We start from the raw sequence: 60948 nt of genomic DNA, 5'->3' as shown, positions 1-60948 counted from the left end.
GTACAAACCCTCCATGTACTCATGAAAGAATGTGACTTCCCTGAGGCAAGATAGAATTGTAGAATGATGATTCTCTGAATCAAATGGATTCCAGGGAAGATGAAGGTTTTGTCTTCTCTTGTTATTTTTGTATATTCTATTCCTTCCCTGGCTGCTGTACAAATATCTTGATCTCCCTCAACTGGTCATTCCCATAATGACCTCAGTCTTTAAATAATTGGTAAACTCCAGAGAATAAAACTTCATGTCTTAAAAAGATAGTCTAGGCAAGAGCTGATGAGGGCCTGAACTAGGGAGGTGCCTGGGTGAGCCCACAGTAGCCTCCAAAAGAGGTTGTGGAGGTGGAAACAACAGGATTTGGCAATGGATCCATTATGTGGGGCGAGTGCAAGAGAGGAGTCAAAGATGACACTGACCATTTCCTCAAAGGGTTCTCTACCTACTCTTCAGGTGCTTTGGGATTGTTTTCTCCAGTCACCCACTGATGATGTAATCATGATATTGAGGGGTGGCATCAGGACTCTTTGTAATGGTCAGCACCTACCCAAGCTCATGCTTCCAAGGGGAAAAAGAACTCCCACACAACAGTAAGACTTTGTCAGTCAGATAATACATATGTTTCAAGAGATTTTCAGGTTAGGAGAACAAAAGGAAAGCACCCCAGGAAGTTGGGTTAGATCTCCTGTGGTTAACCTATCTGAGAGCAGGAGTCAACTGACCAGGATCTGCATCACTGAAGGGAAAGTCCTTGTGATGAGATCAGGATGGGCCAGTGGGGATGGGCTGTCATCTGTTCACTGGAGAAAATATCCACTTTGATGAGAATGAAGAACCCTGGAGTATTAGAGTCCATTTTCCCTGGTAGAAATAGCTTTGAATCAAATAATTTTTCATGTATAAAATTGACAGAAATCTAGTCTCTGATGGTTGCATTTGTCTCTTTCCTTCTCCCCCCCCCCCCATTTCATCTGTTAAAGTAACAGGGGTTATATGAACAGGCAGTTTTCAGATGAAGAAATTAACACTATCTATAATCACATGAAAAAATGTTTCCAAATCAATATGGATTAGAGAAATGCAAATTAAAACAACTCTGAGGTACCACCTCAAACCTATCAGATCGACTAAAATGACAAAAGAGGAAAATGACCCATGTTGGAGAAATTGTGGGAAAACTGAAACATTGATGCACTGCTGTTGGAGTTGTGAACTGATCCAACCATTCTAGAGAGCAATCTGGAGCTATGTCTAAGCGGCTACACCCTTTGATCCAGCAATCTTACTACCTGATCTGTATCCCAATGAGATCATGCAAAAGAGGAAAAGACCCACATGTACAAACATCTTTGTGGCATGCTGATACTGAGTGAAGTGGGCAGAACCAGGAGACCATTGTACCCATTATCAGCAGTATTGTGAGATGATCAACCATGATGGACTCAGCTCCTCTCAGCAGCTCAGTGATCAAGGACAATCTTGAGAGCTCTCCTATGGACTATGCCATCTTCATCCAAAGAAAATAAATTATGGAGTCTGAATGCAGACCAGAGCCTATTATGTTTACTCTTTCAAATTTCTTTTATGGTTTTTCCTTTCTGTCTCATGTTCTCTTCCCCCTTGGTTCTAATTCCTTTTCCACAAGAGGACTAATTCATATTAGATCATTCATATTAGTCATGTTGTGGAAGAGGAACTAGAACCAAGGGGGAAAAGACCTGGAGAAAACATATGACTGATATGGAAATATCAGCCCCCCCCTCCCTCAAATCCAAGTCATATGCTTGTCATGGCAACACCTCCCGTGATGTCATGGGCTTCCAGAATGAAGACAAGCATCATCAGTATGGAAATATGTCAGATATGATTGTATGTGTGTAACCTATGTCAGATTATTTGCTGGCATGGGGAGGAAGGGAGGGAAGGGAGAGTGCCCAAATACTGTGGAACTGAAAAGCTAGCAAAAGGATGAATGTAGAACATTCCGTGGGCATGCAACTAGAAAAATAAAATATAATCAAACAAAAATAACAGTGGGTATGCTGAGTGAGCTTCATGGTAAGATAATGTAAGTCAGCATACTGTTGGCTATCATGGGAACTGTCAAACCTCTCTAGACAGTCCAGTCAGTGTGCTGAGGTCCCCTCTCTCGGGGTCCACCCAGCCCAGCCCAGGCCAGCCCAGGCCCTTCCAAAGGCCTGGAATTAGGTTTAGGCTGTCAGGTCCCCTTTCTGTTTCGTGGCAGATAGCTAAGCCCAGAAGAGCTGCCACAAAATATGACTTCACACCATTACCACACAGATTTATGCTTAATAAGAGGGGAGGAGATTGTCAGTAATAGCAGCTATGTGGGGTGTTTGTCTCCTTTGCTTCCTGAACAAAATCCCAGATGCAAATGTGGTGATTTTTCCACCTTCAACTCAGTTGTAGGGACTTTGTTTTTAGTCCGGCTTCCTGGAGCCCATGGTCTGTCATCGCCAGAGAGCATATACATTCTTGACTTTGGTGGGGGAGGGGATCCCCAAACAGGGGACCTGGTTTGCGAAGTCCATCTTTCCAGTAGCCAGTGCTTTAGAGGTTTCTTTCTCCCAGTTCACACCCTACCTGGGGCAGGTTGGTCCCCAGCTCAGCAAAATCCCCCAATGATAAAAGCGCCCCTGTCACTGACACTAGAGAAAGGCAGCAGAGTTGAGGCAACGGCTGTGGTGGCCCAGGAGCTGGGTTTGGATCCTGACTCCACTACTTTCTAGGGTTTTGGGGGAAAACTTAAGGGGAACTTGCTGGGGAAGGCAACAGCCCTGGGGAAGGTTTCTGAGCTGGCCACCAAGCCAGGACCATTCCTCCAAGTTGACCTCCTAGGCTTCAGCTTGTTCCTGAGGAGAAGGCAGGAGAAGCCTTTGCCTGGCTTTAGGTCCCCCCCCCCACCCCTTGCCCATAATCTCCTTTGCTTGAGCCTCTTGGAAGTCCTCCAGAGGATGTCTGAGCAAAACACTGAGGCTTGGAGCTGTCCCCTGGGAAGGGAGGGAGTCCTGGGTTGCAGAGCTGAAGCCTCGGGGCTCTCCAGGCCAGGATAAAGGCAGGGAGAGAGAGTTGGGGAGTCGGGGCTGGGGATGGGGCAGGGAGAAAACGTTCTGGAAAGTTGGGCGAGAAGAGGCTGGCCAGGACAAGACCAGGTGCTCTGCACAGGCTGAGCAGAACTAATGGGGTGGGGGGACAGGAGAGGGAGCCGGGAGGGGGTGGGCAGCGGCTGGGGAGGGGATCCTCTGGCCCTCTCCTCCAGCAGCAGCAGCAGCCCGGGCCGGCCTGCTCCCGGAGGCTGGCCAGCTCTGGCCCTTCGCGTAATTGCCACCAGGCACACCGGCCGGGCCGGGAGGGGGGGGCGGAAGGAGGAGGATTCGAGGGCGGGAGGGCAGCGCAGCCTTCATAAACGGTCCCACCCCTCGGGAAGGTGCATCAGTCTGCCAGGTAAGGAGTGAGGAGCTGCCAACTGCCAAGGTGCTGCCCAGCCCGGCCCGGCCCGAGACTGCCCAGCCCAGAGAGGGCCAGCCGAGCGGCCAGCGCGCACAGCATGGACAAGTTCAAGTTACCCGCCTTCCTGCGGCGCGGGGGCAAAGAGGTAGGAGCCGGCAGGGGCAGGGAGAGCGGGGGTTCCCGCAGCAGCCTGCCTCCCACCCACCTCCTTACCCACTGTCTTCGGGGCTCAAGGGAGGCTGGCAGACAGCCAAGCCTAGAGGGCCCACGGTAGATGCCAGAGGTGGGGAGGGAGGGCTTCCAGGGCTTGGCGATGGAGAGGCCCCCGGGGCCCACCCTCTCATTTGGGGCTGCCTGAGCCCCAGAAACAGCAGGTTTGCAAGGCCACCTGGCTCCCTAAAGCCCTTGAGCATCTCCCGTGGACACATTGCCTCTTCTTCCTGCCTTCTCCCCCCAGGTTGGCCTAATGGGACCTAGTGGAAAGGGATCTCTTGGATCCTCCCTCCCACCCCACCTCAATCATTCTGTGTGCTCTCCTCTGGCTGGGTTTCTCCAGTGTCCAGCCAAAGAGAGCACCAGTGATGCCCTCTGGATTCTTGACAGAGATGACAGAATGAGCCCATCTCTCAGATTTCCCATAGCTTTCAGGCTTTGCCCTTTGTTCTTTCCTTCTTTGGAAAATGTGTGATGTGAGACTCAGTTTCTCCCCATTTCCTTCTTCCTGGGATGGGAGCCAGGCTGGTGGTAGCTTTTTCATTAACTGGAACGAAGTGAATGAGTGCTCTAAGCTTGCTCCCCTTGCTGCCATGCCTTCCACCCTTCCACCCTTCTGCCCTGCCAGACGGAGGGGAGTCAATTAGCTCTGTGGAGCAATCTGCCAAACTCCATGGGGTCCACTCTTCTCAGGGTTTCCCCTCATCTGCCACTCTGGAGTCTTGGGAGAGGATGCTTTGGCTGACTCTTCCTTTGTAGGCACCGCACTTCTGGTGACCAAAGATGTCTTTTCTCTCATTCCTCAGAAAGTGACTGCTTCATCGGAGAATTTCCACGTGGGCGCAAATGATGAGAACCAGGAACGAGGGAACTGGTCCCAAAAATCTGATTATCTTCTCTCCATGGTTGGATACGCAGTAGGACTGGGCAATGTCTGGAGATTCCCTTATTTGACTTACCAGAACGGAGGAGGTATTTTTAAAATATAGTTTTAAAAAGATCTGTCCATGGAGTGATGGAGAATATAAAACAAGTATGAGGGGGCAGGGAAATCATGGCACCTATAAAGCAAAGAACTCTTAAATTAAACTGTCTGCACCCCCCCCCCCACCCGCAGCCTGAAGGTGGGAAAAGGTGTGATTGTAGAAAACTTCTGTATAAGCAGTATGTCATGGAAAAGGTTCCTCCATTGAGCTACTCCATCCGTAAATGAAAAGAACTGATTAGAGGACTCTAGCTCTTAGGAAGTTGGATGAACAAGAGCATTATGTTACAATTTCATAGAGGGAAAGGAAGGAGGAGAATCTTCTGCCTTTGAAAATGCCTAATTTATTTCCATTGTAGCCTGTAAACAGAAGACCACATAACAGTCATCACTTTGAAGCTGGAAGAGAGAATTCAGACCCTTTACAATTCAGCAAAATATGTGTTTCTTTGGAGAAAGTGAGGGATTATATAAACCAAACCCTACAACTCCAGAAGGGACCTCAGGACTCAGCTAGTTCAAACCCTTCATTTGACATAGGAGGAAACTGAGGCCAAGAGAGGTTAAAGGGATATACCTGAGACCAGACAAATGGGAAGGATAAGAATCAACTTCTTCTGAATGATTGTGCAGTTTATTTTTGTAAGGAGGCATTATTGATTGCTCTTTGGCCATTTAAGCAAGGTAGATTAGAAGAAGGTGGAAGGAAAATCCCCATCTGACAACACAAAGGGGGAAGCAAGAAGGCATTGCACAATACCTCGGTACTTACTGTTGAAATAACTTTTCACTTACACCCTATTTTATTTGCTTGCTAATTACAGGTTCCAATAAAAGTGCAGAGGTGACTTGCCCTTGTATTTCATAACTCTCACCCAATACCAATGAAACTATGCCATTGTCATGACTTTTGCTTACTACAATAGGACAGTGTCCTGTCCCCTTTTTAATTGGGTGAATGACAACCTTGACATTGGCCTTCGGATAAGGAAGAAAGAGCCCTGATTAGCTTGCATCATGCTTAGGTGCTGCTCACAGAAATCCCCCTCTCACTGGGTTTAAGCTCATTCAGTCATTGATGTGATTTGGCTAGAAGTTGAGTCAGGATTCATGACCTCATTTGACTATGGTGGCTCATAGATCAATTGTTTGGGATGATGTAGAGGCACACTGGGCAATCTGGGCCTTGGAATGCTTTAGAAAGCAAAATGTCAGTCACAGTCCCAATTTGAAATCCTTGTAGCAAGATAAAACCAATTGTGAGAGTGGTTTTAAACGACATTGAGAGAATACCTGCCATAAGCTTAGTACTCTGTCACACTTTGTTTTTCCCTTTCTGACCAGGATAAAGAGACTATATTCGGGCTTTGTGGATTCCAATGTCAACCCTAACAGTTGGGGATGCCAGAGAGGGCATTCTCTGTCAGGCATTTGCTAGCCAAGATGGCCTCTGAGGTATATACAGCTTTGAAATTCTGGGAATATACTTATCATGGTGAATAACATATAAGGGAGTCATTGGCCTTTTTGTGGGTCAATTCACCAATTAGCGTTACCTCCAACAGAGCAGTAGATGGGTAGGTCAAGAAAAGAAGTTAAGACTCTAACATGGTAAATATTCATAGGTCAGGTAGCAGGGCATACAGTTGGTTGAAAAGCTATGGACAGTATTTGAGGTTCTTTGATTACTGTTTGAGTTTAATGGTCTCTGTAGCCAAGAGCATGCACATACTATACTTTTGGCACATTCACATTTTAGCAAGATGGACCCCATTACATTAGAAGCCAGAAATCAGGATTTTTGCCATTAGTGTAGTCAGGGGGAAACAACAATTGTTGTTTCCTCCTTTGTAAGAATCAAATTAAATGTATTCACTACAAAAGAATATTATCAGCATGATGACTTTTCCTCAGACCGGTTCTATCAGAATATAAGCAAAAGATATGAGAGCAGTCAAACAACAACAAATGTCGAAGTCACAATGGATCCTTAGACGAGGACAACACCTACAAATAAATTGGCCTTGGAGGACAAAGTACTAGAAACATAAAGAAAGCAAAGAGAAGTTGCTGACTTTATAGGATCTAATCCTTCCCAGCAAGCTGAAATTCAAACGGAATAGGGAGAATGAGTTTGAAGCGATCACCAGTCTTCTCAATGTAAATGGATTGTGACTATAAAATGGATTGTGACAATTTTGCAAACAGAATTTGTACAATGCTCACTAAGCACAGTGTCCATCACTATAAGGAATCTGCAGAAAGGCTAACAATTGTTCACTAAAAAAGGAAGAAGATTAACAAAATACATTTTCTTCTATTTTATGTTAAGTACAAGTCTGCAAACCTAGAAACCAGAAACAAAAGGGCGAATGAGCAAAAAAACGAGCAAACCAAATGAGAGATTGGAAAGAAGTATGCAGGTGTTTATGAATTGCCCCAGTTAACCAAGTGTTAAGCACATGGGTTGAAAAACAAAAGATGTGACTTTGGGTTTGTTTCCGGGATCCCTTTTGAGCTTCTGTGTTTTTGTGTATTATTCATTGTTGGGACAGTTCTCTTTAATTGCACAGGTTGAATCTGTGTATGTGTGTTACTCTTTGGATCTGGTTTTTATGTCTTTGACACTTATGTCTCTTCCTAAGTCTTTGATTTTTTTTCCTATTTGTTTTTTTTTTTTATTATGGCACAAGAATATGTATTGCTTTAACATGCCATGCATTGTTCAGCCATTCCTTAATTGTTGGACTGGGAGTTTGTTTTCAGAGTTATTTGGGGGAAGGAGGGAGGGGTTGCTGCTCTGACACATAGTGGAGCTCAGAACATTTTAGTACTGATAGGTTTTCATTGCCTGTTAATAATCTCCAGAGGAAATAATCACAGTGGTGAGACAACATCCTTATACTACTGGGTCTAAGGGAACAGATCCTGTTGGTCCCCCGGATCCAAGGGGACAGACACTCCTGCAACTTATTGTCAAGGTCTTTAGTCATTTCCAGAAGCAGGATATTGGCACACTTGCTCCTCCCAAAGCCACATCAGCATTGGCTCTCAGCATTTTACTCCCTTTGCCAATTTGATGAGTTTAAGGTATAATCCTTGAGTTGATTTGAACTTTTTTTTTCACATGGTTGTCCATCATTTGTGTTTCCTCTTTCAAAAACTACCAGAATGGGGAGATTTTGTTCCATAAAAATACTTAAAGTAATTCTTCAAACTTGCCCTCACCATGGAATTTTAAAACATGCTACTCTGATGTTTAAACATAAACCAAATGTATTAGCATCCTCTTAATCGATGAAATGACAAACTATCTTGCAGTTTCATTTCTTCCATTAACATTTTTACAAAGGGAATAAGCTGAAAAGTTGGTCAATTATCTTCAATCTTCTTTTCATGCCCACCATCTGGTAAGGTGAGGCTAAGCTTTTTTTAAAGTCTTTTGCTAGGGCAAAAAAAAGAGGAAACATAAACCTTAAACTCAGGCTCCAAAATTCAGTTATCAAGTACAGATTGGAAGCAGGCAAAGATAAGAGATTTGGTCTGAAGAAGACATGGTGATTTTGGTGGATGGCAAGCTCCATATTAGTCGACCAAAGGTGGGAAGAATTTGGAAAGAAAAAATTTTAATTACTCATAAGCAGGTTAATCCATCCTCAAGAAATTTATGGACCTTTCGTTAATGATCAGGAGGAGATGTAAGTTTCTTGTCTAAAATCAAGAAAATCCTAACTAAATCCTAACTGGTGGGTTGGAGGGAAGAAATTTATCACTCTTTACAAAATGAGAAACTTTGATCAACTTCACTACCTGAGCAGACACTATTCCTTACAATCAGAAGCAATGTTGCTTGTCATCTAACTCAGTGGAATCCAAGTTCCACATTAGAAATCCATCCTAAGGTCTGGAAGGAGACTTCTAACAAGCACCAGTCTTCTTGTTTAGTAGTCAACTATCTCCTTCCAAAGGAAACTGGGCTTCAAAAGAATATTTTATTCCCAATGCCTTGGTCAGAGAAGGCAAACGTGATTTTGTTTTCTTTTCTCCTTTGAAAGGTGCCTTCCTCATACCCTATGCAATAATGTTGGCACTGGCAGGTTTACCTTTGTTCTTTCTGGAGTGCTCACTGGGACAGTTTGCCAGCCTGGGGCCAGTTTCAGTTTGGAGGGTTCTGCCACTTTTTCAAGGTAAGTATTAGAGCTACTTCCTTATTTTGCTTGTCTCCTCCCTTCCTCCTCCTGCCCCTCTTCTAGCTTCCTCAGTCCCCAGTCTTACACGTAACCTCTCCTCTGGCCCTCATGGGACTGCATCGGCCTTCATTCTTCCTCTTGGCCGGTCTTCTCTTCCCTCCTTTCCTTGTTCTCTCCTCTTAGCCTATCAAGTGACATATAGGCAGAAACTCTGGCCTGTTTTTCTGCCTATATCTAGCCTAGAGTTGACCTAATTAATGTTGATGGGCTGTGGCCAGGTTTAAATTAGTTAACACATGCAAAAGCATACTTGGAAAGCCATCAAGTGACCTATAAATTGAATGTCATCTTATCGAATGTGAGAATTTCTTCGAGAGGGGTTGGGGTCAGCCAACTTTATAAAATATAATAGTAGTCATTTAATAATAGTCATTAGTTGCCTCTCTCCTCTTCTAATTGTTCTGAGGTACGCTCTTGGTGTCCAGAACCTGATTGGTTAGAGGATGAATGACCTGAAGCCACCTTTGGCTTCTGTGGGCATTTCTCACTTCACATCTCTTTTCCAATGTCTTGATTCAAAAGAACTCGGTGGCATTCTGCTTAGTCGATGGGATGAGCCCAATAGTAAAGGGCTCCACTGTGCAATGGATACATTCCTTGGCTCCACTCCAAGCTCAAGAATACTTTGAGATCAGATATGTTTTGGCAATGGGGTGGCTCACGAAAAGCATCTGGAATAATTGTAATGCTTCTTGAAAAATCCATTTTGAGAAGGACGAAGGAGCCAAAAGCTCAGCATACGTTAGAAAAGCTGCCCCAGAAGGAGTCACCAAAAACATTTTTGCCTTGTTTTGGGTCGGGAGGAGGTCATTCAAGCTCGGGAAACCTTAAAATTTTATTGCTTCTAATTTGCTATTTTTTTTTTAAAATGCAGCTATGAAAATGACCCATGATAGATTTTAAGGAATTTTAATGCTGTCAGATTTCAATTCCTTCTGTCAAAATGTTTTGTAAAACTTAAAATGCTATAAAAGTGCGAGCTGCTACTGTTATTTTTATTATTGCATCGCCCATGAAAGTAAATAATTATCTTCTTGGTATATCTGGGAACTTTGTGTCTTTCCACCTTCCCCAATAGTGGAAATAAATGTACATTAACATGAAGTCCTCCTGTCCTATGACTGGCTCCATTGGCAACAAGAGCAAAACATGTAAGGAAGTTAGTTGAGAGTAGAAACAGAGATTTGAACTAGCCTGGGTCAAGTGACAGGTTCCTATTCTGCCATTGGTACTCAGTGTGTCACTAAGACCAAGTCACTGAGTCTGTTTTCCCCATTTGTAAAATGGGAGGAATACTATCTTCAGCACCTGCCTCTCTGAGCTTTTGAATAGCTCTAAGGTGTTAAAAAAAAGCACTAAAACTTAAATGCATTATAGAAATGTTGCTTATTGTAGTTAATTTGTTCAAGCCAAGAACCCTCGATTGGATTAGCCTCCCAAATCTTTGTCCCAAACAGATCCTCAAAGCACAAGGGAGACTGGGTAGAGGAAGGCTTCCCTCATTGAATGGACCAATTCCCCACTTGCTTTGAGTTTGTGTTCATTGTGACCAGTTTTCCTCTCTTCTAGGTGTGGGAATCACCATGATCTTGATCTCGATATTTGTCACCATCTATTACAATGTCATCATTGCCTATAGTCTCTACTACTTATTTGCTTCATTTCAAAAAGTTCTGCCCTGGTCTGAATGCTTCCCAAACTGGGCAGATGAGAACTGTAGCCGAAGCCCCATAGGTAAAGTATCCTTTTGTTGGGTTGGGAAGATTTATGTTGTTCAGCAGTCCTCTTTGAGAAGAAACCTGAAGGGCTAAGTCTTTTGCTCATAGATTGAAGAGTAATGGTTTGTTTTGGTTTGGTTTTTGGTGAGACTAAGTGAAATCTCAATTAGACAAATGACCCGAGAGAAAACTTGGGATATATTAACTGTTATCACTGTGGCTGACCATTGGTAGGACTCTCTTATAAAGCCAGAGAGAAGGAAGAAAGGAAGATGGAGGAAATGGAGTAGGGAAGTGGAGAAGAAGTGAAAGGAAGAAGGGCAAGAAGAGTGAGAAAAGGAGAAAATAGTGATAGAGAGGAGAGTCAAAGCCAGTGCCATCAGTGCCAGAAACAAAAGAATTTAGTAGATATCTCAGGACTTTGATGAAATTTCAGAAGTTTATTTTATACCTTATTTATAGCTTAGGGAACATCTTTATCTATTGTGCTACTCACAACAGATGTTAGTTAAATCTCAAACAAAGGAAGTAACTGGGGTATTATTACAATTTTAACATCATTGAGTTCTAGCAAGACTGTGGCTTCTTTGAATCTTTGGGTGTGGGAGCAATTGCCCCTTTGGAGTTCTTCTCAAGAGGAATAGGAGAGACATTCAGGGGTTATTCTTATTTTAATTCCACCGGAAATACCCTGTTTTTTTCCCTGCTCAAAAATGAGCAATTGGAGATATACTTTAAGTCTCGGAAACATGAAACACAAATACACACACACACACACACACACACACACACACACGCAAACGTGCGTGCACACACAAATACAAATGAATTCAGGAGAAGCATATGCCCTTTCCCAGTACTGACTCTGGGTATCTTTGTCTTTTCAGTAACTCACTGTAATGTGAGCACGGATTTGGGGACCATTATCCAAGTGAACTATTCATTCGTATTGAACACCAATCAGACCTGCATAAATGGAACTCAGGTGGAACAACCAGGGCAGCTTCCCAGTGAGCAATATTGGGAGTAAGTATGCCAGCTATTCTGGTCCCTGAGCAGGCGACCAGCAGATTGCCTAAAAGCCTTACAAAGAGGCGAGGCCAGATCTAAATCTCATCTTGCTCTTGTAAAAAGTACAAGAAATGAAATCAGAGTGGTTTCCATTCCCAGGAGGATGTAAGCTCTGTAAGGACAAAGACTGCTTTCATGTTTGGCTTTGTCCAACACACAAAACAGACTCCTAATGAGTATTTGTTGAGTTGTAATGAATGAAACTGAGCTTACTCTCCACACAGCCTGGGAGCCAGAACTAGAGTGCTGACTGGGGGTGGCGGCAGGGGAAGACTGAGGTTTCACCCCATGTTGTTGAAATTTAGAAGAACTGAGATTTGTACCTACTCCTTCAGCAGAATAATAAAATGAACCTATCACCTAGTGACAATAATTAGGAAGCTCTAGGTTAGGCTGCAGTATTCATTCATCCCCACCCCAGGTGAGAATCTCTTTGACTGGTCCCCACTCTCTTCCCTTCTCCACAAATGTTCTCCTGATCTGGGGTCCTCTAATTCTGGGAATTAGCAACCTGGAATTTGTGCCTCCTCACTAAGGGTCCTTGTGTCCTGAATTTTGGTATCTCCCCTTGCCTTTATGGCACTTGCCCTGGCACCAGGATTGCTACTCATGGCTCTTGTCAACTCCAACTATTGCTTCTCCTCACTGAGGGCTAGCTGCTTTGTTATCAATTCATTCTTTCCCTAAGCGTTGGTTTAAAAGGCAATTATGTGCTTAAAAAATGTACACATTGAATAATTTAGGACTCCCTAGCTAGAAGGTACTATAGAAGGTCTTAGTGGTGGGAAGGCCAGGAGGGGTGATAGACACAATCTGAAGTTCCTCCACAATATGCCTTCTAATGGCTGTTTAGCCTGGGCTTGAATATGGTCATGGGGAGCAGGGAGGATTAGCAAGTGGGCTAGTTTTGGAATCAGAACTTGTCTTTGGAGCTTCTTCACTGACTTGGGGTAAGGAAATTATTTAATTTCTTGGATCTTCATTTTCCTCCACTGGGAATGTTCACCAAAATCCCTTCCAGCCCTAAGATCTATGACTCTGACCTCCAGTGACAGAACTCACCATTCACCTATGTGTCCCAGTTTACTCTTGAGCAGCTCAGACTGTGAGGAGGCTATAAGAAACGGAAATCTATTTTCCAGCAACTTCCATCCATCAGATTGAATTCTGATTTTTTTTGAGTCACTCAGAATATTTTACTCTTGTCTATACTCCATTCCTTTGAAGACTTAAAGTTACACTCCTGCAGACTTTAGCCTCCTAAGTGCCTTTGATTAAGGGCCCACCTCTCTAGTCTGGTCACCCTCCAGAGATATCAGGCACAAACCCCTTAAGTGATCCCATCAAGGAGTCACCTATTCTGGACAGTCAGGTGGCAGTGGGTGGGTAGGTGGGATACATTTGAGTACAAATTTGAGAACTAGTGGGATCAGGGGAAGTCTTCAAATGGTATGAAGTTGGAAATATGAAATAAAATTAAAATGTGCTCTCCTTCATTTGTAACTTGGGAGACTGGCAGAAATGGAATCACAACCTTCTACAGAAAAGCCAGTTTTTAATAAGGTTTCCAGCATTCTAACCAAAGGATTTTGCTCAGTGCATATTATCTCCTGGGTTTCCGAGCAATGGACTGGTTGAAGGCCATGCCTTAATTTGGTTCTGGGTGACAATGAACTGTTTTCATCACTGGTAAAAAAAAGGATTAATTATAGACTTCCATAAGCCTCCTTGGATGCAAATGGATTAAAAATAATAAAATGATAATAATAATAATAATAATAGTTGTTTGCTGGGTGCTAAGCACTTTACAATGACCATCTTAGTTGATCCTCATCACAACCCTGGGAGGTAGTTGCTATGATTAGCTCCATTTTACAGATGAGGAAACTGAAACAACCAGAGAGGTTAAGTGACTTGTCCAAGGTCACGTGGTAAGTGAATGTCTGAGGGCAGATTTGAACTTGAGTTTTCCTGATGTACAGAGACTTGGCACTCAAGAGGATACTTGCCCAAAGCTTTTCGGTGGCTAAAAGATCACATAAGTGACTCCATGTTCATAAATGGGCTTTTGTGTTTTTAGCAAAGTGGCACTCCAACGTTCCAGTGGCATGGATGAAACTGGTGTGATTGTATGGTACTTGGCACTCTGCCTTCTTCTGGCCTGGCTTATAGTTGGAGCAGCACTGTTTAAAGGAATCAAGTCTTCAGGCAAGGTAATATGAATGAATATATGAAGGAAGGAAGGAAGGAAGGAAGGAAGGAAGGAAGGAAGGAAGGAAGGAAGGAAGGAAGGAAGGAAGGAAAAAAAGAAACATTTGTGAAGTGCTTCCCATATACCCCAAGCACTGGAATGAATGATGGGGAGAAAAATGCAAAAATGCATTGCCATTCCGGTCTGGAGGCCCTTCCATCCTAATGGGGGAAGCCACATACATACAGTAACTCACTGCCAACTGCTGATCAGGCTGGCTAGCCAGTTCCCTAGCATGTCATTTGCAGGCACTGTAGCCATTCTTCTTTGTATATACTGTATAGTCATATTTCAATATGTAAAAAGCATTTACCTTTAATCCTGTAACTGGAAAATCCAGCCCTAGATAATTGAGTTTACTAAGTTATTTAGCAATGAATAGGAAAGCTTTGCCATAAAGGAGAGGCTTTGACTGTCTTATCTGAGTGCCTAATGTGAAGCCAGGACCCTGAGATTAAGGGTCTCAGTCTTCAGATGAAGAAATCTGGCACCGGCCTAGGCAAAGGAAAACTCTATAGGATAAGGGAGTAGTCATCTCCCCTGGGTTTTGGTAAACTTCCTGACAAGACTCTCTACTTTTGTTCTCCCTTGACAGTCATCGATCAAAGCCAGGCCTCTGGACACCCTGGGAGGGTGGTGGACATCTCCATTTACTCATGTCTGGGTTATAGTTTGAGACACCCCTGCCCCTCACCACTCCCATTTAACTGTAGAATGTCCTCCATGCCTATTTCTGGAACTTGGTCAGTCCTATGATTCCTGAATTGAGTCCTGGGAGGCCCTTGGGAGAGAGAATTGGGCAGCCTTCTGGGAGAATAGCTCTGAATCCTCCCTTCCCCCACCATCTCTCTGAAAGATCACATTATATTTTCCTTGAACTCACCCCCTCCCCGGTTTTAAGGTTCCCTAAAGCAAGGTGATTACCACAGGCCTTCTTCCCCTTAGAGGTTTAGGCTATTCCAGGCAGCAAATGGGACTCTATCTTGGGTCTGTCTATACTTTAGAATTCTCCATGAGAAAGTAAACCGAGTTAAACTGAGGTCTAGCTACTTCACTCAGACCTATTGTGAACTCCCATAATCACTTTGGTGGTAGCCAAATTAGATTTGGTGGTAGCTAATTAGAGAATAGGAGTCTATATTTTTGAGTATTTTTCATTTCTCTTTGAGACCTGTAATTTTTATTTGGTTTAGGGAACTTCTGGATGAGGAAGTTCCTTCTACCAATGCAAGTTGGCACATTCTTTGAAGCTTAAAGAACTGCTTAGAAGAATAAAATGTTGTGGATAAAGTACCAGCCCTGGAGTCAGGAGTCCCTGAGTTCAAATCTGGCCTCAGACACTTAATAATCACCTAGCTGTATGGCCTTTGGCAAGCCACTTAACTTCATTTGCCTTGACAAAAACCTAAAAACAAAAAAGGAGAGTAAAAGGTTAAATGACTTGTTCAGGGTCACACAGTCAAAAATGGTTTCAAAGCAGAATTTGAACCTGGCTACAAAACCGGCTTTCTATTATCTATTGCATCACATTGGCTTTCAGAGATGATATTCTATAGCACCGGTACCCACATATACCAATCAGGAAGGTCAGGTATCATTTACTTTTGCCAGAAGAAGATGTTTATAAAAGATTTATGCATGTACTTTTAACAATATCATAGTCGTCTAAGCTTTCATTTACAAAAGGAATTGAGGCATGTTCTTCTAAGGTGTTTTTACTTGTTTATTTAAAATGGATCTTAGTGAAAAGTCAGAAAGGAGAATTAATCATTACAGGAACTGGCATGAGCTTGGGATCTCTGGGGCCCTTGGAAGTTGCTAGCCTCTATTTGTTCAGGATAGCCATTTTTCTTTAAGTAAAATTGTAATCCCAGATCTTTGTTGTTATTGTTACTGTTCAGTCATTTTCAGCCTTGTCCAACTCATCATGACCCCATGTGGGGGTTTTCTTGGCAAAGATACTAAAGTCCTTTGTCATCTCTTGCTCAGATCATGTTATAGCTAAGGAAATGGAGGCAAGCAGGGTAAAATGACTTGCCCAGGGTCACACAGCTAGGGAGTGACTGAGGTCCCATTTGAACACAGGTCTTCCTGACTCTGAGCCTGGTGCTGCTTTATTCACTGCCATAATCCCCAGATTTGATGTTTACAAGGAAGATGTCCATCATTCCAGATCTCTTTTTTTTTCTTGTTAGGTGGTCTATTTCACAGCCTTGTTCCCATATGTTGTCTTGTTCATCCTCTTGGTTCGAGGTGCAACACTCGCAGGGGCCTCCAAAGGTATTTCCTACTACATTGGGCAGCAGTCGAATTTCACAAAACTCAAGGAAGCAGAGGTAAGGTCCAGTCCAGATTGCAAGTTGTTTAGATGAGAACGTGTTTAAAGATACTAGCCAAACCTTATCCAGGACAACGAATGCTGGTTTGACGTCTGAGAGCATAGATTCAGTTCTTGCCTCTGATGCTTACCACCTGGATGACTTTAGACAAGTCATGTAACGTGTCTGAACTTTCATTTCCTCCTATATAAAACTCCAAGAGGGCTGGTATGATTGACCTCTGAAATCCCTTCCACTTCTAAATTGATGATCTTAAAGAACAACAAAAAGGTTAGCCATCATCATCATCATCATCATTAGTGCTTATCTGAGTAAGAGCATATATATTCATGAAGAAACTCAGGACTCTGTGAGTTATTAGCTTGACATCTTTCTTTCATTTTTTTTTGTTTTTTGAAAGGCAATGGTGTTAAGTGACTTGTCTAAGGTCACTAGTAGGTAAGTATTATATGTCTGGAGTTGGATTTGAACTCAGGTCCTCCTGACTCCAGGGCCAGTACTGTATCTACTGTGCCACCTAGATGCCACTAGTAGGAGCAATAGAAAGCTGAGAGCTACCTTGATTTGCAGACCAAGCCTTAGTTGAGTTTCTAAATGTTTCTGTGGAACTTGAATGCATCTTTTGACCATATACTTTTCTCCTGAACTACATAAAAATGATCACTCTGGAAATGAAGTACCCTTCCTAATTTTTTTAACAACAAACTTTGAAAACAAACATAGCTCATGCCACTAGAGGTTTGTTTATAAAACTTTTTATGTCCATCATTTTAGTTGGTGCTCATAATGAACTTGGTAGGGTAGGGGCTATCTCACCACGAGCTATACCGGCCATGGAGAGCCTATATACTAGCATCAAAACCCAGATTGCCCATGGATACAGTGGATAGCGTTTATGTCAAGAAATTGAGTTAACTATTCACCTTTCTTTCTGGTCTCGCCATCTTCTCCCTTTTTCTTATCTATCTCAATCTTTCCAACATGGGCAGGCAATACCAAGTAAGATACTTTTTTTCCTTCCCATAAGGCCTAAGCTAAAAATGATGACGAATGAAAATAAACCAGCAGACTCTATTCTGAGGGATGCTAACTATATTAAAATCCTGGAAATTGGAATTAAAGAGATATAGCTATTCTCAGTTGGGGGTGGGGTGGAGACAAGGCTAGCATATAATGTATATAATACATTCTGTATCTCCAAATAAAATGTAAGCTAAACTTGAATTCTGATGAACTAGCTCAATACTCCAGTAACTCACTTCACCTCTCTAAGCCTTAGTTTCCTCTTCTGTAAAATATGTACAACTGTATGAACACTACTTAATTCACAGGGTATTTATGAGGATACAATGGTGATCATAGCAGCATAGCTTTGGAGCTGGCTTAGAAAAGTCAACCAGTCCAATCTAATCATTTTACAAACTATTGATGATGGCAGGAATAACCAGTCATAGCGTCTATAGCACTGGACCTGGGAGACAAAGGCCTGAGTTTGGATCACATCTCAGACACTTACTGACTTGTCTGACCCTTGGCAAGTATTTAACCTCCTAATACAGGCAACTCTAGGACTTTTCATCTAAGTCCAAGGACTGCCATCTGGTTTGGTGGAGGAAATCCCCATAAAGAGAAAAATCAGAGCTTGTTTGTATAGTCACATAATAACATTACCTCCCTTTTCTATGATGCTAGATTTAGAAAGCTCTCCCTCAATCTTATGAAAGAGGTGATGTAAGCCTCATTTTCCCCATTTTTACAGAAAAGTAAAGTCTAAGTCAGAAAGGAAATGAAACCTGGAGAGTTTAAATGACTTATTCAACATTATATAGGGAGGGAGCAGCAGCCCCCAATTCCAAAGCCTAGGTTCCTTCCATTATACAGAGATAATAGGTGTGAAAGTGTTCCTTCTCCTCTAAAGTACCATAGAAATATGTTATTTCTACTTGTATATTAGTAACAATTGCTACAATTTATTATTAGAATATGATGAATAAGGTAATGTTGATTTGAATTGTGATGACCTCCCTCACTGGACTCAGTCCTCAAAGTTTATTCCCATTGTTAATATTTTTGACAATGGTTTTTGCAGGGGCAGAATTTGATCCAAAAGACAAATGTTAAGGATCAAATAGGTTGGTATGATGATGGTCTCTGAAATTCCCACCTTTCCATTAAGAAATGAGGTTGTTTTATTTTTTCCTGAGGGATTATTAAAATGCAAACATTTTGGGGTGGCTACGTTGTGCAGTGGATAAAGCACTGGCTCTGGAGTCAGGAGTACCTGAGTTCAAATTCGGTCTCAGACACTTAATAATTACCCAGCTGTGTGGCCTTGGCCAAGCCACTTAACCCCACTGCCTTGCAAAAACCTAAAAAAATGCAAACATTTTACATGGAAGGTGATACTACATTAACTTTTAACACACATTAACATGGGTTAATTTCGGGATTTAGTTGTAGGGCCCAAGGGGGCTAGAACATGCAAAAAGGTCAAATATGTTGAGAGAGCTAAAAGGGGTCCGAGGTCTGACTGACAGGGTCCTGTGCTGCCTGAAGACCCCAGGCACCTTTACAAAAAAATCTATTGCATTAAAGGGTCATACTTAAGGGTCCTATTTCATCTACTTTGCTTGTTTTGTTTGTTATTAGGTCTGGAAAGATGCTGCTACTCAGATATTCTACTCACTCTCAGTGGCCTGGGGTGGTTTGGTTGCACTCTCATCCTATAATAAGTTTAATAACAACTGCTATTCTGATGCCATTGTGGTTTGCCTGACAAACTGTTTGACCAGTGTCTTCGCTGGATTTGCCATTTTTTCTATATTGGGACACATGGCTCACATATCTGGAAAAGAAGTCTCCCAGGTTGTAAAATCAGGTATGAAACGATACTTTTTAGCAACTTCATTTGATCTGGTGCTCATTCCATGAATTCTCTCTAAAATGTTTAGAAATGAAGAAAGATTTGCTTCAAGTCCTAAGGGCTAGAAGTGACTCTGTCAAAGTCTCTATCATTAGAGCACAAGTTTTGGCAACTCCTACCAGGCAGAGAGACTTTGGGTCTAGGCCTGATGCGAGGTCACATCTGCTATTGGTTAGTCCAGCCAAGATTTCTTTGGTGGAGGGTGCCCTAAGAACAGACGCAACTAAAAATTGGCCCTTGATGTCATAGTTGTCATCTGATTTGCTTGTGCAGTGATGGCAATGAAGAAGCTGAAGAGCTGATGCCAAGTCTAAATTCTGAAACTGTCTACAAATATTCATTTAACGAGTAACCAATGAGTTGATAAATAACTCAAAGGGCTGAACTCCTTCCATGCTGATATTTTCATTCTAAATAATGATTATAGCTAGCATTCATAAGCTAGTTCTTCTAAATGAAATGAACAGACAAAAGGAAATTTAATGAAAGCCTGGCTTTCACCGAAGTTCTCAAAGAGGAAGACAAAAGATCTTGTGTTGCTTCCATAGGGCATCCAAGTTGATATAGGATGTTATTTCATGAGATGTTTTACAATGCTTGTGCCCATGCAGTACTCATGTTGAGCATGAGCAAGTTGGGGGCCATGGGACAAAATGACATCTGCTAATCCAACATCCTTTGCAGACGATAGGAAAAAAAAAAGAAATGGACTATGAAGAACTCCATTAGGTCTTTCAAACTAAGTCAGTAGAGTCCTTGATACCCAGGGACTCCAGTGCTAAGATGGCCAAAGAAATATTGGTCTGAATGATTGGCATCAAGAAATGAGAGCTTTCTAAAGCTTGGAGACTTCTCAGAAACTCCAGATTTATAATCTTCAAGAATTCAAAGAAGACAGTTATGGCAATCAGTATGACAGAAACCGACCAGTGTTTCTATCTGAACATAATGGCAATGGATGTCAAATGCCAAAGTTATTTCAGAATCAGATTGCTGAAGGTCAAAATCAATATCAAATTAGAAAGAAGATGAAAAGGAGACTGGCCTGTGTGCTGTTTTAGTACCCCTCCAGCCTAGCCTGCTTAAACAAGCCATCATTTGTCCACTTTTAAAAAATGGGAAATGGTCCAAAGCAAAGGCCCTATTTCAGTCACCATTTCTTAGATATGTTTAGCAATGCAAAACAGTCCCTACAACAATAAAGTTTAAGGAGCCTCCATACAGCCATAGCAAGTAAACATTCATCTCCTTGCCAAACAGGACATGGCAGCCAAGGGTGATTCTGGAAGTCCATTTGCAAAACAAAAGAGGAGGAGGTGGAAGCTTTTGAATTGAATTGCCTTACATAACACTAAAGGGGAATTAAAAATTAGCCTGCCCAGAACTTGGCATAAGATCCAGTTAAAATACAATCTTTCAAAGAACACTTCTACATGGAACTGGTAGGAGGACCACAAGTAGATGTGAAGTGAAACAAATCTGACGGCATATTCATAGATCACTGTCTAGAAAAGTCATCATTGATGATGGTAGAATTGCAATACTCCTCATATGAGAAGTAGTATTTGAGAAAACATAGATGTTGGAGAGCTCCAACAAACAGATCTACTATATGCTATTTCTACATATGTAGTCTTATTTGAGCTTTAAAAACACCTGAGTCATAGGACTGGATCTTAAAATAACTTTCTTTGAATATAATCTATGAGAGTATCTAAGAGGAAAATTCCCAGGTTACAAAGCAATTTAATCAGGGCTGATTATTTCTTTTATTGAAGGATTTAGGAACAGGTTCCCTTTCCAGATTCCTTTAAAATATTTACTCATTTAATAGAAGAGGTGGGAGTTGGAATGTACCTTAGAAACTGTTTAGAAGCTAGGAGGTGCAGTGAATAGGGTACTCAACCTGAAGTCAGGCAGACCTGAGTTTGAATCTAGCCTCAGACACTGTGTGTCTATGTGGCCCTAGCCACGTCACTTTAACCTTGTTTGCCTCAGTTTCTTCAATTGTAAATGAACTAGAGAAGGGAAATGGCAAACCATCCCTGCATTTTCAACAAAAAAAAGGAAAAACTTCAAAAGGGGTTACAATTAATCAACGAAAACAAGAAAAGCAACCATAGTATATAGTGCAATGAGGGCTGGATTTGGAATTAAGAGCCCTGGCTCTATCATTTAATCTTTCTGGGTCTTAGCTTCCTCACTGGACAATGATATTGAATATACCTTCCCACTCTTAAATCTGTGATCCTTTTCTCGATCAATGACTTTGCTTTATAGATTAGGAGCTGAGGCTCAGAGAAGGAGATAAGGAAAAGGATGATGTTGACAGCAATAACAATGGATAGTTACAAAGACCTGTTATTCTAGTCCTTATGTTGCAGTTGAGGAAGCTAAATTTCAAAGGGTTTATGTGACTTGCCAGAGATCATGCTGCTCCTACGTCTGAATAACTTACCCAATGCCACCTCATCTTGGCAAGGAGGCAATGCTGGGATGACAGCCTAGAATACCTGACTCCAGAAGTTGAGAGGAAGTTTAAAATATTAAAAGTCTGTCACTTATAACTTGCATGATCTTGGGTAAGTCACTTAAATTGATCCTTCTCAATATTGATTAAGCACCTACAGTGTGCCAGGCAATGTACTAAGTACTAAGGAATACAAAAAGGGGGGGGGCAGTCCTGGCTTTCAAAGAATTTACTTTCTAATGGGGAAAGGGGGAGACAACAGATGAACAGATATCTGTCAAGCAAGCTATAGACAGGATAAATAGGCAATAACGAACATAGAGAAGGCATTAGAATTAAGAACAGTTGGGGAAGGCAGTCTCTAGGAGGAAGGGTTTTAGTTGGGATTTAAAGGAAGCAAGCCTCAGTTTCTTTATCTATAAAATGGGGGTAGAGGGGATGAGATTAAACAACAGGGCCTCTATGATCCTTTCCAGCTCTAAATCTATTCTACTCTGATTCCTGGTAACTGAAAATAAATCAGAAATGAAGATGAATTATCTCTGAATCTGTAACACACCATTAATGTGAAAATGGGATTCAATTTATAGAATTTTCCTTTACCTACAACACTGCTGGTCTGTTGTTGTGTAGAGGGATCTTGTAGACTGTGTGACTCTTGGGGAAAATTTAGATCAAATGTTGAATACTCAGAAGTTAGTCCCTTAGAATGGTCTTTTTCTCATAGAATCTACTTGGAATATGTCAATGTTTCCGACGAAGATAAGGTGACAGACCACATTTAAGTATTTGGCATGGAATCATCAATATATTTCTTCATTAACTCTGAAACATGAAGTTTTTTCAAAGATAACTATTGAAATATCTAAGGCTATCTCAGTGCAGATTGAATATTTTCATTTTCACAACAAATCAATCCATTTTTTCTGTGCCACTATTGATAAGGAATCTATATAGTTAAGGAATATTATGGCCAAATTGAAACATGACTTTTTCTAGCATCTTATTTAGAAAAACTACAAAAGTGTGTATAGGTTTTTTTTGTTTTGTTTTTGTTTTTGCTTTGTTTTATCCAAATATTATAATAATCCAAAATATTCTAATTTTTTCCTAGGTTTTGATTTGGCATTCATTGCCTATCCAGAAGCTCTAGCACAGCTGCCAGTTGCCCCATTTTGGTCTATATTATTTTTCTTTATGCTTTTGACTTTGGGTCTTGACTCTCAATTTGCTTCAATAGGTAAGCAATTTTTTTTGTAACATTTCAAAAAAGAGTCTCTTATACTTTACTCAGTCTTTAATTTCAAAACAACCTCCTTTACAGTCTCCTGCTGTTCCCCACTACTCTTCCTTAATCACAACTTTTTTTTTCTTTTGCAAGGCAATGGGCTTAAGTGGCTTGCCCAAGGCCACACAGCTAGGTAATTTCTAAGTGCCTGAGGTGGGATTTGAACTCAGGTCCCCCTGACTCCAGGGCCGGGGCTCTATCCACTGCACCACCTAGCCACCCCACAACTTTTTTTTTAAAACCTTCAATGATTCTATTACCTGCAGAAGAAAGTCCAGATTCCCTGGTCTGTTTTTTTGAAGACCCTGCATCATTTGGTCCTTCTTTGATCCCCATTGTTTTCCATCATGAACCTTTTCTCTTGTTGAAACAGTACTTACTTTCCCATTCATTCATCTAATTTTAAAATAATTAGTAACAGTATGGCTAGGTGGCACAGTGGATAGAGCCCCGGCCCTGGAGTCAGGAGTACCGGAATTCAAATCTGGCCTCGGACACTTAATAATTACCTGGCTGTGTGGCCTTGGGCAAGCCACTTAACCCCATTGTCTTGCAAAAACCTAAAAAAAAAAACTAAAAAAAATTATTAGTATCTATTATTTTTACTTACTTATTGAAAAGATATCCCTCCCCTTTGGAAAGAGAAAGGGAGAAAGGAGACAGACAGAGAGAGAGAGAGAGAGAGAGAGAGAGAGAGAGAGAGAGAGAGAAAGAGAGAGAGAGAGAAACAAAGCAACATATCAAATCAATCTGACAGCATATGCAAAGTAACATCCCCATGGTCCCCTACCTCTGGAATGAAAGGGAGTGCATTTTTTCTTAGCTTTTCTCCAGGTCCGAGTTTCTTGGTGATTATACTTGCATAGCATTTTTTAAAAAATTCTTCTTAACATATACATTATTATGATGAAATATTTATTGAGCACTAGTTGTGGGAAGAGCACTGTGACTCACCTTTTAGAAGATACAAAGTTTATATAAGACAGAATCCTTGCCCTCTTTTAGTTCACTTCCAAGTGGGAGCATGTCACACACAAATACATTCAAACTATAACACATAATACTATATGACTGATGATTGTATTAAAGAATTTTGAACTAAAGTACTGAGTGAGAGAATCTGAACCACACAGCTAAGTGCTTAATTATTCATTGTTTTGAATTTGTTCTTGGTTCATGGCTACTAGCATCATGGCCCCAACTAGATTTCAAGCCCATTGAGGAAAGGAATACTGTCTTAACAGTCTTCTTTATCTCTAAAAACACCAAGGATAGCCCTGCTTTGTAGAGAAGGAAGACACTGGAAGAGGCTAGGGTTTTCCTCTGAAATAGAGATAAACCTAACTTCAATCCAACACTCCCTTTTAACATCCACGAATGCCTCTTTGTCCCTATGGGACTAATTGCAAAAGATATGGTATCAGCCTATGGCTGAAAGTTCTTGATGGAAGGAGGGTTTCTGGGAGGTAATTGGAAGAAGATAACAAACATAAGGAAAGGAAAGCAGCACCTAATTCCATTCACATTCCAGTAAAGAGCAGGGGGAATTTTTATTCTGAGATGTGTTGAACTTTGGCAACCATATCCCCTAGGTTTTCATTCTATACCCCTTTACCACTTTCTATGCTTACTAGAAAATTCTTGTGTAACAAAGCAAGGGAGAAATCAGAGAGAGCATTCCTATCTCTTCTTCAATGGACTAGAGAGGAGGGAATTGTTGACTAGAAATGGGTGTTGACAGCCAAAAGGAAGGCCAGCTGGCCAGTTCCTAGGACTACAAAAGGGAAGAAAGAGGGTGATGGGTGACTGGCCTAAGACAGAAAAGGGTCCCCAGAAATTTCAATGGCCCTGGACTCAAAAGTGACATGGTTACTCAACATTTGGGGGTGGCTTCACTGGATTTGACTTTGAGGAATCAGAACTACAATGTATTGATCACTATGTTGACATAAATTATCATTTTGCCTCTACAGAAACAATTACAACAACCATCCAAGATTTATTTCCTCAAGTGATGAAGAGATTGAGAGCACCCATAACTTTGGGATGTTGCTTGCTTTTGTTTTTATTAGGTCTGGTCTGTGTAACTCAGGTAGAACATTTACTTTTTTAATAACAATTATGTTTTGCATTTCTTTAGAAACAAATGAATCAAACAACAAGTCCCCAAATTATGATAAACCATTGGACTTGACCAACCATATGCATGTATTTATGTGATCTCTGTTGGATAATGATATATAATTGAAAAGATACTGAATTTGGAATCAAAGGACTTGAGTTCAAATCCCATCTCTGCCACTAACCTGTGTGACCTTGGGCAAGTCATCTGATCTTTTCTTCATCTGTAAAATGAGGATGTCAAGATCTATTATCACAGAATTTTTGTTGTCAGTCCTGCCCAACTCTTCATGACTCCATAGATCATATTGCCCATGTCGTTTTCTTGGCCATTTGATTTTTGCAGTATTATCATAGAATATCTATATCTTCTTATTGAGTGATGAAGGGAAGAATGAAAGAGGATGGCTCAGCCCTGCTTTAATGCTCTATAAGCACCCTGTCCTTACATTGGAAACTTTTCATTATCACATTTCTTGGATGGAATGGAATGCTACAAAACCTATTAAAATACAATGAGCAAATGGAGTTCTAAGAACCTTACAAAACTGTATTATGCAATTCTATTTTCCTCACATATCTACAAGTGATTTATTGTTTTCTTGGCTAGGCCGGAATTTACTGGGTTCATCTCATTGACCATTTCTGTGCTGGATGGGGCATTCTGATTGCAGCCATACTGGAAATAATAGGGATCATATGGATTTATGGTAAGCCATCTGTGAAATTGACAGTAAAAGCATTATTGTAAAGGCTATTGCTATGATGTTTTATTTACATGGCTTCCCTTTTCACTACTGGGAACTCGACCAAGTTGTCCACTCTATTAAGTCGACATCTTTTGAGGTGTGTGTATTCCTGCAGGCCAAGAGAATTGGAGACAACAATTCCTACTGGAGAGTTATATGACTGCTGGCCATAATTCATTCTTTGCTGGATTTTTCCATTAGGTGGGAACAGATTCATTGAAGACATAGAGATGATGATTGGAGCAAAGAGGTGGCTATTCTGGCTGTGGTGGAGAGCCTGCTGGTTTTTTATTACTCCTCTTCTTTTAATAGTAAGTAATAGAATGAAACAGATCCCACAGCAAATAATACACCTGTGTATCTGGTATTTCAATGTTTCTTTAAAAATTATCAGACAATAGGGTAAAGACAAATCAATAAGAACCAGCAGTCTTGTTTTCATATAGAGCCATTTTGGGGGAAGGTAATTGAGGTTAAGTGACTTGCCCAAGGTTACACAGCTAGTAAGTGTCTAGGGACTGGATTTGAACTGAGCTCCTCCAGACACCAGGACCAGAGGTCTATCTGCTGTACCACCGAGCTATTCTGCAACTTTTCTTTTGAGAAGCCCAATATGATAGTCCCCTGAAGAGATCATGGGTTCCTTCACAGGAGGTGTGGCAGATGATGGCCACTCAACCAATTGAACAAATATTTATTAAGCCTCTCCACTTTTGTACCTATTAGCATTGTGAACTAGGAGCTTTGGGAACACCAAAGAAAAATTAAAACATAGATCTTATGTTGAAAGAATTTATAGGGTTGTTGGGGAGGCAAAACCATATGCTCCCAAGACATTTCAAGAACAATTGAAGTATCAGCAATAACTGGGAGCTGAAATATAGGCAGGAATGTTAGATGTAGAGACAGAGATCCTGAATCTGTTTGGTACTATCTGGATGACCTTAGGTAAATCATTTAATGTCTCGAGACTCAGAGATTGGCCTTCAGCAGCCTTCAAAGTAGAGTCCTATGATTCTACCTGTGTTGCCTCGGACAAATCCCTTCCCCTTTCTAGTCCTCAGTTTCTTCCTCTGTAACATCAGAGATGGAGGAGTTGGATTTTAGTGAGCTTCCATTTCAACAGAAAATGGAAATCATAGCAATTATCCTTTGATGCAACCTCATTGCTGAGTGACATGAAAAAAGTTGCTTCTCTTCTGATTTCTTCATTTATAAAAAAAAAAAATCTCCATAATAAGGAAGACAGGAAGATTGGTTAGCTTGAACTTATTCCTTAGTAAAAGAAAATAGAAGTAGGCAGAATCTCATTTTCTAGTAGTATGGTTTCTCCCTAGATTTCTTGAGTTTTAATCCTAATATTTGAGGCCTAGGAAGGGAATTATGAGCCTTCATGTGAACCAAGATAGCATTTTAGTTGTCTGAGCCATCTCTAAGGAAAATGGCAGTTGAAACAAGGGAAGCACCATGACCTTATACTGGCAAGACTGCTGCTCTGGGAGTCATGGACTTGGGATCAGATCTGTCTTTGATTCCAGTTGTATGTCTGGACAAGTTATTAACCTTTATGAGCCTTTGCTTTATACAATGGGGGGGGGGGATAAAATAACCTCCCTCATAGACCAGTTGTGATGATCACATGGGATAATGTTTGAAAAGCCTTATATGCCCCTTAATGCATTATAAAAATGGCAGCTATTATTTAATTCGAGATCTTTCCCTTGAAAAAAACCTTTTTGGTTACTTTGATCACTCTGGCAGCATTTTGCATTAAACCAGCCCAGTTACTGTCAACACATGCATTTTACAGTCATGCTGTAAACCTTTCATTTGAGCTGTTTTTGTAGCTACCCAGGCTTTATGAGAAGCCACAATCAAGTTCCTGGAAAGCTTGACACTCAGTTGTAACTCTTAAAAATGTCCCAAACCAGGAAAATGTCCATCTGGAGAGGAGGAATTTATTGTGGTGTTGAATTAATTGGTAATATGTAATTATTCAACAATTAAATAGCTAAGATGGTCTATTATATATTATTGTTTGAGAGACTACATGGGATATTGGAGTGAAGGTAGTCCATGAAACAAGAAAGACCTGGTTGGCTCTTGTTATGTTTCTAACACAGGCTCTAAGTTACAAGCAAGATGTCAGTCTTCACTGGCAGAGAGAGTGCGCCACCCCAACCCATGAAAATAAAATGATTGTGTATAGTATGGTAAACTTATAATCATAAGCATTTACATTTCAAATTATATAACAAGTACATCTGCAAGGCTTAGGAAAGCATTCTGATTTCCTGGGGAAAAGCACTGGCTCCAGTATCATGGCCAGATATCTGCATAACAATATGGAAAATATGAATGGAATTTCAATGATTTTATTTGCAAAGTTTCACTGAGTTCACAAAGCAAACTTGTAGAATGTTCACTTGATGTCAATGCAACATTTTGCTGGGGTCCATGTGCTAGATTTCATCAAAAGAAAATGAAGTAAATAAGCATACAAGCCAGATGACATTAATGTCATCTACACATTTTGAAATATCTGGTTGAATTAACTTTTGACTTTCAAACACCTCCATTTTGGTGCTGGATGGACATGGCCTCATTGAAAACATACACTGAGTTCCATTACTTTCCTCTAACCCTTCTCCAAAATGTTTGAAAAGGAATAGGCATGGAGGAGAGGATGCTGGCTACCCAGCAGTGAATTTTGGAACTATTTGGATTGAGAAATCACCCAGAATTACCCAGAATAAAAAATTACAACTACCCCCTCCAACTACACTGCCATAATATCAATTTTGAATCTGACTTTACTTTTAAACAAGTATAATGGCCAGTATAGTATTTCTTGAAAAACATGCAGAACCCCCATCTACTTGGAAAAAGTAAGAATCAACCCAAATGATTATTTTTAGAAATTCACAATAAAAACACATTACTTCAGTTTGATCACGTATTTTTATCTATTATATTCGAAATAGTTTTTTCAAAGTACTGCCAACCACTTCCTAAAATGTCCAACTAATTTCCTAGATTTCTTTTCAATTTGAATGGCTCATGACAGTTGAATGGCATTTTTAAAAGATTGAGTGCATGTGTTAGTGGTCATATTATTTGGACAAAACACTCTGATCTTGAAGTTAACTTTTGATTTCCTCAATTTCACCCTACCAGACCATTTTCATCTGGTCCCTGGTGACATTTCAGGATCCAGAGTATGCTCATACGCCTTATCCTACTTGGGCACTTGCCCTTGGCTGGTGTATGATTATTTTCTGCATAATATGGATCCCTATTATGGCAATAATGAAAATAATGAAAGCCGAAGGCAACCTCATTCAGGTGAGTTCCAGGGTGGGGGAGGGGCTACATAAGCATATGACTTAAGGCTCCAATGGAAACGCATTAATTTATAAGACGATAATAATAACATAAACTCTATTATCCACTGGTCAGTTAATAAATTTAAGTGCCTGTTATGTGTCATCTACTGTGTGAAGCACAGGAGATACAAAGAAAGGCAAAAGCCAGTCCTTGCTCTCAGGAAGTTCATGCTGTAATGAGGGAGAGACAACATGCAAAAAGCCATGTATTACCAAGTTATAAACAAGGAAATTGGGACTAATCTCAGAGGGAAGGTTCTAAAAGGACCAGGAGACTAGAGTCATGACTACACATCCAGCAATACTTTCCATCCTGGCAAAGGTCAGCTGATTGTGTCCCCATGGGGGGGGGGGAATGTAATCAAACTTACACCTTTCTCCTCACTATGGCTTGACTTTGGGACTGTCTTGCTCTCTTTGTCTCCTTGGAAAAATATAAAGAGATCATGCTTGGTTAGGCTGAACTTCCCAGGTTATCTAGATTTGAGTGTGAACATACCCCCAAGAAATACCCTCATCCAGGTCCTCATCTCTAGGGTGAGACCTGAACCAAAGAGATCAGTGGACAGCTGAGGAGGGTGCGTGAGATGAAGAGCAGTTAACCCCAGAACATTCTTTTCCTCATCGTCCCTTGGCACCAGACACTGGAACATTATTCTGGCTTACGAAATAATTTACATAATCAGATTTTCTACTTCAGTTAACATAATTTCATTAACAGTAATTAAATTAAAATATAATTTTATTCTCAATGGAATATGCATTATCAATAATAAGGATAATCATTTTTCATGCAGAAAATAAGATTTTTGCCTAACCATTTGTGAATTTGTACATTCTGTTCTCGTCTTTGTTTAGCAATGATCAACTTAAATCTTTTTTTAAAAAATTAAAATCTCATATACCATTTGATCACACATAAACTGCAACACCTAACTTCTCAGACCAAACTTTTTTTTCACCTTTCAGCGTTTTTTAAGTTGCTGCAGACCAGCTCCCAACTGGGGCCCATATCTAGAGCGGCATCGTGGCGAGAGATACAGTGGCATGGTGGACCCCAAAAAAGAACATGATCATGAAATTCCAACTGTCAGCGGCAATACAAATCCAGAATAAGATCCATTTGGAATATAGATTTAATGCGACTTTGTAGAATTGAGAGAATAGAGAAAATGAAAAGTCATTATATTTATTTTTATGCTCATGGAGTAAAAAGATGTATATACTATATGTATAATTTAGTTATGAAGTTTTCTTGCCATGTAAGCAGGAGTTTAACATAATGGAGTGAATCTGCACAGATTTAGTATCTTTATCTGAATTTCCATCAGGTCATTGTTCTGTATCTGTCTCACCTCATGAACACACCTGTCTATGTTGCACAATGATTTTTTTGTAATAAATTATTCTTGTAATGTTTTTTCTAATAATTGAAGTTTATTTTTGATTCAGTTCTTTAGCTAGTAAAAGCTTGTCTTTTCTATCAAAATGTTTTTGAATCATTTGTTTATATTTTCTTAGCGCAGTGTATGATTTTGAAAAAAGTGAGAAAATAATGAACTAGGATATTAAAGGCATGATAGAAAGAAATTCCTCTTGGAAATTATATACGTCTAAGGAAAACATTGGATGAGATGATGGGAATTGGTGATATAAAATGTTCATTTAAAATAATACTTTCAAACTATTTCTCAGATTATCAGTGTAAAATTGATAACATGATGACTATTTTATAAGGGATGGAAAAAAAAGGCAGAGAGAAGGATTATCTAGGAAATGATTTCATAACAATCAGAATCCAGAATTTCTGTTGTTTTTCTATGTTCCCCATTTAATTCTAAGGTCATCTTCTCACACAAGGTATGATACACACACACACACACACACACACACACACACACACACACATATATATATATATCGATAGACAGGTATATAGACCCATACATACGTGTATATGTTCCTATATATACATATTTCTTTTTGCCTGTGATACATAGGGAAAAATTGGAACCAAATTGTTTTTTTGTTTACAAAATGCTATATGTAAATACATAACTTTTAGAAACCTATGTTCCAATCCCTATGGTCAAATCCCATGATCAATGGCCTTAAATCATGTATGTACGACAGGTTAATTTGCACTCATTCTATCCTGATCCAAATAGGTTACTAGTGACATATACCTCACACATTGAGGAGCTATTCAGGGTCTTATGATTCAAAGTTGTTATTGTTATCGAGTACTGATCTCCTGATACCACTCCAGAAGTAATAAAAATGTAAAATGCAAGACTAACAGGCTTATATGTTGGTCTGGAACTGCTTAGATGGAATATAACTTGAATGGCATGGGATGTAAGGTCTGTTTGAGTGGTGTTCTAAGTCACTTCTAAGGTAGTGTTTTCCCAAGCTAGTCACAGAACATTTTGCACATCACCCTACAAAGCACTATTGAACTGATAAATGCTGGTCCAGGGAAGGGTCTAGTGTTTTGTTTTAACCCACAGATATAGAAGAGGGAAGTAAGGCAAAGTTTAGGGCAATTAAATATTTTCTAGGGGCGGCTAGGTGGTGCAGTGGATAGAGCACTGGTCCTGGAGTCAGGAGTACCTGAGTTCAAATCTGACCTCAGACTCTTAGAAATTACCTAGCTGTGTGGCCCTGGGCAAGCCATTTAACCCCATTTGCCTTGCAAAAATCTAAAAGAAAAAAGAAAAAAATATTTTCTACTAGAAAACTGCCTCATGGGGGGGGCGGAGCCAAGATGGCGACAAGAAGGGATCGAGTCTTAGGAGCTCTCTGATAAAATTCATCAGCTAAGGACTCTAACTAAACTTTCTAGAGACAGAACCCACAAGGGGACCCAGTGAGGCAGTTCTCCTACTCAAGGTAACCTGGAAAAGAGCAGAAAGGCTCTGCTCCCTAGGGTCAGAGAGCTGGTCTGCCAGAGGGGTGGCCCACCAGAGCGAAAGAACTTCAGCCTCCCAGAGGCAGCCCCAGGGCGCTGGGAGTCTCAGCTCACAACAGCAGGAGAGTCTCCTGAGCTGCACCCCTGGGAGCACCGGGCACAAAGTGGGGGAACAGCTGGGGACCTCTGCCAGAGCGAGCACGTGGAGCCCAGCCCTCAGGGCACACAGGGAGCAGCTAGGTCTTTCCCCAGCCCTGATCCAGGAAACAGAATCAGGTGGAGCCAGTAAGCAGGAGACCCCAGAGCATAAGCCCATTGAGCTGAGGGAGGGGAGTGAAGAGAAAGAGACTGCAGAGCTCTGTTTTCTGCCCCTGGAACAGGACTCTGGGGCTCTGAACACATTCAGATCCTGATTGCAGTCTAGGCCCCCCCCCATAGAACAGCAGGGCCCCCCCACCTCAGCCCTGTGGCAGAGGGGGGCACTTATGGTCATTCACAGACCAGGAGGGAGGACAGAGCCTCACACACTGAGGCCCTTGTGGGAGTGTCCCAAAAGTTCAGGAAGCACCCCCAAACCAAGCCCAGGCTGGGAAAATGAGCAAGCAAAGAAACAAAAGGAAGACTATTGAGAAATATTTTGCAAATGAGCCCAAGAATGATCAAAATACTCAGTCTGAAGATGAGTAAGCACAAGCTCCTGCATCTAAAGACTCCAAGAAAAACAGAAATTGGGCTCAGGCTATGACAGAGCTCAAAAAAGACTTTGACAATCAAATGAGGGAGTTGGAAGAAAAACTGGCAAAAGAAAGGAGAGAGATGCAGGATAAACATGAAAATGAAGTCAGCAGCTTAGTCAAGGAAATCCAAAAAATGCTGAAGAAAATAGCATGCTAAAAACCAGCTTAGGTCAAATGGATAAAACAGTTCAAAAAGTTATGGAGGAGAAGAATGCTTTAAAAAGCAAAATTGGCCAGATGGAAAAAGAGATGAGAAAACTCTCTGAGGAGAACAAATCCTTCAGACAAAGAATAGAATTCAGGGAGATTGATGAATTTAACAGAAATCAGGAATCAATACTTCAAAATAAAAAAAAATGAAAAATTAGAAGAAAAAGTGAAATATCTCATTGAAAAAACAACTGATATGGAAAACAGACTTAGGAAAGATAATTTAAAAATTATTGGAATACCTGAAAGTCATGATCAGGAAAAGAGCCTTGACATCATTTTCAAAGAATTACTACAGCAAAATTGCCCTGATATTCTAGAAGCAGTGGGCAAAATAGAAATGGAGAGAATCCACCGATCTCCCCGAGAAAGAGATCCCAAAAAACCAACCCCTGGGAATATTATAGCCAAGTTCCAGAACCCCCAAGTCAAAGAGAAAATATTACAAGCAGCCAGAAGGACACAGTTCAAATATCGTGGAGCTGCAGTCAGGATCACACAGGACTTAGCAGCAGCTACATTTGAAGCTCATAGGGCTTGGAATACAATATACCGGAAGGTAAAAGAGCTTAGAATGCAGCCAAGAATGAACTACCCAGCAAGGCTGAATGTCCTCTTCCAGGGAAAAAGATGGACTTTCAGTCAACCAGGGTTATTTCAAATGTTCCTTTTGGAATGGCCAGAGCTGAACAGAAGGTTTGATCTTCAGATACAGGACTCAGGTGAAGCATGGAGAGTGGAGGAGAGGGGGGAAATATGAGGGACTTAATGATGATGAACTGCATGTATTCCTGCATAGAAAAATGACACTGATAATACTCATATGAACCTTCTCAGTTAATAGAGAAGGTAGAGAGAGCTTTTATAGTTGAAGCACAGGAGAAAGCTGAATTCGAAGATAAAATATGGTGTAAAAATGGAGTCAATAGAAAAAAAGGGAAATGGAATGGGAGAAAGAAAAAGGAAAGGGGGAATAGTCCAAGATATTTCACATAAGATTTTTTTTATTACAATGAGCTATTTAAATGATATGGAAGGGGGGAGGCAAGGGGGAATGAGGTAACCTTTGCTCTCATCAGAGGTGACTAGGAGAGGAAACAGCATATATACTCAATGGGGTATAGACATCTGGAGTAAGAAGGAGCAGGGAGCAGGGGGAAGGGGTGGGGATGTGAATAAAGGAGGAGAGGATGGCCATGGGGGGAGAGTGGCCAGATATAACACATTTTCTTTCTTACTTCTTGCAAGGGGCTGGGATTGGAAGGCCTGCCCAGGACCACAGTGCCAGGGGGATTCTGGGCCTAAGGGGTGGTATGGGGGCTCAGGGCTTCTTGGCCCTAGGACCAGGATTCTGTCTGCTTTGCCACTCAGCTACCCTACAGCAGAGTCAGAGAGAAAGGAGAGAGAAAATAGAGTACATGGTAGTGGAGAAATAAGAAAGGAGGGAGTTGTGATCAGCAATGGCAACAGTGGAAAAATATGGAAGTAACTTTTGCGATGGACTTATCATAAAGAATGAGATCCACCCATGACAGAGTTGCTGGTGTTGGAACAAAGACTCAAGCACATTTTTTGTTATTATTATTTGGGGGAGGGTGCAGGGCAAGTGGGGCTGGATGGCCTGCCTGGGGCCACATAGCAGGGTCATCTTTGGGTGTCTTTTTTTTTTAATTTATTTTTTATTCTCATTTTGTACAAATGTTTTTTTTTTTTACATTAATAAAATATTCTTGTCTACAAGTAAACAAAATACCCCTCCTCCCCCATGAATATAGATAGACTTGCTTAGGTGAAAAAAGTAAAGGGGAGAGAAAAAAATTAAAATAAAAAAAATAATAGTAATAATTGTAGGTATGGCCAGGTGGCGCAATGGACAAAGCACCAGCCCTGGAGCACCGAGCACCCAAGTCCATAACCAGCCTCATAAACCCAACAATCACCCAGCTGTGTGACATGAAAGCTACCCGATCCCCACTGCCCTGCAAAAACCCCCCAAAAAAAGAAAGAAAAAAAGACCCAAAATAAAATAAAATAGTAATAATAGTAGGGGTGGCTGGGTGGCAGACAGAGCATTGGCCCTTGAGCCAGCCACCCCTACTATTATTACTATTTTATTTTATTTTGGGTCTTTTTTTCTTTTTAAAAAAAACTGCCTCATATATTTTTATAAATACAAAAAAAATTCTTATTTAAAAACTTCAGAAGCACACATGTGGCTAAACTCAGTTTTTTCATGGATCAACACTTAATATCATACAATAACAGCAATTCCAAGAAACAGTTTGGGAAAGAAAGTTCTAGATTAGAAACAGTGTCCATACTAGACTACTTCTAAATTGTTGGTTCTTGCTTGTTGATTGTTCAAGTGTTGCCATGTTTATAAAAAAATGTGAGGAAAAGTTCTAGGGATAGAATAGACTTCAAATTCCTCATATTATTACCATTTACCTCCGTGATGTTTGAAGATTTTTTAAGTGTGTATGGGAAGGGGCATATTAAATGGTGGATATGAAATTGAAATCTATTATACTGAAGACATATTCTATCATATATAAAATTCCTTTCATCAACTCATCACAATCTTTTTTACATTTCACAAACTGCTAGGGTCAAAAACTTCATGACTTTGTGGTCTTCCAGTGATGAGCCTCTCTGTATTTGGCTAGGGCATTAGGGAAGAGCTTTGTCTATTGTGCTCGGCCTGTATTTGAAATATTTCTACCTTCGATAAGAACTGATAGCTTTTGCATTCCTTAGACCCTTCAAGAGCCCAGGTTTGCCTCCACATTTGTAAAAGGGTCTTCAGGGCAACTGCCAACAGGCAAAATTAATGAGTGCTTCCAAATATTAAGATAAGGTCAAAATGGGTACATGATTTAGACCTAATGGGTGAGATCATAACCAAATTAGGAGAGCAAGAAATAGTTTAACTGTCAGATATATAGAAGAATTTATGACCAAAAAGAGATATTAAACATTAAGGAGTGAAAAATGGATAATTTTGATTATATTAAATTAAGAAGGTTTTATGCAACCAAAACCAATGTAATCAATACTAGAAGGAAAGCAGAAAGCTGGGAAAACTATTTTTATGGCAAGTGTTTCTAATAAATGACTTGTTTCTCAAATACACAGAGAACTGAGTCAAGTTTTTAAGAATCCAAGTCATTCCCTAATTGATAAATGGTCAAAGATTATGAACAGGCATTTTCTGGACAAAGAAATTAAAATTATTTATAGTCATATTAAAAATGCTCTAAATCACTATTGATTAGTGAATTAAAATCACTCTGAGGTACCACTTCACACCTATCAGATTGGCTAATATGACAGGAAAGTGAAATGATAAATATTAGAGAGGATGTGGAAAAATTGGGACACTAATGTATTGTTAGTGTTGTGAACTGACCCAACCATTCTGGAGAGCAATTTGAAACTATGCCCAAAGGGCAATCAAACTACTTTGATTCAGCCACACCACTACTAGGTCTGCATCATAAAGAGATCATATAAAGGTAAAAGGACACACATGTACAAAAATATTTATAACAGTTCGTTTTGTGGTAGCAATTGAGGGGATGCTCATCCATTGGCGAATGACTGAACAAATGGTGATATGAACATAATGGAATGAAAGTCGAAAACTATCTTTACAAGGAATTGGAAAAACTAAAACTGTGCTAAAATTTCATGGAATATTTTTAGTGTGCATGGTTCTCTTTTCACTGAACCAATGTGATATAGTACATAGAACATGTGATTCAAAGTCTAGAGATTTGAGTTCAAATGTTTATCTTAAAATGCTAAGTATAGTATCATCAAACATTGCTAAAACTAAGTATGTGAGGTTCTATCCTTGTTTGTAATTGCAATTCTTCTGTATCCACTATCACCCTCATCAATGAGATAGTGGCAAGAACTTGACTAGGTTTTTGTTGTTCCAAGATCTGACTTGCGTTATGCTTCTTTTTTTTTTTATTTCATTTTCCAATTACATGCAAAGATAGTTTTCAACATTCTGCTTTTTGCAACCTTTTGAGTTCCATATTTTTCTACCAGTCTCCCTTCCCTCTTCCCTGCCCATAGCAGCAATTTGTTATAAATTGTGCAGGTACAATTGTTTGTTATTTTAAAAACATATTTCCATATTAATTATGCTGTGAAAGAAGAATTAAAACCAAGGGGAGGGGGACCCTGAGGAGGAAAGAAAGGAAGAAAAGGAAAAAAACTAAAAGAACTTTTAAAAAGTGAACATAGTCTGCTATGCTCTGCATCCAGAATCCATAGTTTGTTCTCTGGATGCAGATGGCATTTTCCTTAACAGGTCTCTCAGCATTGTCCTTGATCACTCAACTGCTGAGAGAAGTTGCTTCCATCCTGGTTGATCATCACACAAACTTACTCTAAATGTGTACAATGTTCTCCTGGTTCAACTCACTTCACTCAGCATCAGTTCATGTTTTTCTGGAGTCAGGTGACATAAGATTTCTTAGAAAAGTATGCTACTCCCTAATATTCATATCCCAAAGCTTGTTCAGTCATTCCTCAATTGATGAGCACTATAAGGAGTATTTCACAAAATTACACAGCCATCTGTTAGTGTTAGGTTTATAATGTCTTTCTCCTTCTTTGCCCCTTTTTTTGGCAAGGCAGTGGGGTTAAGTGACTTGCCGAAGGTCACACAGCTAGGCAATTATTATGTGTTGAATCTGTTTGAACTCAGGACCTCCTAACTCTAGGGCCAGTGTTCTCTCACTGTGCCACCTAGCTGCTCCTTATTTACCCCTTTAAGATTTTTGCTTTTGCTTTGTCTGAGATCAAGATCACCACCCCATTTTAAACAAAATTGCAGCTGAAGCATAATATATTCTTTTCCTGCTTTTTCCCTTTACCCTTCTGTGTATCTCTGCTTCAAATGAGTTTCTTGTGAAGAGCATATTGTAGGATTCTAGTTTTGAATCCACTTTACTATTCTTTGTTAGAATTCATCCCATTCACACAGTTAAGATTCTCAATTTTGTATTTTCCTGCATTCTATCTTTTCCCTGAGTTATATTATAAGAAGTGGCCATTATATCTTCCTACCCAATAGATAAGTATCAATTTCCCTGGACCCTATTGCCATATTTTGCTTTGCCTCCATTAGAGTGTGTAATTCTTTTTTTTTAGTTTTTCCAAGGCAATGGGGTTAGATGACTTGTCCAAGGACACACAGCTTGGCAATTATTAAGTGTCTGAGGCTGGGTTTGAACTCAGGTCTTCCTGACTCAGGGCAGGTGCTCTATCCACTGCGCCACCTAGCTGCCCCATAGAATGTGCAATTCTTAAAGGGACTGTCTCACCTGCCTTTATAGTGTTCCTGCTTAGCATCATGCTTACCTGCTAGGGACTTAATAAGTGCCTTTTTCCTGTCATTTATTGGAGTGTGCCTTAATGATACTGAAATATTCAGAATAAGAAGTGCTTCTGTTTCTCAGGCACATCTTCCTATTCATTCTATTATCAGTTTGTTATTAGGACTTCGTGTAATATGGTGAAGGGAGGAAAAGGATCAGGAACATTTAAGTAATATCACAATTCTGTGAAAGAGTGTTTTCAACCTAAAGATTGTTTTCCTAACTTCTTCTTGACTACAGTGATAGTTCATTACCAATAGGTAATCAATTTGTTAAAATGCATCAGCAGATGGCTCTCCTCATGACCACTGAGGTTTGAGTCACTACCTCCTACGACTTCATTGATTCTTTCAACAGGAATAAGTTATAGCTAGCATTTAAATATCTCATTACAAATATTATATTATGTGATCTTTTCAACAACTCTGAAAGGTGGATGATACAACCCCCATTTTATAGATGAGTAAAGTGAGATAGGCAGAGGTTCAAGGACTTGTCTAGGGTCACAAAACTAGTAAGCAGCTAAGCCTGAATTTGAACTCAGGCTTTCCTGCCTCTGGGTGTAGATTTCTATTCACTAAGTCACCTAATAGTTATACCTATGACATCAAGCAAATCCACAACATTGAGTTAAATTCAACTTTTTTTTATTTTGTGCCTTCAGCAATATCAGAATGTAGATTTTGATAAGAGAGCAGTTTGTTCTTTAAATTTTCACTTAAACTATATTCTCTTAGAAATTGCTCCAGCTCCATCAACTTATATTCTACCATTCTGAGATTTAACAAAATTTTTTGTCGCATGGGAAGCAAGAATGGGAAATCAGTCAGGATGTCTTCGGAGAGGATGTGCTCAGACAATAGGCTTCCATTTTCTTTTGAAGTATTATCATTAGAGTCATCAACAGAATCGTTTGATCCTTTTTCAACGGTCTTTTTCTGGGAAGGAAAGAAATTATGCATCTGTGGTTTAAGGAGTTTTGAAATTTCCATTCAGTAGTTAAATGACATGTAGTCTAGGATTGTTCCCTCCACCCCACCTCTAACAACCTCTTCCAAAGTTAAAAAGATGGAAAAATTTTCAATTGGCCATTCTGGGTTTGAAGCACTTAGTAAGCATTTTTAAAGCACCTACTATGTACAAAGCAGGGTTCTAGGTACTAAGGATTCTTTATCTAAATTAGGCTGAGTAAACAAGGTTCAGGAACTGACAAGATGGTCCTTTAGCCTTGGCACTAGAGAAACTCAAGAACCAGGGTCAGGTTCACCAAATAGATTAAGATAAATGTACCCAGGTTGTGATCCTTAGGGAGATAATATATATGTGGAGATCTTGGCCCAGCCCTAATTTAAGAATGCATTTCTCAAAAGCTTACAAAGCACTTTCTTTACAACCTCTAGTAGCCGTGTAAATATTATGCAATTGCACAGAAGAGCATACAAAGGGCTCCTTTAATGATTAACAATTGCTTAATTGGCATCAGAATTAGGATTTAAACATATTTTAGGACAACTTTAAGCACTTAATATTACACATGCCTGTAAAGCAGCGTGAGCAGCAGTGAAGAGACACTTAACATTTACCAGGCCAAGGAGATTAGGTTATTCTCCTTGACATCCCAAGGCAGCAGAGTTTTTTAGAAGGGTTTCCCTGTCACCATTATTAGTTCAAATCTATTTCGGGGCATGGTTGCAGAAAGAAACCAAAGAAACAATCAGTCTCAAGAAAACTTAGTTTACTTAAAACTAAACACATCTGAAAAGACTTTGCCTAAAGGAAGACCATCTTCCCTATTAACTAAGAAAAGTGGCTTGATTTCAAAAAGAAATTCATTTTTCATAGAAAGGATGCCCTTATATTTTTTAATTTCTGGACTTTGATGACTGGAGTCTGATGGGAGCAGCCAAAGCCAAGCTAGAGACAATTGTTTTTCCATACCAGAACCCCCCCCCCCCCCAGAAATCCAAGTTTGAGAACACAACTCAGTGTTCTTGAGCTTTGGTTTCAGTAACCTTTAAGTGCTCACAGGGAATAGGTCCTAAAAAGTTTAAGGCATGCTCACAGGAGGAAAAGAAAAAAAAAGGAGACAGAAGGTAGGAACACATGCAAAAAATTCGAACCAAAAACAGTGGGAGAAGCCACCAACAATGGCCTCAGATGCTTTCCCAACATACCTGCTTTAAGTTGCTACCTGTATTTTAGTATCCCAGTGTAGAGGGGGGTAAGAGAGAGAAAAGCCTTTCCAAGTTGTTCTCTTTTTCTTTGGATGAGGATGGAATGATGGGAGTGGGGGAGGGGTTGGATGGAGTGATGGGAATGGGGGAGGGGTTGAATGGATGATGGGAGTGGGGCAGGGAAAGAGACACTCTATAGAAGCTTTTCTCCCCTCTCCTCCGCTGCCTCTTCCTCTTTGCTTTATTCTTTGTCTCTTTCTTTTTCACTTTTCCTGCCTTTTTTTTACTGATAATCAATGTGTCGCTTTCTTTAGCTGTAGCAAGATCTTTTACCTTAAACCATTTGCAGGTCTTCAAACACAGCAGAGAGAAGAGGCCGAGGAAGAGACTGACGCTCAACAGCAGGTAGAGGGGGACCAGGAACATCCTCACAGAGTAGACACGGATACACAGGAACCACGAAGGAGTGTACTGCACACAGGTAAGGAAGGAGAACCTGGACGGAAGGAGAGGCAGGTCCCGCTGAAGGGAAAATGGCGGAGGGGTCGAGTCAGAGAGGCTGAAAATGGCAGTCGGCAAGGTTGAGGGTGGCGGGAAAGGAAGAGAAAACTTAGGGAGGGAATGAAGGGAGAAGGCAGAAAAGAGGGAAGGAAAAAAACGATGGTAGGAGAGCCAGCCAAGTAGCTGAAAGGCCTTGTGAGGGGCGGTGAATAGGAACCTTACCTGTGGTTGCCTGGAGCCAGGACTGCTACTGATTTCGATCTGCGCTTGCGCCCGCGCATGCGCCTTGCCCTCGTAAGGCGCCTTGCCATTGCGCATGCGCATACCGTCGCGCATGCGCCTGCTCCTTGCCCTCACACATGCGCTTTGCCCTCCTTTCAGTAAGTTCACAAAGCAGCTCTTCCATGGAGAATGACGTAGGCCTTTGACTGTGGCCATGCCCCTTGGTCTTATGGCCCAGTGAGCCCTATCAGGCCTGCAAGGCCCAATGATGCCAAGTGAGGAGATGTTGGGGTGGGGAGGAGTGATTATGACCTAATCAACCTGAAAGCACAACCAACTCAACTTGCCAAGCCACAGTTAACCAAATGCACAGATAATGGAAACATCATTGCCTCATGTAGGGCAGCTTAGGGTAGTACACCAGTTCTGAAATCAGGAAGATGTTCAAATTCTGTAAGCAGATACTTCCACAACCTGTGTGACCCTAGTCAAATCACTTAACCTGTTAGCTTGAGCTTCCTTAAGTGGAAAATGAGTTGGAGAAGGAAATGGCAAACCAGTCCAGTATCCTTGCTGAGAAAACCCCACAAGAGAGTTGATGTGATTTTAAAACAGAAACAGATTGAACAACAAATGGTTTAGTGTATATTGTAATGGGTTGGATTGAGAATCAGAAAAGACTTAAGACACCTTAAACTGTGAGCTGGGCAAGTTGTAATCTTTCTGGGATTCAGCTTCTTTATTGGAAAAATGGGGGGATTAGACAGAATGAATTCTAAGCTTTCTAACCCTATAATCTATATCCTATACCTAATCCTATAATCTAAATTCCTTAAAGCACGGAACACTTTCCTCATCAAAATCACTGAAAAAGGAGGTGATAAAATAATTTATACTAAAGGCTAAATGATTCATAATGTAATCAATTTCTGCAGTATCACACATTTTTCTTTCTGTTTCTGGTACTCCTTGGTATAGGAACCCCTTTTAATAAACCTTCCCATATCACCTATTCAAAATGAACAGAAGGGGCAAGCTAGATGGATGGAACAAGGGATAGGGCACAGGCCCTGGAATCAGGAGGACCTGGGTTCAAATCCAACCTTAGACACTTCACAATTACCTAGCCGTGTGAGCTTGGACAAGTCACTTAATTTCATTGCCTTGAAAAAATTAAAAAAAAAAGATTAACAGAAGTTTGAGAGTATTATACATATGCACATAAGAAAAAAAAATAATAGATACACTTATTTCAGTAGGATACTATATTTATTTATGAAAATATTCCCCATGCCCTTTTAGTAAGCTTCCTGTGTCTCTAAGGGTAAGTGTACCCCCAGATTGGGAATTCTTGCCTTAAATCCTGGATTCTTTAGGTTAAATAAACAGCTGTCCTTCCTTCAACAGAATATTGTCCTGTGACATCATTTCACCGCTCTATGTTGATTGTTTCAAGACTTCTAGGGAGGTATAACATAACCTAAAATGATCTGAGACAACCCATTCCATTTCTGGATAGCTTTAATTGTTAGGAAATTATTTCCTCCTAGAAGAGGAGCTCAAGAAACACACTCCAGGGTGTCAGGAAAAAGAAAATATCCTTTAAAGGCTAAATCATACCTCAAGCAGGGTTTCAATATGACCACAAATAAGTAAAATCACTTGGTAATGCAGGGTGATATCCTGCCCCCGTCAGGAAGTTAAGAATAGCAAAATAGCAACAGAAAAAAAGGCAAAACTAAGTCTTGAGAAACAAGGCCACATTTCTTCCTAGGCAACTTTCAAGGTGAAACACTTTAAATAATATAAAATATACAATAACATACAATTTGACTTTCTATGCAAGTTTCCTCAGTTGCTAGTGACTCCCCCTCTCAGATTACCTTTTGGTGACTTTCTATTTTATATGTACCTAGTTATTTACACTATGTCTCCCCATTAGAGAATGAGTTCCCTGAGGGTGAGTTTTGCTTTTATTTCTATTCCCAATTCTTAGTATAATGCCTGATACAGGATAAGAATTTCCTAACTACTAATTAACATAGAAAGAAAGGACTTTGGATTCTTTGACTTTCACTAAACTGCCATAACTACTATTTAGTACGAAAGGAAAGAAATTCGAAAGTTTATCATATATCTATACATAATACATAAAATAAAATCTTAATAAAAGATAATTTTATTGAAAAATTTTATTTCTAATATAAAAGTAGTGTTTATCAGAAAACAATCATGTAGACTAGTCAGACTTTTCATTCCATTTCTTGTCTACTAATAATTTGAGTCTCATTCTAACTTTTGAAAGCACCTACATATCACATTTAGGCTGTTTCTTTCTTAGTTTGTATTTCATTAAGAATAGAACTGAAAATCTTGATTCAGAGATTCTATAAATTGAATTAAATTCTTGTGAGAGTGTTTAGTAAGAATGAGATATACGTCTCCTTCACTGATAGAAATCTGGACAGCTGTGTGAAGATGGTACTATATTAGAAGCTACAAGAGTCCAAATCTCATACCAACATTCCAGTAATGCTTTAAAAATGGATCAGATAAAAAAATGCATCACAAGGGACAATGATAAAGAAAAATAAATTCTAAACTCCTCCATCCTGTCTCCAGTTGTACAAAACCCTTTCAGAACCTTACATAAACATGGAACAAAGACACACTAGAATAATTGAAAAGCAAGTATAAAAGATACCAACAAGAATCAAGGCCCAAACACAAGGGAATAACAGCAGAGTATATTAATGGCAGAGATAGGGCCAGAGTGGCACCTAGAATGAGGCCCCAAGGGTGGCAGGAGACAGTGTTAGAATAATGTTCAGGTAGTCCATGCCCCAGGGAGCATGAAAGTAGCACCAGCCCAATATAGTAACTAGGTGGTCCAAGTCTGAACCACAGCAGGACACTGATCCGAACAAATCTGCATAAGGAAGGCCTAGCCTTAGTCACTGAATTGAACATCTTTCTTTTGTGAGGCCATACAGCTAAGTAATTATTAAGGGTCTCAGGCCAGATGTGAACTCAGGTCCTCCTGACTCCAGAACTGGTGCTATATCCACTGTACCACCTAGCCTCCCCTTGAATTTAACATCTTGCAGAGCCTACTAACACAATCTAAAAGTATGGAAATGGAGTTTGAAATGGAAATAGAAATGGAGCTATGCTTTAGCATAGCATTCAACACAATAAAGTAATTCCTTAAATTGAGAGAAGTCGATGGAATAAAATCAGTAGAATTCAGTAATAAGTGTGAGTATCTAGAAGATCAGTATCTAGAAGAAATTAAACAAAATCTGCCCTAGGGGACAGCTAGATGGCCCAGTGGATAGAGCATTGGCCCTGGAGTCAGGACAACCTGCGTTCAAATCCAACCTCAGACATTTAATAATTACCTAGCTGTGTGTGACCTTGACCAAGTCACTTAATCCCCTGCCTTGTAAAAAAAAAATCTAGAAAATGTCAGTGAGGAAAACTTCTCAAGTAGACAATTAGAATAGAAAGGAGATAAATATTCAAAAATATCACACCCAACATTCAGAGCCAAATATTCCAAGAAAAAATGCTGTAAGCAGCCAGAAATAAAAAAAAAAATAGAGTTCTAAGGATCCATTATTAGTATCATACAAAATTTGGCATTGGTCACTGGAAAGAAGTGGAGAACTTTCACTAAACTATTTGGAAGGCAAAAGATATAGACTTATAACTAAGAATAAGTGATCTGATAGAACAGAGCATAATCCTAAAGGAAAGAAAATTGACCTTTAATGACAGAGAATGTTCACATATTCCTTGTGAAAAATACAGAATTGAGTAGGAGATGGGGGAAACACAGAAATATACATACATTTGATCATTTAGAAGGGACTGTGTGAGGATTAATTGTCCACATGCTAATATAGGCAGATGAAACAACCTAAGAACCCTGATTTCTTCAGGTAGCATAGAGAAAATTAAATGATAGAGGCTGAGGACCTGTGGGGGTGGGGTTCTTTTCTTTTCTTTTATTCTTGATAGTCTTTAAAGAAGAAATGTTAAACATAGGGAACAATATGGGGACTGAAAAGAAGGAGGAATTCACTTACATAATAAAGATACATGACATTAAAAATATAAAAGCATGGAGGATCGGGTGGGGAAGAGGCATCCCATAAAATTCACTTTCATCTGAAGAAGAAAAAAAGATATTTATTGAATACACACACAAAGAAATATGGTGTGGAAATGCATTTAACTCTTTCAGTGCTGAAATTTTTTTCTTTCATCCCAGTGCTGAAAATATTGTGCCAAATTTGGGTCAAAATACAAATTTCACATGGGATCAACTATTGTTGTATTTTATGTTAGTTTCCTCCTAACAACTGTATAAATGAACCTAAAACAACTAAATAACAAATAAAACTTGCATAAAATAAGACTTTTTTCAATATAACATGCTCTAGCATCAAAAGAGTTAAACTCAACAAGGAAATAAAAGGAGATGCTGAGGGAGATAAGGAGTTTTAAGAGGGAGAGAATGATAGATGAAGGAGTAGTCATAAATCTTCAACATCAGAGGGGGAGAGCTTGAAAGAAAAAGAAAAGGAAAGAACAAAGATAGTAGTAACTTGTGATTAGGTGCAGAGCAAGAAGAGAAGAAGAGCAACTGAACAGAAACACAGAGTGTATCAATTATAACTCATAAGTATTGGAATTTTTTACCAATTTTTATATGGAGAAGAAAAAGATAGAGGGAAATATACAAATAGTAATCACAACCAAAAACGTGAATGGTGTCAAATCACCCAGAAGGTGGAGGTTAGTAGGGAAATGGATGAGAAAGGAACATCCAACCATATGCTGTTTACAAGCAACATATTTGAAACACAGTGATTCCTATAGAATTAAAATGAGCGCTTGAGATAGAATCTATTTAAATGAACTCAGAAAAGTAGGGATAACAATCATGATTTTATATAACAATAAAATAAAAATACACATAAGAAATAAGCAGGGACACTAAAATAGTATGCTTAAAAGCACCATAGATAATAAATAAGTAGTAACACTTGATACACACACACACACACGCACACACATATATATATATATACTAAACAAACAAATACAAAGAAAACTTAAATGTCAAAGAGAAGTAAGACTAAGTGGCGGGGGGACTCAATATTCCCCTCTTGTACCTCAGCAAATATAGCAAGATAAACAAGAAAGGACCTGAACAGAAATTGGACAAAAATAACAAATGATTTCTCTTAAAGCAATTCCTTAATGGGAACAGAAGGGTGTTTACATATTTCTCAGTCATGAATAGTACCTTTACAAAAAAAAGACCATATGTTAGGGCATAAAAAACTCACAAAAATACGGAAAAGCAGAAATACAAAATTTCTTCTTTACTGATCACAAAGCAATAAAAATTATTCTCAAAAAGGGTCTTAGAAGAATTAATTCAAAATTAATTAGAGGGAGAAAGAGAAAAACTGGAGAATATTTAAGTGATACGAAAAAGATAGTGATGAAAATGTCTATAAAGGATACTACAGCAAAATGGAGTACCAGACGTTTTTCACTAGCACCCAGTTACGTTCAACCTCTACCCCACAAAAAGAGCAATTATGCACCAGACATATAGCTATTACAGTTGTCTCCACAGGACATGGAAGAAGCTGAACGAGATAACTATCTTATGAATAAAGCAGGGAGAATCCTAACCCCTAGGGCTCACACAGTTCCCAGTTCTCTTTTCTGCTAGCCACCATATTCTTACAAGTTGGATAAAAAAAAAATGACTCATTGGCAGCTTGGACTCTGGGATCCTCACTACCCTTGACTTTAACACAGCATTTTGTTACATAAGCAGACGCCAATTTTTACCAGTGGAGTGGAGTGGAGTGGAGTGGAGAGGAGAGGAGAGGAGAGGAGAGGAGAGGAGAGGAGAGGAGAGGAGAGGAGAGGAGAGGAGAGGAGAGGAGAGGAGAGGAGAGGAGAGGAGAGGAGGAAAAGGGAGGTTACTTTGCCTGAATGAAAAAAATTGTTGAATAAAAAAGGGCTTAAAAAGCTTAGAGCATCTTTTGAATGGAATCACTAGAGAATATACATATTTTTGACTACTATATGGAACTTTAAAAAAAATTTACTATGCATTAGGACATGGAGATATTTTAAATAAAATTAAATACTAAATGTATGCTTTAAGGACTATTACACAATAAAAAAATCACATCAGGATATACAAAAGACAGCTCTAAATGGAGACTTTATAATGAAATCTTAAATAATAATTGAGTCAAAGAATAAATCATAGAAGCAGTAATTATGTAAAAGATGATGTTGAAACAACATATCTCATTTTCTGGGATGCAACTGTAGTAATCCTTAAGGAAAGAATTATATCTTTTGAAACATACATTAACGAAAGAGAAAAGAAGATTAATGAATTGACTGTACATTTAAAAAATTCAGAAAACCACAGAGGATTACTTACAAAAGCATAATACATCCAAATTAATAGAACACAAAATAGAGAATTTAAACAATTTAATTTCAAAAAAGACTTTGAACTAGCCATTAAGCAACTACTAAAGAAAAAAAAGAAACCAAACTTCTGGTTCAGATCAATTTGCAGAGAGAACTCCATCAAGCATTTAAAAAAATAATTACTATGTTATACAAAATATTCTCAAAAAAAGTAAGAAGGGATGATAATAAACCCATTCATGAGACAAACAGAGCCCTAATATCAATAGCAAAGAAGGATAAAATGCAGAACTACAAACCAATAGAAGCAATGCATATGAATTCAGAAATTTTAAATTGTATTATATCAAATAATCTACAGTAATTTATCCAAGAAATCATTATTATGACAAAGTTGGATTTATACTAAGGATGAAAAGATGGTTAAATATTAGGAATAGAATAAGCATCACACAAAAAACAAAAACATCTCAAATTATGCGATTATCTAAATAGATGTAGAAAAATTGTTTTGATCACTCATTAATGACAAAATCTTGCAAAGTACAGGCAGAGAGAGATCTTTATTATCGTAAAAATATTTATCTAATGTCAAAAGCACCATCATAAACAATGGAGATACTCTAGAACCTTTCCCCATAAACACAGAAGCAAAAAAGGGTGCTCTCCTCCCTTTCTTCACTCTTATTTGACATAGTTCTAGGAATTCTAGCAATAGCAATTGCAAAGGTGAGACAAGAGTATCACTATTGTTGATGGCATGAAGGTTTACTTAGAAAATCCTACATAATCAGCAAAGAAATTCATTAAGACAATACCTTCAGCTATAATCACAGTTTCATATAGTAATGAAATATGAGGCAATAATACAGAAATCTTAAAAAGTAACTACATAAAGCATAAAATATTTGTGAGTCAATCTACCAAAGCATACTCAACACTAGGTTAGATCAGTTACAAAGGGCTCCTTAAAGAAACAAATAAAAAGTTAAAGAACTGGAGGAAAATCCAGTGCTCATGGTTGGGTAATGCCAATATAATAAAAATGACAATACTACCAAAGTTAATTTATAAATTTGATCCTATACCAATAATATAGTATTCCATATAATAACAACAACAATTCATTTATATCAATGGAAACAGTATAAAAAGTAGGAATACAGAGGGACTAACATTTCCAAGCTTCAAACTATATTATTAAGAAATAGTCATTAAAATAATTTGGTTGCATTTAAAAAGTAGAGAAGTAGGTCAATGGAGCCAACTAGATAAGGAAGAAGTATAATGCAATAAATATAATACAATAAACATTTATTAATCACCTAATATGTGCCAGGCACAAATAAGAAAAAGAAAGACAATCTTCGTTCTCCAAGAGTTTACTACATCTGGGGGGGGGGGGTATTTCACACAAAAAGAAGCTTTAAAGGGGGAGGAGGGAGTTGGGAGAAGGTACCTGGTGGGAGCATGATAATGACAGGGTCAAATCCAAGCAGTGTGGCTAGTGGGAAACAGAGTTGGCTGGGCTTCTGAATTCTCTTTAAATGGGGCTTTGGGAGGTGATTGTTACTCGGCCCTCCAATCAGAGGGACAGAGGCAGCTGAGAGTACTGATGAGATGTGAGTATCAAAACTGATGCAATTCCCAGGATGATGAATTTCCTGGTGTCCATGGTGAAGTCCAATCCAAGCTGTGCAGCTGGTTAGAAATGAATAAAGTAATTTAATTACTTAATGTTTGATAAACTCCCAAGCATAAATTGCATAAGAAAGAACTGTCTATGTGATAAAAATGGCTGGGAAAGTTGGAAAGCAGTCTGGTGGAAATTAGACTTAGATTAAAACTTTATTTCTTAACTTAAAATGGATACTAAACCTGAATATTAAAGACCAGACTACAAAAAATTAGAAGACAAGCAAATCATATATTTTTTTACATTTATGAATAAGAGAAATATTCTAAAGCATAAAAGGGAATATAGGCAAATACAAAACCTAAAATAAATAAACAAACAAACAAACAAATAAATAAATAAATAAATAGGATTATACTAAATTGAAAAGATCCATACAACTAGCATAAGTAAGGAAAACTGTCAGTTGAGGAAAAAATCTTGGCCTCAGATTTCTGGGAGAAGGGGTTATAGCCAAGATAAATAGGTAACTAACAGAAATATATAAACCCAAAACTCATTTTCCAATACACAAATAGTCAGGGGATATGAACAAACAGTTTTCAAAAGAAATGGAAATTGCTAACCACATTAAAACTATAGCAACCCTATTTCAAACTATTAATAAGAGAAATACAAAGCAAAATAATCCTGAAAATTCACTCCACACCCAGAAAATTGACAAAGATGACAAAAAGATGAGAATAGTCAATGTTGGGAGGGTTATGGAAAGATAAGCACACTAATGCATTGTTGGCAGAGCTGTGAATTAGCTGTGAATTAGAAAGAAATTTGGAACTATGCAAATAAGATTGCTAAAATATCCATACACTTTGACCACTCTATATACACCAAGGGAGTCATTCATAAAAAGGAAAGTTAAATATACACCAAGATATTTGTAACAGCACTTTTTAGGGCTGCAAATTTTCAATTCATTTGGAAGTAGCTCAATAGATTGTGGTACATGAATATAATATAGTATTACTAAACTGTAAAAAAAAACCTCAAAGAAAATTATTATCAAGAAGAACAAAAAGACTTGCATGAACTGATGCAGTGGAATAAGGGAGAAAACCCCAATATACACAACGACTACAACAATGTATAAGGAGCAATAACCACAAAACAATTGAAAATCAAGAGTGAAAATTAGGCAGAGCAACCTGGGCCACAAAGAAGAGGTGTACTAAATTCCCCTCTCTTCTACTGTCCCTCAGAATTTTTTGCAGTTGGGGGAAGAGGAGGTCCATATATGGAATACATTGCTGATGCAAGTAGTTCCAAGTCTTGGCACCATACCAAGACTTGGCCCACTCTTTATTGTTGTAGTATTTTGAAATATTGATTGCTGATTGGCTAAAATATTGATTTGTTGTTTATTTTCTCTTCTTCCTCTGTCTTTTACGAAAAATCTTTGATATATAGGATGGCTATGTGGCAGCTAGGTGGTACAGTGGATAGAGCAGCCGCCCTGGAGTCAAGAGGATCTGAATTCAAATCCAGCCTCAGACACTGAATGCTTCTTTAGTTGTGTGTGATCTTGGGCAAGTCACTTAATCCTGTTGCCTTTCAAAAAAACCCCAAACAAACAAAAGAAAAAGAAAAAGAAGATATATGGGATGGCTCTCTGGGTGGACTGAGTTAGAGGATGGACTACAAAGGAATATATAGGTAATATGAAAATGGAAAATATCAATAAAATTGCATTTTAAAATATTTTTACAAGCATTTGTTATCTTTTCCTCTTACTGTTTCTTCCTACTGACATGTAAAAACTAAAACTCTCTTAGCAAATATGATTTTTTTTTAATCAAAACAAATTTACACACTGATCATGTCCAAAATCATGTACCACATTCTGCATTTGATGCCCATCATTTCTCTGGAAGAAGGAAGGTGGCTTTTTTCTTTTCCAGTCCTCTGGACTTGAAGTTTAATTTTTGTGTCATCCACTATTTTATTTATTTTTACTTTTGTACAAATGGTGTTTTTTTATACATTACTAAAATATTCTTAAGAGTTAACATAATACCCCCTACCCCCCAAAATATAGACCCTCATGAGAAATAATGTAAAGCAAAGAGAAAAAAATGTGCTTCAGTCTGTGTTCCAACACCACCAGCTTTGTTGCAGATGGATCACATTCTTTATAAGTTCATCACAAAAATTACTTCCATATTTTTCTACCCTTGCCGTTGCTGATTGCAACTCCGTCCATTCAAACCTACCCACTACCATATACCATATCTTCTCTCTCTTTTCACTCTGTCCCTCTTCTAAAATGTGCTGTAGGGTAGCTGAGTGGCACCACAGAATCATCACCAGCCCTGGGACCAAGAGGCCCTGAGCCCACCTACCACCCCTAAGGCCCAGCAACCACCCAGCCCTGTGGTCCCAGACAGGCCATCCAATCCCAGCCCCTTGCAAGAAGTAAAAAAGAAAATGTGTTATATCTCACCACTCTCCCCCATAGTCCACCCTCTCCTCCATCACCCACATCCCCTTGCTCCCCCTGTCCCTGTTCTCTCCTTTTTATTCTAGATGTCTATACCCTATTGAGCATATAATGCTGTTTCCTCTCCAAGTCACCTCTGATGAGAGCGAAGATTCCCTCATCCCCCCCCTCGCTTTCCCCAATCCTATATCATTGCAATAGCTCATTGCAATTTAAAAAATCTTATTATACAAAATATCTTAGCCTATTCCAGCTCTCCTTTATCTTGCTCCCAGTACATTTCCCTTTTAGACATTAACTCCATTTTTACAATATATTATATCTTCAAATTCAGCTCTCTCCTGTGCTTCAACTATGAAAGCTCTTTCTACCTGCTCTATTAAATGAGAAGTTTCTTATGAGTATTATCAGTATCATTTTTCTATGCAGGAATACATACAGTTCATCACCATTAAGTCCCTCATAATTTACCCTTCTCCTCCACTCTCTATGCTTCACCTGAGTTCTGTATTTCAAGGTCAAACTTTCTGTTCAGCTCTGGTTGTTTCAACAGGAACATTTGAAATTCCCCTGCTTCATTGAAAGTCCATTTTTCCCCCATCCTCTTCAAGGATGTTCAGTTTTGCTCAGTTGCATCCTAAGCTCTTTTGCCTTCTGGAATATTATATTCCAAGCCCTATGAGCCATTAATGCAGTTGAAGCTAAATCCTGTGTGATCCTGACTGCTGCTCCATGATATTTGAATTGTGTCCTTCTGGCTGTTTGTAATATTTTCTCTTTGACTTGGGAGTTCTGGAACTTGGCTATAATATTCCTGGGGGTTGATTTTTTTTTTTTTATCTCCTTCCGGGGGAGATGGGTGGATTCTCTCAATTTCTATTTTGCCCTCTGCTTCTAGGATATCTGGGCAATTTTCCTGTAGGAATTCTTTAAAAATGAGGTCAAGGTTCTTTTCTTAATCATGACTTTCAGGGAGCCCAAAAATTTTTAAATTCTTTCCTGAATTTGTTTTCCAGATCAGTTGTTTTTTTCAATGAGATGTTTCACATTTTTTTCTAATTTTTCATTCTTTTGGTGTTGAAGTTGTGTCTTGACTTCTTGTAAAGTCATCAGCTTCTTTTAGCTCCATTCTACATTTGAAGGATTTGTTTTCCACAGAAAGCTTTCTTCTCTCTTTTTCCATCTGACAAATTCTGCTTTTTAATTTTTTTTTTTAGTTTTTGCAAGGCATTGGGGTTAAGTGGCTTGCCCAAGGCCACACAGCTAAATAATTATTAAGTGTCTGAGGCTGGATTTGAACTCAGCTATTGCTGACTCCAGGGCCAGTGCTCTATCCACTGTGCCACCCAGCTGCCCCCAATTCTGCTTTTTTAGGCATTCTTTTCCTCAATAACTTTTTGAATTGTTTTATCCATTTGACCTATGCTGGTTTTTAACATGCTATTTTCTTCAGCATTTCTTTGGATCTCCTTGACTAAGCTGCTAACTTCTTTTTCATGTTTTTCCGGCATCTCTCTCATTTCTTTTCCCATTTTTTCTTCTATCTCCCTGAGTTGATTTTCAAATCTTTTTTGAGCTCTGTCATAGCCTGAACCCAATTTCTGTTTTTCTTGGAGTCTTTAGATGCAGTAGCTTGTACTTCCTCATCTTCAGATTGAGTATTTTGATCCTTCTTGGGATCATAGACAATGTATTTCTCAATGGTGCTCCTCTTTTTGCTCTGTTTATTCATTTATCTAGCTTGTGCCTGGTTTTGGGGTGCTTTCCTGAGCTTTTGAGTATTATTGGGACACACCCCCACAAGAATCTCAGTGTGTGAAGGTCTGACCTCTCTCCTGGTCTGTTAATGACCATAAGAGTACCCCTCTGCCACAGGGCTGAGGTGAGGGGGGCTGTTCTATTGGGGGGGCGGGGCTAGACTGTGATCAGGATCTGAATGTGGTCAGAGTCCCAGAGTCTTGTTCCAGGGACAGAGGAAAGACTTCCAAAATCTCTCTCTGCTCCCCTACCTTGGGTAGGCTGAGCACCTAAAGCTCAGTTGCCTGGGGTCTCCTGCTTACTTGCTCTGCTCCTGCTTACTGGCTCCATGCCTGCTTTAGTTTCCTGGATGTAGGCTTCCGTGTGGCTGTCACTGCTGACTTAACCATGCTGATTGCAGCAACTGCCCTGAGGGTCTGGGCTTCACGTGCTGGCTCTGGCAGAGGTCCCCCCACTGATCTCCCAATTTGTACCCTGTGTTCCCCGGGGTGTAGGTCAGGAAACTGCCCCTGCTGCTGTGAGCTATGGCTCCTAGGCACCCTGGAGCTGCCTCCAGGAGGCTGGAGTTTCTTCACTCTGGTGGGTCACCCCTCTAACCCCTTTCCATTATTTTCCAGGTTACCTTGGTCTGGAGAATTGCCTCACTGGAACCCTCTGTGAGTTCTGTCTCTCGAAAATTTAGTTAGAGTCATAATTTTAACATTTTTTGAAATATTATAGAGAGAACACCTAGGAGAAACTCTTCTCCTGTCACCATCTTGGCTCCTGACCATCATCAGCATCCTTAATTCTTTCAAATCTGTCTCTCTCTATAATGCTGTCATTATATAAATTGTCCTTCAGATCCTGCACATTTCATTCTGCATTAGTTTAAACTGAAACACTAATATTCCATAACATTCACACATCATACTTTGTTTAGCCATTGCCCAACAGATGAGCCCCTTCCTCAGTTTCCACTTTTTTGGTTTCTAGAAGAAGAGCTGCTATAAATGAAGGGACTATCTTTTGCCCCTTTTTGTACCTCCAGCAATTAGGATGGTAATAATTTAATAAAAGTTTCTTGACTAACTATAAATATGTTTGAACAGTTGAGTTCTTTTCTTTTTTTCAGTAACATTTTAGGGATAGTTCCAAATTGTTCTCCAGGATGACCAAACCAGTTCTCAAGTCTACCAACATACAGAAATGTGTCTGTTTTCCTGTACTCTTCCTAACATTTGTCATTTTTCTCTTTTGTCATCTTTGTGATCAGTGTGATGTGGAATCTCAGAGTTGCTTTAATATGCATTTCTTTAATTAAAAGCGATTAGGAGATTTTTCTCATTTATGTGTTCATAACTTGTATTTCTTTTTGTGAAAACTATCTTTTCATATTTTTGATCATTGATAAAAAATTATTACAATTGAAAGGGGTGGCTAGGTGGTTCAGTGGATAGAGCACTGTCCCTGTACTCAGGAATACTTGGGTTCAAATCCAGTCTCAGACACTAGATAATTGCCTAGCTGTGTGACCTTGGGCAAGCCACTTAACCCCATTTGCCTTGCAAAATCCCCCCCCAAAAAAAACAAATGAAAGAAGAAAAAAATCATTGAAGACTAAATCATTTAAAACTAAGAAATTGATGGGTCAAAGAACAAATCAAAAACAGTAAAAATTCATCAAAGAAATTGAAAACAATGAGAATAACCCAGAATAAAACTAAAATATCTGTAGGTGAAAATTTATATCTCTTTTATCATTATATACTTTCATCAATAAAATAGAAAAGAAACATATCGATAAATTGGGTATACAATTAAAAAAAAACTGAAAAACAATAGATCAACTTCCCCTTGACCCCCAAGTAAATACCAAAATAGAAATGCTGAAAATCTAATGTGATTAATAAAAAGGAAAAAAGTTACAGATTGATAAGTAAAATTAGAACTATACTGAAAAAGCCAATGAAGCTGATAAACAATTAGCCAATCTGATTTTCAAAAAGAGAAAGCAAAACCAACATGATTCATTCAAAATGAAAAAAAGGAGAATTTGCCATAACTGAAGATAAAATAAAGGAAATTATCAGAAACTGTTTTGCCCAATAATATGCCAATGAAAGAGGTAACTTCAAGAAATGGATAAATACTTAAAAATATAAAATATTCAGGTTGATGCAAGAAGAAATAGATCCTTTAAATTATCAGAGAATATTATAAAAAGAAATAACCGTAAATGAACCCTTAGAGGAAACTATTCCAAAATTGATTACTCTCATCTTTTGTCATCTTTGCCAATTTGCAGGGTGTGAAGTGAAATATTAGGATTGTTTTGATATGACATATTACCCAATACAGTTGCTAGATTAATAAAATTGCAAGTGCAGTGCTATCCTTACTATAACTATTCACCAAATATTCTGGAGACCCCCTCACCAGGTTTCTTCCCTTCCCTGTCCTTCTCCCTATTTCTCTTAAATTCACTTTTTCCCCCACTAACACCACTATTTTTGGAATATTTCAGTAGTACAATATAGTTATTTGAAAGGCAGTCTAGTAGTGTATAGAGAGTTGGTCTCGAAGTTAGTAAGAGGTGAGTTTAAGTGACATCTTTGACACACACAATGACTGTGTAACCCTGATCAAATCTCTTAGCTTCTCAGTGGTCTGAGACTTTGGGACTTTAAATTACAAAGATGTTGCTGATCTGTAGCAATGAAGGGTGAAGGGCCACAGAGTGCCAAACCCTCTAAAGGAATTCCTGGGTAATAGGAATTTCTTCACCAGGAGGTGAATTCCCTATCAGGGGTTGGCATACTGCAGTCCTCCTTCTAGTTTGCTGCCTGTTTTTGGACAGTGTGCAAGCTAAGAATGTTTTATAGTTTGGTTTTTTTTTTACATTTTAAAATACTATTTCTAGAGCAATGAAATAACAGGCCCAGTTTGTGTCTTTAATACAGTTACTCACCAAATATTCTGGGGATCCCCTGAACAAGTTTCTTGGATGGGAAACTCTTACTCCAGGCTGCACACCCCTCATCTAAGCATTCTCCAAGTAGTTTGTCTTGTTGTATTTATCTGATCCCTGTTTTGCTTAGCTCATCTTTCCTTCCTTCCTTCCTTCCTTCCTTCCTTTCTTTCTTTCTTTCTTTCTTTCTTTCTTTCTTTCTTTCTTTCTTTCTTTCTTTCTTTCTTGTTTTTGCAAGGCAATGGGGTTAAGTGACTTGCCCAAGGTCACACAGTTAAATAAGTATTAAGTGTCTGAGTGTCTGAGGCTGAATTTAAGCTCAGGTCCTCCTGACTCCAGCTCTATCCACTAGATATCCCATCTTTTCCATTGATCTCTGCCCTTTCCTCTCTTTACTTAAAGAAATAAAGCACATTTATTGTTCTATTAATTTCTAAGACTAATAGTAGCATGGGGAGGTAGTGGGGAGCTGGAGAATGAAGGCAAATGGATTAAACAGATTCCAGCAAAGCCTTTCACTCCTCCAGTCTTCCTCTCTATTCACCAAATTATGGAAGGGAGTGTTCCCTCATTGTAGGCTATGGTCTGATGATACTCTGACTTCTGGACAATAAGCAAGAGGTCTTTAAAAGGTAAGGTTTATTGCTTTTGCTGTTCAGTCAATTCAGTTGTGTCTGACTCACTGTGACTCCATTTGGGGTTTTCTTAGCAGAGATAATGGAGAAGTTTGTCATTTTCTTCTCCAGCTCATTTTAAAGATGAGGCTAATATCTCAACTTCACACAAATAGTAAATGTCTGAGGCTGATTCAAACTCAGGTCTTCCTGACTCCAGGTCAGACACTATGCACTTCACCATGGAGCTGCCCTTAAGATAATAGTTGGGATGCCAATATAAAATTATTTTACCTGGTATAATATTCCCCAAAACACTAATCTTCTTTTCTAATATTTATGAGCATAAAATTGTTTAAATGATTATTGCTTTATAATACTCTTTGAGGTATTGTAATTCAAAGTTCATTTTTTTCCTACTCTCCTCCCCCCATTATTTTCCTTGAGATTCTAGAGACTTTTTGATCTTCTAAATATTATGGCTGTGTCTGACTCTGTCAAATAATTCCTTGATACTCTGATTGGCATAGCACTACATCTGTTAATTTAGGTAATATTTTTATTTTCTACAGGAAGCCCAACCATAAACCCTAAACTTCCTTCTAATTATTGAAGGATTTCTTTATTTTTATAAGGAGATTTTTAATTCATTGTACTCATTAAGTCCAGAGAGTTAACTCCCAGGAATTATATATATTTTGTTATTTTTTTTTAAAAAATGGAATTTGTATAGACCCCAACCTACGTCTATGAGCCAAATTCATCTTCCTATACCAGAGTAAGAGCACTAGAACTGTAGGCCATAGCCTCTGCCCTAATTATTTGATGGGTTAAAGGAATAGAACTGCTGTCCATTCCTTGGTTATTTATAGGCTGATATTATGATCTTTGCTCTCTTTGTTATCCAATAGTTTGTTCAATTTCATATTTTCTTTTTGTACATCTTTCTGTTAGATTTATCCAGGCCTGAGAGAAGAACATTGATGTGTCCTACTATTATGATATTACTATGATTTTTTTGTAGTTCAGTTATTTTATCTTTTATGAATTTGAATATTATGTTCTTTGGTGCATATAAGTTTAATATTAATATTAGCTCATTTTCTAAGATTATTTCAAGGAATGTGTAATCTCCTTCTCTATCCTAGTTGATAGTGTGAATTTTTATTTTTACTTTGATAGCATGATCACAGCTTTTGAATTTTTAGATTCATTTGATGTAGAGTAAATTTTATTTTAGCTTCTCATCTTTATTCTATGTATGTCAGTAAATTTTTGTAAACAACAGATTATGGAATTTTATCCATTCTTCCAATGTTTTTCATTTTATTGGAATGCTTAATTCATATGTACTTTAGATTTTTTTCTCAATTACATGTAAAAATTCTAAACATTCTTATTTTTCAATTTTGAGTTCCAAATTCTTTCTCATCCCCCTCCCTAAGATGGCAAGCAATTTAATATAAGTAATGCATGTGCAGCCATGCAAAATATATTTCCATATTAGTCATGTTGTGAAAGAAAACACAGACCAAAAACACATGAAAAATATAAAATCAAAAAGAGAAAGCTTCAATGTGCATTCAGACTGTGCAATCAGTTCTTTCTCTAGAGATAAACAACATTTTTTATCATGAGTCCTTCAGAATTATTTTGGCTAATCCATTCATGCTTAAGGTTATAGAATTGAGTTTATGTCCTCCTCCATTTGGCTCCCTTATATTGCTTTTTTGGATTACTGAATACTTTTATTCTGCATATGGAAGATGCTAAGGATATGGTCTGTGGGCTTATCAGGACTTTATCACAAGTGGATGAGGATGAGGGTGATAACAGGTCATTAGAGCCCATTCAAAATATGATAAAGTCTTCCAAATGATCAGGTATAGTCTCTGATAAGACAGTTCTAAGGAAACAGTGAAAACAACACAATAAGGTGGAAGGGCGATGGGAATTAAGCAGCAGAGGCCCCTGAACTCCAAAAAAAAAAACTGGTCTACTACTTGCATTGATCATTCTTTGGACAGGAGCAGACTTCTACAGAGCTGATTGTGGCTCCTGCTAGTTCTAAGTCTTCCTGAACATGAAGCTTTCTTGGTCTGAGGGTTTCTGAAGTTCTTTCCAACTAATTTAGCCTTGCTGCCCAGTTCTTCCTCAGTTCTGAGAAGCCATTTATACTTGTTCAGATGCTCAGATTGGCAGGGGGATCAGTCTTAATCTACCCACTGCAGAGACCCACTACCAGGTCTATGATGAAGGTATCTTCAGTCTCCCCAGAATGATGGGAGACCATCCATTGGTTAGCTTGAACATCTGGAGAGATTCAGTTAGGGAGTCAATGTGGTCCATTCTGAGTAGCAGTCAGTTGCAGGCTTTCTTACTCACAGCCTTTTCAATGCTCTTGGGATTGGTCACTGTGAGATCATCCCTTCCCATCTGGATGCCTGCAGTAGTAGTGAAATTCTTCCCAGCTTCCCAATCATCCTGGATAGTCCTTGAAGGTCTTATAGAGGTCCCCAAGCTTCGCAGGGGAGATGTATCTCTTGGGACCATCAAGAGATTTGAAGTCTAAGTCATATTTCCCAGGTTGGAAGAATTTGGAGGCAGCAATATGCATGCCTTATCAGTATATGATCTTATCAGTATAGCCATTATGTATCTTATATACCTTACATAGAATGTTTTATATACCAATAACATTTCTTTTTTTGTAAGGCAATGGGGTTAAGTGGCTTGCCCAAAGCCACCCAACTAGGTAATTATTAATTATCTGAGGCCGGATTTGAACCCAGGTACTCCTGACTCCAGGGCCAGTGCTCTATCCACTGCACCACCTAGCCGCACCACCAATAACATTCTTTGGCAACTCTAGAACTTCTTTATTCTCCAGTATGTCAGGAGCAAAGTCACATTCATCCCCTTCATTGGTGTCATCCTGTTCATATTTCTGCTCAATCACATTCTTCAGCTCCAATGTACATGACCTCCTTGAAGTTTGCTGCACCAACAGGAAGGATCATGAACTCCTGCATTTACAGCTTGTTACCAGTATGGGAGCCACCATTAATCACACTGAAGGTTGGAAAACTGCCAGGATGACTTCTTCATTACCTGCAAGGTTGGCAATATGGCAGAACAAGGAGACACCTTTTGCAGCATCTCCAACCTTACAAACAGCTGAAACTCCCAATATAACATTTGTACCAAATTTAGATTTATTCTCAGTACTTTCCCTCTCAATCACCAATTTTTCAATCTTCTCCTGCTCCACAACATTCAGTTTCTTGCTAACCAGGGTTGGGGCAATAGTTCTATAGATGAGCTCAACTGCTTTTGAGACACACCTTTCTCCATAATAGTGGGTCTTATCATTGTCTTAGAACTCCAGGACTTCATAGAGGTCAGTAGAATCATCACTGGGAAAAGCAGCTCAGAAGAAGTCTTTCTGAGTGTAGAGACAAATTTCAACAGTGGGGTTTCCATGAGAGTCAAAGATCTTTCTTGCCCGGACCTTCAAAAGACATGTTGAGTTTTTGGATGGGGCTTCCTCTACTGGGTTCAGAGAACAGAAGCAGAGGGTCTTATAATGCTTTTTAAAAATTATTTTGACTAAATTTTATTAAATATTTC

General features: G+C 39.2%; 2 protein-coding genes across 2 annotated transcripts; one reads left to right on the top strand and one right to left on the bottom strand.

Annotated features, from left to right (window-relative positions):
- Window positions 1-3469: 3469 nt before the first annotated feature.
- SLC6A14 (solute carrier family 6 member 14) lies at window positions 3470-30705 on the top strand. Its single transcript, XM_074199586.1, has 14 exons — window positions 3470-3613; window positions 4488-4653; window positions 8722-8853; window positions 10486-10650; window positions 11522-11660; window positions 13786-13918; window positions 16152-16292; window positions 18945-19173; window positions 22803-22928; window positions 24950-25068; window positions 25708-25807; window positions 26048-26157; window positions 29024-29191; window positions 30202-30705. The coding sequence occupies exons 1-14, from the start codon at window positions 3566-3568 to the stop codon at window positions 30346-30348; spliced, it is 1923 nt and encodes a 640-aa protein (XP_074055687.1). The 5' UTR covers window positions 3470-3565; the 3' UTR covers window positions 30349-30705.
- Window positions 30706-39133: 8428 nt separating this feature from the next.
- On the bottom strand, window positions 39134-41472 carry CT83 (cancer/testis antigen 83). The gene is made up of 3 exons (XM_074201852.1): window positions 41384-41472; window positions 40994-41156; window positions 39134-39424 (listed from the first exon to the last, which is right to left on the bottom strand). Exons 1-3 carry the CDS (start codon window positions 41470-41472, stop codon window positions 39134-39136), a joined length of 543 nt encoding a protein of 180 aa, XP_074057953.1.
- Between the last annotated feature and the right edge of the window lie 19476 nt (window positions 41473-60948).

The sequence above is a fragment of the Macrotis lagotis genome, chromosome X, assembly GCF_037893015.1.
Source record: "Macrotis lagotis isolate mMagLag1 chromosome X, bilby.v1.9.chrom.fasta, whole genome shotgun sequence".
Lineage (NCBI taxonomy): Eukaryota > Metazoa > Chordata > Mammalia > Peramelemorphia > Peramelidae > Macrotis > Macrotis lagotis.
Note: the sequence above shows the minus strand (reverse complement) of the source record. Positions and strands in the feature narration are given on the sequence as shown.

Bases quoted from the DNA above. Each gene is read 5' to 3' on its own strand.
- SLC6A14 (XM_074199586.1), top strand. From the start codon at position 3,566: ATGGACAAGTTCAAGTTACCCGCCTTCCTGCGGCGCGGGGGCAAAGAG. The intron at 10,651-11,521 runs GTAAAGTATCCT...TTGTCTTTTCAG, and splicing joins CTGTAGCCGAAGCCCCATAG to TAACTCACTGTAATGTGAGC. The intron at 25,069-25,707 runs GTAGAACATTTA...TTTCTTGGCTAG, and splicing joins GTCTGGTCTGTGTAACTCAG to GCCGGAATTTACTGGGTTCA.
- CT83 (XM_074201852.1), bottom strand. From the start codon at position 41,472: ATGGCAAGGCGCCTTACGAGGGCAAGGCGCATGCGCGGGCGCAAGCGC. The intron at 41,157-41,383 runs GTAAGGTTCCTA...CCTTCCGTCCAG, and splicing joins CTGGCTCCAGGCAACCACAG to GTTCTCCTTCCTTACCTGTG. The intron at 39,425-40,993 runs GTAAAAGATCTT...TTTCCTTCCCAG, and splicing joins AGACCTGCAAATGGTTTAAG to AAAAAGACCGTTGAAAAAGG.